The following is a 53,896-nucleotide window of genomic DNA, read 5'->3' as shown; positions in this document are numbered from 1 at the left end:
GCCTCAGGCGGTCACCTGTGCTTGCCGGAAGGCGCCTGCACTCCTGGGGCATTTCTACATTTCTGGAAAGAGTGGACAGAGCCACACCTTTAACCCCCTGTCCAGAGGGCCAGACTCAGGGTCATGTGACCCTCCAGGAACTTAGCAGAGACCAGATGGGGGCAAAGAGAGATGGAGAGCGGCTGTGGGAGCCCCTGTGTGCTCTCTGACTCAGTCTCCTGGTAAGAACTGGAGGATCTGGGAGAGGAATGTGAATTTTGTCCTTTGTTTGGAGGATCAAACCCATGGCCTTGAGCAGGCTAGCCAGCACTCTACCACTGAGCTCTGAAGAGGCCAGAGGTGTCAAGTCCCCTGGAGCCGAGTTACTGTGAGTGGCTGTGAGCCCCCTGATGGGGTGTTGAGGACCGAACCAGGGTCCTCTGGAAGAGCAACAAGTGCTTTTAATCACTGAGCCGTCTTTCCCGCCCTTGCCTAAGGCCTTATTAATGTCCCAGGAACTTAAAACCCAGATGGCTGCCCTGGGGCCACAAAACTTCCAAGGACCTCCCACCCTGTGTGCCTTAGAGACTCCAGCCTTCCCGGTTCTCCTTACTCTACAGCGGCTGTCTTCATCTTGTTCTGTTCCTCAAACATACCCATGCACCCACTGTGGGAGTTTGGAACTCTGCTCACTTCTCTTCCCCACATGTCTGCTGGTCCAGGATGCTCTGTGCTGAGAGGTGGATAATAGCTCACCGAGAGCAGCTTCTGCACACAAGGCTGGCTTTTCTCACACAGCTGTCTGGTTCAGGACCAGCTTCTCTGGGGTTTCCAGGGACTGCAGAGGCAGAAGTGGAACCGTGAAGGGACCGTCAATATTTATTTTTCTTTTCTGGAAAGCAATGTGAGCTCACCATTTCCGTCTGCCCTGGCTGGGTTTTACAGATATCTCCATGTTCAGAATGCTACAAATGTTAGGAAGAATAGCATTTGAGTATTTAGGCATCAAGAGTGCCTTAGATTATTGCTTGTCAGACTTGGAGGGTCCTTCTCTTGAAATCCAACTAAAGTAGTCTCCCTCAGATATTTTTAAATAATTAAAAAAAATATACTTATCACTTGGGAGGTGAAGGTATGAGGATTAAGGGTTGAAGGTTCAAGGTCCTCTTCAGATACATACTGAGTGTGAGGCTGGCCTGGGCTGTATGAGACCAGTTTCAATCCAAACAAGGGGGCCAGAGAGAGGGCTCAGTGGTCTGGCTGTTCTAGCAGAGGACCCAAGTTGTGGATCCTGGCACCACACGGAGGTTCACAACCTTCTGTAAGTCCAGTCCCAGGGACTCTGGTGCCCTCTTCTGGCCTCTTCAGGCACTGCACACATGGTGTTTCAGAGTTTCATAGGCTGTGAAGAGACACCATGACCATGACAACTCTTATAAAGGAAAACATTTTATTGGGCTGTCTTACAGTTTCAGAGATTTAGTCTGTGATCATCAGGGTGGGAAGCATGGCGGTGGGCAGGCAGACACAGTACTGGAGAGGTAGCTGTGAGTTCCACCTCTGGATCTGAGGGCAGCAGGAAGAGAGAACAGACAGGGCCTGGCTTGAGCGTCTGGAATCCCAAGCCCACACTCAGTGACACGCTTCCTCCAAGGAGGCCACGCCCACTCCAACGATTAGGAGGCCGCACCTCCTATTAGTGCCACTCCCTATGGACCTATGGGGGCCATTTTCATTCAAACCACAACACATGGGGGGCACATACATACAAGTTCAAAACCAAAGATCTCTTCCTCAGTACTTCCCATCATACTGCCTGCTGTTTCCTTCACAGAACTTCTCACTGCTGTTATTCATATTATTCATGTCTGTGACGTGAACCTGTGAGTTCCAGTGATGGCAGCGCGGCTGAGCCTGCTCAGCCCTCCATGGCCAGCCCCTCCACTGTGTCTGACACATGGTATTGTGTCAACACATTTTACAGATGGATAGATAGGCGGGCAGTTGGAAGACTGAGCTACAGGGTGAGTCTTAGTCTATACAGTGGCACAAACAGATGAATTCCAGGGTTAGGAGGAGGAGACAGGGCTCATGATTAGAATGGAGGTGCCTTTCTGGAGACATCTGCCCCTCTCCTGACCCTCAAGCAGCTAAGTCAAGGAGGTTGGGTCATAGACCTGCAATCCACGCACTCTGCTCCTATGATAAAACATTCTGACCAAAGGTGGCCTGGGGAGGAAAGAGGCTATCTGGCTCACATGTCCTAATCACAGTCTGTCGCCAAGGGCAGTCAGGGCAGGAACTCAAGGCACAGGCCGTGGAGGGACACTATTTGGCTGCTGCTCATGGCCTGCTCATCCTGTTTTCTTCTACAACCCAGGACCACCAGCCCAGGCATGGCACCACCCACTGTGAGCTGGATCCTCTCACACCCATCGTCAACCAAGAAAATGCATCTCGCCGGGCAGTGGTGGCGCACGCCTTTAATCCCAGCACTTGGGAGGCAGAGGCAGGCGGATCTCTGTGAGTTCGAGGCCAGCCTGGGCTACCAAGTGAGTTCCAGGAAAGGCGCAAAGCTACACAAGAGAAACCCTGTCTCAGAAAACCAAAAAAAAAAAAAAAAGAAAATGCATCTCAGCCTTGCCTATAGGCCATCTGATGGGGCATTTTCTCAGCTGAGGTCCTCTTCCCAGATGACTCTGGTGTCAAGCTGATGTAAAACTAGCCGGGATAAGGGGTCACTGTAAAGACCACCAGCATTTAGAGCAGGCTCTTGGAACGGGAGACACGAATCTTCTAGAGACTTGCCATGTTCATCTCCTCTGCTGTTTTACTTGTAGGCTTATACAGTTAGGAGCTTCTGGAATTGCTGTTCAGATGAGATCTGCTACCCAGGAACAAGGTGAGAGCTGATGAAGGGGCTCCAGGCACCCAGCTTTGTCACCTTGTGACCTAAAGAGACTCCTGTGCCAGGGGCCTCATCCCCTCAGATCAGCAGTAGCTCTCACTCAGACTTGCAGTAAGAATCAATTACTCGGGTTGATTTTCTCCTTCCTTTATTATTCATCTCTGATCATTCATTTACTGAGTACCAGGACTCATCATATATCTGTGATGCCAAGCCTTGGGTACGCCCTTCCCTCAAGGAACTCACAGCCTAAGTAAGTGATCTTGCTGCTTTCTCAGAGTGGAAGGAGGGCGGCCGTAGCTAGAAACCAGGGCACTGTCTTGATGCTCTGGTTTCTACTGCCCTCTTGTGGACATTGCTATGAAACCAGGAGAATTCCATTCTAGAACAAAGTCGGAGATCTAGCAGAGGAGGAACCAGGGCTATGAGTGGGAAATAAACACTCATTTTCATATTTCTTTCTTTCTAAAATCTTTTTTCGAGACAGGATTTCACTGTGTAGTCCTAGATGTCCTGGAACTCCCTATGTAGATCAGGCTGGCCTTGAACACAGCGATCTTCCTGCCTCTGCTTCCCGAGTGCTGGGATTAAAGGTGTATGCCATCATGCCCAGCTTCAGATTTTTTGTTTTTAAAAGAAATTATTTTATTTTTAGCCAGTGGTGGCAAATACCTTTAATCCCAGCACTCAGGAGGCAGAGGCAGGCAGATTTCTGTGAGTTCAAGATTCTATTTTTTGTGTCTGGTCTCCTGGAACCAGAGTTACAGATGGCTGTGAGCCATCATGTGGTTGCTGGGAACTGAACCCAGGTCCTCTGTGAGAGAAACAAGTGTTTTTAAATCCCCGAGTGATCTCTCCAGTTCCCCATTTTCAGATTTCTGAAGTAGAAAGTTTTTTGGGAAATAGCAGAAGCCAAGGCTTCCCTTGCTGGCAGTGTGGCCTCATTGAGGACCTGGATGATTCCTTTTCCTCCTCCTTGCCCTAAAAAAAAAAAGAAAGAAAAAGAAAAAAAGAAAAGAAAAGAAAGAAAAAGAAAAAAAAGATTCATTCTGATTTTATGTACATGAGTGTTTCGTATGTATGTGTGTATGTTCACCATGTGTGTGCCTGATACCTGCAGAGGCCAGAAGAGGGCATCGAATCTCCTAGAATTAGGAGTTACCGACAGTCATGAGCTGTCATGAGGGTACTGGGAATCGAATTTGGTTTCTCTGCAAGAGCAGCAGGTGCTTTTAACCAATGAGATCTCTCAATGCTTGCTTCTTAAATAAAGCTGAAGGGAGACCTTGCAGGGTTGATTTCCCCTTTCCTTTATTATTCAGCTCGGCTCATTCATTTACTGAGTACCAGGACTCATTATGTATTCACGATGCAAAGTCTTGGGTACATCCTCAAGGAACTTGCAGTCTAGTGAGTGAAGACAGATAAAGACAGTTTCAAAATAAAACACAACACTCACCGCGCACTCTTGACCTCGCATATTCAACAGTGTTTCACCCGATGTATCAGGAGAGGCTTTGGTGTCTACCGGTGTGTGCACTTCTCCTTCAGTTGGTGACTCTGAGCTAGTTAGGGTGAGAAGATGTCTTTCAGAGGAACTCCTCTCCTGTTTAAAGGTTCTGGAGTAGAGGCTGAGGTGTCCTTTTAGAACCTACCCCCAGTACCTGCCCAGATGCCAACTCCAAGTGCCACTGAATGATCCTGCCTGGGTCTTTTCCAGGACTGCCCAGAACCCACATGGGGACTCACAACCATCTGTAACTCCAGTTCCAGGGGAGCTGATGTCCTCTCCTGAACTAGGTAGGCATACATGTGGTACACAGACATGCATGAAGGCAAAACTCCCATAGACATAAAATAAACTCATCTTTAAAAAAAGAGAGCTGGGGGAACAGATTTAAAATGGGACTTTAAAAGCAGAATCACCTGTCACCACAGCCAGGATCCCATGGCAATGGGAAGCCGAACTGGTGAGTGTCAATGACCATTTTATTTTGACTGTTACAGCTTTCACTGTGCTGAGTGGGAATGGGTGCCTGGGAAAGGGGATGCTACTGGAGAGAAATAGACCAGGTCTGAGAAATGTATCAGGTTTCATAAAGGATGTGGCTGGAGGTAATCAATACACTGGAGAAAGACAATAAAAGCTAAGGGTGATTGATCACCAATTAAAAGCTAAGTGTCTGAAGTCCTCAAGTTATGAAGCCAAGTCTGCAAGACAGGACTCTGTGTGGAACCCTATCCCCAGCCTTACAAGGGCATGCAGATCTCTTGCATCTGTAGGGCACAAAACTCTGAGCATAAAGCCCAGGATTTGATGATGCTTTCCATCAAATTCTCTCTCATCTTTTGGGTCTGCAAAAGTGCCTACTTCTTGTAAATGGTACCACTGTTTCCTGGCAAGAAAGTTCTTTCTCCCTCCCCCCTTCTCCCCTTTTCTGTGTGGGTACATACACGTATGTGGATACATGTGCGCATGTGTGCATGTGTACACAGAGGTCAGAGAGTAACATCAGTTGTCTTCCGTAATTGCTTTTCCACCTCACATGCCTGACTTTGTTCCTGGGTGCTGGGCATCCAAACTGGTGCTGGGCATCAGGTCCTTGTACTGCCTTTACTCACTGTCTCTCCAACCCCTCACAGGCACCTTTAAAAATTTATTTCACCTCCACTGGTGACCTCCAAGCAATAATTAGGATTAAATCTCATCAAAACCCAGCTAACCACGTTGGGTGGTGATGTACCCTCAGCACTCAGGATGTGGAGTCAGCAGGGTCATCCTTGGCTACATAGTGAGCTGAAGGCTAGCATGGGGTGCAAGAGGCCTTGTCTCAAAGGCAAGCTCAGGGCCTGTGCAAAGGCCCAGTGGATAAAGGCACTGACTGATGAGTCGATCTTCTGAGTTGGATACCTGGGATCCACATGGACAGGACTGATCCCTCAAAGCTGTTCTTGACATTTGCAAATGTGGCACTTCGAATGCTCTCTCACACATAGAGAATAAATAAATAAATGTATAAAAAATTTAAAAACTGCCGAGTGGCCGTGGCACACACCTTTGATCTCAGCACTCAGGAGGCAGAGCCAGGCGCATCTCTGTGAGTTCCAGGCCAGCCTGGTCTACAGAGCAAGATCCAGGACAGGCACCAAAACTACACAGAGTAACCCTGCCTTGAAAAACCAAAATAAATAGATAGATAGATAAAATAAAAATAAAAACCAAACCCCAAATAAACAAAACCCAGCTATGAGTCCCCTAAGAGAAAAGAGGACCTGACCTGGCTGGGTATTGTGCCACATGCCTTTAATCCCAGCACTCAGGAGGCAGAGGAAGGCAGCTCTCTGAGTTTGAGACCAGCCTGGTCTACATAGTGGGTTCCAGAATAGCCAGGGCTTTTCAAAGAGACTTGGTCTGAGACAGAGAGAGAGAGAGAGAGAGAGAGAGAGAGAGAGAGAGAGAGAGAGAGAGAGAGAGAGAGAGAGAGAGAGAGAGAGAGAGAGAGAGAGAGAGAGAGGAGAAGGAAAGGGAAGGGAAGGAAAGGGAAGGGAAGGGAAGGGAAGGGAAGGGAAGGGAAGGGAAGGGAAGGGAAGGGAAGGGAAGGGAAGGGAAGGGAAGGGAAGGGAAGGGAAGGGAAGGGAAGGGAAGGGAAGGGAAGGGAAGGGAAGGGGAGTGGAGAGAGATTGATTGAACACCTCACTTTAGAGATACTAGAGAGCTTAGCCAGCATGTACCATGTACAGGCTGGGGATGGGAGAGGATATTTGGGTTGGGATGCTGAGGATACAGGATTGAGAAAAGCAGGGTTATAACATCTGGTAACTAGTGAGCCAGCAGCCTTCCTCTGTGGCTTCAGCTTGAGTTACTCCCTGGCATCCCTCAGTGATGGACCTTTACCTGGAACTGGGAGCCACATAAGTCATTTCCTCCCTACATTGTCTTTGGTCAGCAACAGAAAGCAACTAGACCAGCATGCCAGAGAGTATGTTGTGTGAAGTCAGAAGCATCAGCAAATGATTACGTTCCACTAGAGATCCCCAGAGACATCTTTTTCGTAAGATTTTATGTTTGTGTGCATTGGTGTTTTGCCCACACGTATGTCAGTGTGAAGGGGCCAGGTCCACTGGAGCTGGAGTTGCAGACAGTTGTGAGCCGCCCTGTGGGTGCTGGGGACTGAACCTGGGTCCTCTGGAAGAGCAGTCAGCGCTCTCGACTGCTAGCCACCTCTCCAGCCCCCGAAAGATATCTTTACTGGTGTGACAAATGTCTTTCCATTTAGGTTTTGAGACCTTTGACCTGCATTCTATAGTTTTCCTTTAGAAGTATGTGTGTGCACATGTGCGTGTGTGTGTGTGCATGTGTCTATGTGTCTTTTCCTCATTTCCTCTCCACCTTATTTTTAAGAATTTTTTAAAAATTTAATTATTTGCATTTTGTGCATTGGTGTTTTGCCTGCATCTCTGGCTGTGTGAAGGTGTCAGATCCCCTGGAACTGGAGTTACATAGAGTTGTGAGCTCCCATGTAGGTGCTGGGAATCGAACCCAGATCCTCTGGAAGAGCAGGCAGTGCTCTTAACCACTGAGCCATCTCTCCAGCCCCTTCCACCTTATTTTTTGATCAGGGTTTCTGACTGAATCTAGGGTTCACCATGTCAGCTAGACTGGCTGGCCAGCAATCCCTGGGAATCTACAGGTTTGTGTTTAGATAGTTTTCCCCTACAACCCAGAACCACCTGCCCAGAGAACGGTGCTGCCCATAGTGGGCTGGGCCCTTCTGCAGCCATTAACAATCAAGACATCCCCCACAGGCCAATCTGATCTAGACAGTACCTCAACTGAGACTCCCTTCTCAGATGACTCTAAACTGTATTAAATTGACGATTAAAGCTAACTAGTACATCTGCCCACATTTATTTACATTTACTTACCATTTTTTTAAAGTCAGGGTCTCTCTGTGTAGCCCTGGTTGTCCTGGAACTCACTTTGTAGACCAGGCTGGCCTCAAACTTAGAGATCTACCTGAGATCTGCCTGCCTTCTGAGTGCTGGGATCAAAGGTGTGCAACACCATGTCCAGTCCTGTTTTTCTTTTTCTTTTTTTGAGACAGGGTCTCAATATGTAGCCCAGGCTATCCTTAAACTTCCAACCCTCGTGCTCTAGTCTCCTGAGTGTTAGGCTTACAGGCGTCCCCCACAACTGGCCCACTTCTTGTGACCGCTTCCACACCTTTTCCACCATATACTGCCACAGAAACCCCATCGCTCCTATGTCGTGTAATGCGAGCCCTGGCTTTCCCCAAGCTTCCCAGAGCCTTCCTATAGAAAACAACACCAAGTGAGTGCTGTGGAATAATTGTTTTGTACACGGCGTGAATATATGTAGCCATGATTGGTTTAATAAACAAGCTGACTGGCCAATAGCCGAACAGAATAAAGTTAGGCGGGAAAGCCAAACTGAGAATGATGGGATGAGGAAGGGCAGAGTCAGGAGTCATCAGTTAGATGCAGAGGGAGCAGAAGATGAATGTGCCATACTAATAAAGGTACTGCTTTGTGGCAGAGGGTAAATAGGGAATATGGGTTAACTTAAAATTTAAGAGCTAGTAATAAGCCCGAGCTATTGGCCAATCATTTATAACTAATATAAGGCTCTGTGTGGTAATTTGGAAGCGGCTCCCAGGACGGGAAAACTCCACCTACAAGTGGGACCCTTGTCAGTGTATTAAGTCTTACATCACAGGAAGATGGCCCATATAGTGTACATTCAGTATATATGAACCTGTGTAAGCCTGACATAGTATAAGGAGGAGACACAGTAACTGGAGTGCTGAAGAGACTGATCTGTCAGGAGGTGGAGGCAGCACCAGGGTGCACCACAAACCACTTCACTTGTACAGATTCATTGTAGAGCTTGCTGCACGCAAATTCGATTTTTTTCTTTTATGGGAAATTTCTAGTGTTCCCCCCACTCCAAATGTGTGATCTACACTTGGATTTGTTGGTTTAGAAACTGCACATACAGGGGCCAGCTGTGTAGGAACTGGTTCCTGAAATTGGAGAGGCTGCAAAGTGCCACCACCTGCCACCTGCCAGCTGAGCCCCTGGGAAGACAGTGTATATATAATTCAGCGAGTCTGAAGGCTTGGGTTCAGGGGAGCTGATGGTGTAAGTCTCAATGCGACAGGAAGAAGGAGAAGCCTCAACTCAAGCATGTGGGAAAGAAACTGGAAAATGTTTCTCTTCCCGCCAGTTTTATTAGCTTCAGCTTTTCCACCAGTGGGGAGAAGGGGGAGTGGTTTACTTTGCTGGGTCTCTGCTCCTCTCACACTGGCATTTCGGGTTGCTTGTTTCTGCTTTAACTATGTATTATTTCACATGCTTAGAAATTCTGTGAAGAGATCACTTGAAAACATGCTTTTTTAAAAATTTTAACTTTTGGGCAATTTTATACATGGATACCACAAATTGTGATCTTTAACCCTGTCTCTTTCCCACTACTGTTGACCCCTTCTTTTTTCCAACGAATCATGTCTACTTTCATGTCTTTTTTAAAGAAAATGACCATGAAACTGTTTAAAAAAATATTTTATGTATATGACTATTTTGCTTACATGTATGTATGGGCACCATATGCATGCCTTGTGTGACCAGAGATAGAAGAAGGCATCAGCTCCCCTGGAACTTAGGCCTTATTCAGATCTTTATGGACAGTTGTGAGCTGCCATGTGGGTGCTGGGAACTGAACCTGGGTCCCCTGCAGGTTCAAGTATTCTAACCACTAAGCCATCTCTCCAGCCCCAGCTTTTAAAAAATGTTATTTTTACGCTTCTAGGTGTTTTGCTTGCATGTGTCTACTGTGTGTGTAGTGCCTGAAAAGCCAGAAAAGGGTGTCATTCCTGTGAAAGAGCAGTACTTTTAACTGTGAGCCATCTCTCTAGCCCCTCATGGCTTTGTTTTTTGTTTTTGAGATGGTCTAGCTGACCTGTAACTGGCTATGTAGATCAGGCTGGCCACAGACTCATAGGGAGATCCCCTGCATCTGCCTCTTGAGTGCTGAAGTTAAATGTGTGTGCCATCGTGTCCAGCTTGACTCTCTTTTTCTGTGTGTAGGTTTCATGCAGATAATAATAACTATTGCTATTCACAACAATGGCTATGTCATGTCCAGAATGTAGCGTTTCTAGCATTCCTCCCCCACCCCCAATCTTACAATCATTCTGTCCTATTCCTCGGTCTTCCCTAGTCTTAGAGGAGGTGACAGAAATACCCCATTCAGGGCTGAGCATTCAACAATCATTTCACACTTATGATTAAGCCCTTAAACTAAGGCTGCTCTCAGCTTTGGCCAAACTTTTTTATTGTGGGCAATGGTTAATACAGAGACTAGTAACTGAAAATAAGTGCTTTTTAAAAATGTGTATGGGAGCCGGGCTGTGGTGGCGCACGCCTTTAATCCCAGCATTCTGGAGGCAGAACCAGGTGTATCTCTGTGAGTTCGAGGTCAGCCTGGGCTACAGAGTGAGATCCAGGACAGACACCAAAACTACACAGAGAAACCCTGTCTCAAAAAAAACAAAACAAAACAAAACAAAACAAAAAAGAAAGAAAGAAAGAAACTTTGGGGCTGGAGAGATGGCTCAGTGGTTAGGAGCACTGGCTGCTCTTCTAGAGGACCAGGGTTCAATTCCCAGCACCCACATGGTAGTTCACAACTGTCTATAACTCCTGTTCCAGGGGATTCAACACTCTCACACAAACATACATGCAGGCAAAACACCAATGTACATAAAATACAAATAAATGATTTTAAAAAAAGTCTCCAGAGGTCCTCTTTTAAAAAAATCGTGTATGGGCCTGGTGGTACATGCCTTTAATCCCAGCTGGGGAGGCAGAGATAGGCAGATCTCTGTGGACGAATTTCTAAATTAATAAGAATTAAATAAAAAACATGGAGCCAAATATAGGGGTGAAAGCCTTAGAGAGATCAGGAAAATAGGGAAAGCCACCAGCAACCTTACCTCGCCAACTCTGCAGCTTCCAAATGCGAGTTACTTCCTGTCTACCCATGCACATATGCCTTGCTGTTCTGCCATCTGATTTGCTCTCTGTCCAGCTACATCACTTCCTCTTTCTACACAGCTCTGTCATTTCCTGTCTGTACAGACCTCCATGGTTAACTAGTTTTGGAATTTAAGGTGTGCCACCACACCTGTTTCCAGTGTGACCTTGAACACACAGAGATCCTGCCTGCCACATGATAGGATTAAAAGCATGTGCTAACATTGCATGACTTATTGTGTTGTGGCTGTTTTTTCCCTCTGATGTCCAGGCAAGCTTTATTTATTAAAGGCCAAATAAAATATTTCCACATTTCAGCACAAATATCAAAACAGATTTCTGTGAGTTCGAGGCCAGCCTGGTCTACAGAGTCAGTTCTAGGACAGCCAGGGCTACACCGAGAAACCCTGTCTCAAAAAACCAAACCAAACCAACAAACAAAAAACCAGAAAAAACAAAACAAAACAAAACCCCAAAAAGTGTATGGGGCTGAGCGGAGGTGGCACATGGCATTAATCTCAGCACGTGAGAGGCAGAGGCAGATGATCTCTATTCTTTAATGATCTCAGGCTTATCCTTGGTCTGGAAGTCAGATTTCTTTATGGAATGTCAGGAGCTGGTTAAGAAATTATACAGAAATTCTTTTTAAGCTTCTTTAATCCAGCTTTACTTTATCATATCATCCTTAGGCCTTATTCAGATCTTAGTGGAATCCATTACATCATTCACACAGAGATAGAGAAATTAATTAATCCCAGAAACGTCTGAGTTCCAGGTCAGCCAGGACTACACAGAAAAACCATCTCAGGAAAAAAAGTGTATGGGTGTTTTGCCTGCATGTATGCTTATGTACCATGGGAACTCCTGGTGGCAGCAGAGACCAGAAGGTGGCATAGGATTCCATGGAACTGCGGTTACAGATGGTTGTGAGCCACCGTGTGGGTGCTGGGAATTGAAGCCAGGTCCTCTGGAAGAGTGGCCAGTGCTCTTAACCTCTGAGCCATTTCTCCAGTCCTGATGATGGTTTTGTGTATGAGTCAGTGTGTGTGGGCATCTCCAAATAGCTCAAGCTGCCCTGGAGTAGCCCAGGATGGCCTTGGATTCATAATTCTCCTACTGCCTGTGTCTCTCAAAAGTGTAAGTCTACATTCCACCCTTCGACCTTTTAAAGTTGGGTTGTGTTCTTGCCAGAGCTGTTACAGTATTTGGATATTAACAATGTACCAAATGCACACTTGTCAGTTCTGGGCTAACATTTTCTTCTCTCTTTAAAGAGGTATTTTTTAAAAAAGATTTATTTATTATGTATACAGTGTTCTGTCTGCATGTATGCCTGCATGCTAGAAGAGGGCACCAGATCTCATTATGGATGGTTGTGAGCCACCATGTGGTTGCTGGGAATTGAACTCAGGACCTCTGGAAGAATAGCCAGTGCTCTTAACCTCTGAGCCATCTTTCCAGCCCTTAAGGAGGTATTTAACTGGATGTCAAACAATGGGAAATTTTTGTTCAGTGGTAGATCTTGCCACATTTTTTTTAAATGAGTTTAGATTTGATTTTTTGACACACTTCATATCAATTTGATGAAGATGCTTCCAAGCTTTGCCAGATGGGTTCAGAGTAACTCTTACTATCTATGAATGAGTCTTATTATTTTTATTTTATGTGCATTGCTGTTCTGCCTGCATGTGTATCTGTGTGAAGGGGTAGGAACTCCCAGAGTTGGAGTTAGACAGTGGTGAGCTGCCATGTGGGTGCTGGGAATTGACCCAGGTCCTCTGGAAGGGCAGCTAGTGCTCTTAACCACCGAGCCACCTCTCCAGACCCATGAATGAAAGATTTTTTTTTATTAATTTTATGTGTGTATGACACAAAGCATGGTTGTCCACTGAGAGAAGGTGGCATGGGATGTAACTCCCTGGAGGTGGAGTTATATGTGGTTGTAAGCTGCTTCACATGGGTGTGGGCAACTAAACTCAGGTCTCCAGAAGAGCATTGTATTAGTCAGGGTTCTCTAGAGGAACAGAACTGATAACAAGAATATATACATAAAGGGGATTTATTAGAGAGGCTTACAGGCTGTGGTCCAGCTAGTTCAACAAAGGCTGTCTCCTGGAATGCTGAGACTAAAGGTGTGCACTGCCATGCCCAGCCTAAGACACCAACTCTTGAATGACCTCAGGCTTATCCTTGGTCTGGAAGTCAAGTATCTTTATGGAATGTCAGGACTGGTTAAGAAATAATTCAGAAGTTCTTTCTCCTTTTAAGCTTCACTAATCCAGCTTCACTTTCTCTGTCAATCATCCTTAGGCCTTATTCAGATCTTAGTGGAATCCATTGCCTAAGTCACAAGGAGACAGAGAAAGTTCTAAGAGCAGACATAATTGGCTATAGTAGTGTAGTCTGCTCATGGCTACTGTAGGACACAGTGAACTGCTACACTTTCCTCCATGGCTCAAGACACCTTCCTTGGATATCCTGCTCACAGTCAATGGAAGTCCAGTTAAATAGCTCTTTATTTCTGCACGAGACACAGTCTGGATGAGAATACAGCGATTGTCAGAACAACGGCTTGGCCCTTCACTTGTTCCCATGCACTCTCCAATGGAAAGTCTAAGAAGACTGTTCCAGTTCACTGATAATCCGCTTATAAAATCTACCGCCGCAGAACGCTCTAATACAGCTGGTTGTGAGGACACTGTTTGACAAACACAGTGAGCCTTACACACATGTGCTATTTAGTCTGTTGAGCTCACATGTTCTCTACGGTTCATACTTGCTTCGAGTGCTGGCCCGCTTTATCCCAAGGCTCTTCTGACTGCTTTGTCTTGGAAGCAGAGGACATTCAGACTGCCTGGGAGCTGGTGGAGGCCGTGGTCTTGGCAGCTTGCTGGGCTAACCAGCGCTTGTATCTTTTGGTCTTGGGCTTCTGAAAGAGCACCACGGACATAGGAACCCTTACAGTGTCGAGTCCATTTACCTGAACACACATTAAAAACAGGAATAGCCAGAGATCAGTCAGGCAGAACCAACACCACCCAATCCAGCTTTTCATATTGAGTCTTCTCCCAATCAAAAGAAGAAAATCCCTGAAACACTCACAGTCACATCACACCAGTACTCGCCCCATCTCGTGATGGGGTCCTCAGGTAACTTCAGAGCATGTGGGGCAACCACAACACCAAGCTGAAAAATAGACCCAACAGCCAGATTAACCAGCGGTCCTCAAGCTTCCCAATGCTGTGACCCTTTAATACAGTCCCTCATGTTGTGGTGACCACCCACCATAAAATTATTTTTGTGGCTACTGTTACCACTGAGATAAACCCTTCAACTTCAGCCTCCACCTCATAAAGACAGCTCAGGTCTAGAATTTCCTATGCAGGAATGAATATATCTGGGGAACTGGTTCTGGCTGACCTCAGGGGAGGACACAGATGTCCACAGATGACAGCACAGAGACTCAGTCTTTCTCAGCAAAGCTGATAAGTTTACAAACAGAACAGGTCTTAAGACCAATACTACTTTATCCACAAAAGTAACAATTCTAAAATAAGTCACCTATCTTCAGGTTCTTCCTAGCTACAGATAAGATAAATGAAATTGCTTTTTCCTATTAGTCTTTACATCTGCAGCTACTTTAGGTCCTAGCTATATTCCTCCTTTCTCCCTGCAAACCCACCAAAAGTAACTGCCAACGCCAGCTGGGAAAACCATTTTATAGGAAAGGGTTCAATGCTGGGTCTCCTAGATAAGGGGAATGATAAGGGAATGCTGATGTTTGGGAACACTCACATTCTTGAAGAAGTGGCGGGCAACAATTTCAGGGTTTAGTTCCCACTTGACGTTGTTCTTCATCCCCACCTCTAGACGACAGCTTCTCAGAAACTTCACTGTCTAAAAGGAATTATAAATAAGGGCTGTGTCAACAGGAGCTGGAGTCACAGGGCCCGGGAGTTCAGGAAAAGGCAACAATTTCTGCCCTGAGCTAAGACAGGTGAAAACAAAACACTACTAGGAAGAATAGAACATTATTTTTTTTTTCAACTCTGATATGGAAAAAAGATATTTTCCAAGACTTCATAAGGAATTTCATCTATACCTTGCTGTTTCTGGGCAAAGAGAAATAGTCTGTATTAAACTCAGGATTAGGCTGGTAAAATGGCTCAGTAGGTAAAGGTGCCTGCTGCCAAGCATGATGACCTGAGTCTGACCCCAGGACCCACACAGAGGAAGGAGAGAACTGACTCATGCAAGCTGTCCCCTGGACTGCACACGTGCCCTGCCCCCCATATACATAACTATAGTAAACTGAGGGTCATCTATGAAGGTTCCTGGTATATCTCAGGATGAAGACACTTTTTTTTTTTTTTTTTTGGTTTTTCGAGACAGGGTTTCTCTGTAGCTTTAGAGCCTGTCCTGGAACTCACTCTGTAGACCAGGCTGGCCTCGAACTCACAGAGAGAGATCTGCCCGCCTCTGCCTCCCAAGTGCTAAGACTAAAGGCGTGCGCTACCACTGCCCGGCGAAGACACTTTCAGTAGCCTTTTAATCTGACATTTAAGGAATTTCAATTCTATTTACACTCCATCATTGGTTTTCCTGCTTATAAAATAAATTATAAATTACTTGAAGTTTCAAGCTATTTTTTACATCTTGTCCCAACCTTCCTTCCAACTGGATTATTTTCTAGTACTACACTATATAAACCTTTACTTTACATAGATCGCACTGTCTTCATTTTAAAATACGCCTTAGAGTTGTCGATAGATGTGTGCCTAACATACATGAGACCTGGGGTTGATCCCAGCATCTCTAACTGGCCTTTGTGGTATACATCTGTGTAGGCAGAGTTTATGTGTCCTGACAGTTGCTCCCAAATGACCACTCAGAAACTTATTAATTATAAATGCCCGGCCAATAGCTTAGGCTTGTCTCCAGCCAGTTCTTACAACTTTTTTTTTTTTTTTTTTTTTTTTTTTTTTACATTTCTATTAATCTATGTGCTGCCCTAAGGCCTGTTTACCTCATCTATGAACTTCCCATGTTGTTGCTTCTGTGTCTGGCTGGTCACCCCTCTGGCTACATACAGAATTCAAGGCCAGCTTGGGCTATATGGGACCCCCCACCCCAACAAACATACCTTAAAAATTCACTAATATGCTGGGCAGTGGTGGCGCACACCTTTAATCCCAGCACTCAGGAGGCAGAGCCAGGCAGATCTCTATGAGTTTGAGGCCAGCCTGGGCTACAGAGAGAGATCCAGGACAGTCACCAAAACTATACAGAGAAATCCTGTCTAGAAAACTTAAAAAAAAAAAAGAAAAGAAAATTCACTTATACTTCCTAATTTGTTCAAAATCTACTAATTTGAAAAGGCCTAATTTAATACTATATTTAAAAAAAAGCCCCCTCCCCCCAATAACTCCAAACCCACTAGGGTCCACGTAACTCCTGCTTTAATGCCTTTAGTTTACAGTTTACCTTCTCATGTGTCTACATTCTCTTCAACTTGTATGTAAATACTCCCAAAAGGCAGAGTCCTCATCTTACATTTTCCTACAGGTCCTGATTCCCAGACTGGGGAGTCCCTCAAAAGCTAGAGCACTTTTGGCAAAGAATCCCAGGCCAAGGATGTCTTCAAATGTTGTACTTCAAAATTTGTACTTCAAATGCAAGAAATTAACTAATTAAAAATTTGGCACATTTTTCTAAAGAAAGTAAAAATGTGTGCCTTAAATCCTAGGACTCAGGAGGTGGAGGCAGGCAGATCTGAGTTCAAGGACAGCCAGGGCCACACAGGGAAACCCAGCATTTCCAGAGGACTCCGTACCAGCTCCGGGGAGCACCAGCCACGACACTACTTGTCATCCTTGTGTGTAACAGTAAGCAGACCTGAAGGACATCAGGGAGACTCTCAGGAGGAGGTTGGCGACCTTCATAAGGGATCAGTAAAAACTTCCGACTCACCGCCTCTCCTGCCTTCGTCTGGATCTTCTCTAGTTTTCCTTGTTGTCTCAGCTAGAAAAGATAAAACTAAGTAGAAGAAAGGAGCCCACACTAGGCAGTAACAGTCCAACTATTCGGGGCTTCTGGGTTCTTGTTCTAGTTCCTACTTCATCTTCAAATTTAGTAACAAACGAAATTCCCAGCAGGAATCTTAAAAGTTTTATTCCTCCAAACCCTTTGAGCTCACCAATTTCTCCTCTTCAAACAGCTTCTTATTTTCAGGAGATGCATACACAGCCAGCCCCTGAGGAAGGAGTTTATTGCGACCCAGAGACTTTTTCACGGAGACCAGATCACCCCGGACTCCAATTTCTGCCAATGAGAACAGGAACAGATGAAAACTGTAGGAGTCCCTTCAGAAAAGATGATCATCCTGGGGTACAGTCCACTGGTAAAGGCCTTCCCTTGGCATACTTAGAACCTGGGGACCATCTCCAGCATCACCACCAAGGGGAAGGGGGGCATAAAAAAGAGACAGTCCTTATTTTCTCACAGTTTTTATTCTTCCTTAAAAAATAAAAGTCAATTTGTGGGGGTAGGTTATAAGGCTCAACCGTTAAAGTGCCTGCTGCACAGTTTGGATGTGGTCCATAACTCTAGCACCATGGGGAGGAAATGGGCAGATAGCTGGGGCTCGGCTCTACGCCCTGTATCAAGTGATAAGGTGGCCCTTTGACCTACACACCTACACACACACACACACACCATATATTTATTAGGAACTACACTTGTCACATGTCTAAAAACTGGTGTACACACACACACACACACCACATATTTATTAGGAACTACACTTGTCACATGTCTAAAAACTGGTGTAGACGGGGTTGTTCAATCAAAGGATTTCATTATGCGTGATGCAAACTGTTGGGTTTTCTCTTCACAGTCAACAGTACTGCACACACGTTTTAATTTTCCGTGCTGGAGGCCAGTATCTAAATCACACACAGTACTCGTCGTGACGACTTTTTTCATCAGAGCCACAAAGTAGTAAACACAAGGCAAACACATGGGGAGGGGCAGGAGGGCGTTAACGTCCTACAGCGGCAGCCCGGGGGGTCGGCATTCGGGGCCAGGTCTTACCGTCCACGGACTGCGTGAGGATGAGCTCCAGGAGGTCTTGGGGTCGGTGTTTCGTGTCCTCCACCAGCTTATACACGCGGTGCCGCCGGTGCAGGCGCGGCTTCCGGCCCTCTCCGGCGAGCGGCACCTTCCACCAGCGTTCCACGATGACCGTGCTCTGGCGGTCAGGGGGGCTGGGGTGAGCGCGTGTCCAGGACACCCGCCAGCCCGCCACCGTCCCCTGCACCCCAGGGAAAGCCCGCCACCCCACGGAGCGGCCCTCGCGGGGCTCAATCTGCCATGAACGGCCCTCCTGTCCGTCACGGTCCCGGACCCCGAGCCCCAGCCGGCCCTCACCCGGTAATGAGAGAGACTGAAGTCGCGCCCCGGGGGCCCCCCTTCAGTTCGCGCCCGCAGTAGCTCCCCGACGCCTCCTTGCCGCAGCCAAGCAGCGCCAGCCCCCAGCAGAGCCCTGCTTCGCGGAGCCACGGAGGCGGCCATGACCCCGGCGCGGAGAAACGGAGGAAGGCCCCGCGCAGGCGCAGCCAAGCCCTCTGGGCTGCCCGCGGCGCGCCTGACTGGCGCGGCTGCAGGCTCTGCTGAGACCCAGGGACCGGGAGTGGGACAGCGGCCGTCACCGCACCTTGCACTCCGGAGATAGGACAATGGGGAGACCTGCTATTTATTTTCGTCACCCCTCTCCACAGATAATTTAAGGAGCATTAAGCGGACTGACAACGGAAAAGATAATCTTTCCTTTAGCTTTACTTTTAAAAAGAGGCGGAGGGGGCGTGGTGGCTCATGCCTGTAATCTTCCAACAGGGCACGTTTCCAGGCTAACCTGATTTACACCAGAAGCTCTGGGCCAGCGAGATCAGTAATTAATAATAATAATAATAATAAAAGTGATAATAAAAATGATAATAAAAGTGGATTTAGTCCTAATTGCTGAGATAATTTCTAATTTTGACATTCTATAATTTCTGAACACTAAAAGAATATGGATGCCACTATCAATTTTCCTTTGAGTCTATCTAAAAGTAGTCAAAGGGTGGGATACTCTAAAAGCTCTGTTGACTCTCCATGATATTGTTACATTATAGTATTTAAGCTAATATTTAAAGAGTTGCAGGAGACATAAGCTATAGAGAAAAAAACCCTACTGTAAGAAACACACAGTTCCTTCTGTGGAGTCTTTGTACTGGATTATAAAAATGGGCTGAAAGAGTGTCTATAGAGAAGAGCGTTGAAAGATACACTATGCATCATTGCATGTGCTCTTAAGTAGACTGACCCCCTCCATATATCTCCTTGGTTTCCAGGGCAATAGTCTTTGTTAAACAGTCTTCTTTTCATCTTTTGTACCCTGCACTCAGTATATGGACTGTACTCTTCTTAGTATCCATTCTCTTGATGTTCTTGGTTAATCTTATGGCTGTTATTTATATGCCAGTGGTGTTTGAATTTCTATTCTAGACTTCCACACAAATTTCACATTGAAATACCCAACATCTTATTATTTTCTTATATGTCTAACAGACATTTTAAAGTTAACCAATTTATACTCCATTCTTCCCAAGCTGCCCTACCTGCAGGTTTTCCCATTTCAGTTGATAACTCCATTTTGTTGTTGGTTTTGTTTTTCTTCAGTTCTTGAACACTTTTTTTTTTTTTTTTTGGTTTTTCGAGACAGGGTTTCTCTGTGTGGCTTTGTGCCTTTCCTGGAACTCACTTGGTAGCCCAGGCTGGCCTCGAACTCACAGAGATCCGCCTGCCTCTGCCTCCCGAGTGCTGGGATTAAAGGCGTGCACCACCACCGCCCGGCTTGAACACTTTTTTTAAAAAAAGATTTATTTATTTATTATGTATACAGAAGAGGGTGCCAGATCTCATTACAAATGGTTGTGAGCCACCATGTGGTTGCTGGGAATTGAACTCAGGACCTCTGGAAGAGCAGTTGGTGCTCTTAACCTCTGAGCCATCTCTCCAGCCCTCTTGAACACATTTTTATTATTTTAAAACTTTTACACTTTTTATTTGAGGTGATATTTCTCCCTCCCTTTTCCTACCTCTGACCCCTCCCATGTATCTTTCCTTGCTCTAAGTCAAGGCTTCTTTCCCCTTATTTGTTAACTCTCTCTCTCTCTCTCTCTCTCTCTCTCTCTCTCTCTCTCTCTCTCTCTCAAAACAACATATATATATATATAATATTATATGTTGTTTTGTTTTTTGAGACCAGGTTTCTCCGTATAGTTTTGGTGCCTGTCCTGGAGCTCACTTGGTAGCCCAGGCTGGTCTGGAACTCACAAAGATCAGCCTGGCTCTGCCTCCTGAGTGCTGGGATTAAAGTCGTGCTCCATGGCCGCCCGACATGTGTTTATATTCTTAAGTATGTAAATACAACCTGCTCAGTCTGTATAATGTTACTTGTATATATATGTTTTCAGAGCTAACCATTTGGTACTGGATAACCACTTGATGCTCTTCCCTGGAGAAGACTTTCTCCTGCTCTCAGCATTCCTTGGTTGCCTGTAGTTGTCTAGAGTTGAGGCCTTGTGAGCTTCCCCTTTTCATTAGCATGTATATTAGTGTTCTCCTTGTTCAGGTCTTGTTTAGGCAGCCATGTTGGTGAGACTTCATGGATGTAGCTTTCCTAACATTTGTAGGAGACACTATCTCATAGAAAACTTCTTGTCCCTTTGCCTCTTACAATCTTCTTCTACAACAGTGGTTCTCAACTTTCCCAATGATGTGACCCTTTAATATAGTTCCTTATGTTGTGACCCCCCAACCATAAAATTATTTTGTTTCTACTGTAATTTTGCTACTGTTATGAATCATAATGTAAATATCTGGTATGCAGGATAACTGATATGTGACCCCTGTGAAAGGGTCATTTGACCCCCAAAGGAGTTGTGTTCCCCAACCCCAGGTTGAGAACTTCTGTTCTAAAACAATCCTTAAACTTTAGGTGAAGCTATGTTATAGATGTATCAGTTGGGACCACGCTCCACAACTCTGCATTTTGATGGTTGTGTGTTTTTTTTTGAATGATGTCCACCTGTTTGTTGCAAAGATGTTCCTTGATGAACACTAAGAACTACACTTATTTGTGGCTATAAGGATACAATACTTAGAGTGTAGTTAGAGACTATGCTGGTTTAGTCAAGTGGAGGATACAGGTTCTTCTCCAAGACTTCACTGGCCATGGGTAGGCTGGATTTTAGTACCAGGCATGATTTCCCTCTTGTTCAGAGTACAATTAGAGTTGTTGGTTACCACCAAGGTATGCATGACATGCTGGTCACTGTTATGGTTCGTAGGCATCATAGTAAGAATTATCAGTTGTTTCCCTCCTTTGGAAGCTTGCATGACACCTTCTGGTACCATTAAAGCTAGTTCTCAAGGAGGAGGCTTTCACTTCAGATCCACTTCTGGTCCTCTGAGTACTGAGAACATCCTTCTCTCTTTCTCTGTCTTTTTAGTCTCACAGGCCATCAGGAAACCCCATGTTTTCTACCTTTTATCTATTTCCAGAATCCAAGTATTTGCTACTGTTACTCAAAGAGCTTCCCTGGGAAAGGTGCTGGCACATATGCTGGCCTACTGCCTGAATGAGAGCTGGAGGAGAGGCTGTCTATGGCTAGAACTGTTCAAACAGTGCCTCACTGACATGTGGATTTGTTTCATTTCCTTTGTATTTTCTGCTCGTCTCTGCAGACAAGCACTTTATCTATGAAAAGCTAAAGGCAGATAGGAAGTTATGTTTTCAGTTACTGAGTCCCAGGAACAGCAGAACTATCTCTTCACACACACACCCCCCCCCCCCCCCCCCCGCCCCATGAGAGCAATTACCAAAGCTCCCTACTACCTTGGTCAGTTCCTGTAAGAATGCTGTACTCTGAAACCCAGAAAGAAATGAGATCAAAGAAAGGGTGAGAAGAAAAGGAAAGGAAAAGGCTTTAAAAGGAGGGAGGGAAAAAAGCAAAAGGAAAGAAGAAAGAAAAGGTTTTTAAATCTAAGTGTTAGAGCTGGAAAGACGACAGTTCAGTAGGTAAAGCGCTTGTTGTACAACCCTGATAACCTGGGAGAGTCCCACAACACACAAAGCCCCCCAAAGCCAGATGACTTGAGTTTGCTGAGTTTGTAATTCCAGCCTCAGAATTCCTATGGTGAGATGGGAGGTAGAGACAGAATTGACCAGAAGTTCAAGTTCATAGTGTAGCAGCAGAAATAACAAGAGAGATTCTATTTCAAAAACAAGGAGAAAGAACAGACTCCTGGAAAAGCTGTCCTTTGACTTCTACACACACACACAGGCATACAAATAATTTAAAACATTCCAAGTGGTGGGCCAGGTGTGGTGGTGCATGCCTTTAATTCCAGCATTCAGAAGACAGAGGCAGGAGGATCTCTGAGTCCCAGGACAGCCAGAGCTATATGGTGAGACCAAGTCTTTAAAAAAAAATTAAGTCCAAGTGGTAATAAATTTTGGGTTCACTCCAGGGAACAAAAGCAATATTGGAGTGAAGCAGGGAACTCTACCTCTTTGCATCTCTATTCTGCCTCAAAATCATACTGAATTTACTGGGTTAACTGTGAGTCTGTTTAAAGCCCTGCTAGGAAGGAACTGCCATACCCACTTCTTTCTCCTTTTTGCTGTCCTGGTGAAGCAGCTTCCAGAGGTCATTTAGCCACAGCTACCCCACCTATTCCTCCTCAGCCAGACAAGTGGCGTGGCTGAGGAGTGATGGCAGCTTTCTGACAGCTACCATGCACAGCCATAGGCATCAGAGTAGAGGGGACTGGAGAATGTTCAAGGGAATTTGCATCCATCAGACAGAAGAGGATTTATTCTCTTAGCTTCTGGTTGGGGTCACCAAGTATGTTATTAGGGGTTGCTCTAGAGCCCCAGTGTTTCCAGATTTGTGGCATTTTGTTCAAAGAATAAAAAAAAGCACACACAAAGAACAAAGTAGCATGAGATCTTATTCAGAGGCAAAGTAAAAGCACAAGTTAGATATGCTATAAGAAATTGGGGTCCTGAGCAAGCAGGCAGCTCAAGAGTGCCTGGCGACTGTTCAGGGCTTTCTTTTATGTTCAAGAGGAAGAGCAGTTGGTTATTAAGGGGAAAGGAACTTTTTGGTGTGTGTGTGTGTGTGTGTGTGTGTGTGTGTGTGTGTGTGTGTGTGTGTGTTTGTATCAGAGAGAGAGAGAGAGAGGGAGAGAGGAGAGAGGAGAGAGGAAGAGATGAAAAGGGAGGGGGAGAGTGGGAAGGAGAGAGAGGAGTGGAGGAAAGAGAAAGAGAGACAAAGTGGGGGGCTTGTTTGTGCACATATACCTGTGTGAAGAGGCCAAAGGACTTCAGCTGTCCTGCTTTGCTGTAGCCCCTTGAAACAGGGTGTTTCAGTGAACCTGGAACTAGGATGGCGGTTGGAAGCCCCGCTACCTTCCCATTTCCACTCCCAACAAACAGCACTGCAGTTACAGGCACGTGACCACCTTCAGCTTCTTACCTGGGTGTTGGGGATTCAAACTCAGGTCCTTATGCTTGTGCAGCAAGTGTTCTTACACACTGAGCCACCTCCCCAGCCTGAGGCTTTCTTGTTTTAATTGACAGGTAATGGTTATGTACTCTTTTGTTCATTGTGCATCTTCTTTTCCATGGGGTATCTAGTTTGAACCATATACATGAGCAATCATGCATAGGCATAAGATGGCAAATACCGTATTTTCTATAACAAGAGACACAGTTTTCATTCCTGCACGTGCACCCAACACCAGCCCAGGTTGGACTAGCCATTGACTCTGGTTTCAGGATATGCTTTTGACCACAAAAGAATTACTAAGGGTTGCTAGGGAGCTATTTGTTGGAGTTACTGCTTTGTTTGAAGAGGGGTGTGTGGATAGCTTGATGCAGATGGGGAGTCCCAGGTTGCTAAGTGCTTTGTTGGGAAAGATGTGTAGCTATCCACATGCTTGCCTGCCTCACCATTATCTCTAATGCCCCACTGTGGAAAATACATTATCTTTTTCTGTAGAAATACTGAACAAGAGATGTCTACTGCACAGTTTTACAGGATTTTCTTTCCTAAAGCCAGATGTGGTGGGCACATGCTTATAATCTCAGCACTTTGGAGGTAGAGGCAGGAGGATCAGAAGTTCAAAGTCATCTTCTCCTATGTAGTTAGCTCTAGACTATTCTGGGCTGCATAAGACCTTGTCTTAAAAAAGAATCTTTTTTTCATTTGAGACGTATAACCTAAATTAACCTTAACCTCAAATTCTTATCCTGCCCCAGCCTCCAAACTGCTGGGAGTACAGGTGTGTACCACTGGTAAGGATCATTTTTAAAGCATATCATATCTAGTCATTCTTTCATGCAAAACACTGCTCAGCCACTTCCCCTTTACTCTAAAGAAAAACTTCACAGAATGGCGTAGGTAGCCCTGTATCATGTGGTCCCATTAACTCTCATTCCCTGTAGCATATACTGCTCCATTCACCTATAATAGCTACCCTGCATTGAAAACAGCAGACATGCTTAGCTTCTGCATTGGCTGTTGCTTCTGAAAGGGATGATCCTTATCCCTAGACATTAGATTTCTTAAGTCTATTATTATTATTATTATTATTATTATTATTATTATTATTATTACTATTATTATTATTTTGAGGCAAGTTTTTTCCATGTAGCCCTGGCTGTCCTGAAATTTGCTTTGTAGACCAGGTTGGTTTGAACTCAAGAGATTCACCTGCCTCTGCCTCCCAAGTGCTGGGATTAAAGGCGTGTGCCATCACCACTGCCTAGCCTTTTTTTTTTTAAAGTTATTTTGTGTGTGTGTGTGTGTGTGTGTGTGTGTGTGTCTGTGTTATGTGTGTGTATATGCATGTTTTCATTTGTGGATGCCTGAGACGGCACATGTGGAGGTCAGTGGGAGTCTGTTCTCTTCTATCTTTGCATGGGTTTCAGGGATTGAACTCAGGCCATCAGACTTGGCAGTAAGTAGCACTACCAATGAGCCTTATAACATGCCTCTAGAAATATTTTACTTACTTAGGTACCAGGCTTTTTTTTTTTTTTTTTTTTTTTTAGACAAGGTTTCTCTGTAGCCCTGGCTGTCCTGGGACTCACTCTAAAGACCAGGCTGGCCTCGAACTCAGAGATCTGTCTGCCTCTGCCTCCTAAGGGCTGGCGTTAAAGATGTGCCCCATCATGCTTGACTGGTTAACAATCTTAACTCTATACATCTTTGATTGATCATCTTTTCAGTGAGGCTTACTTGAATCACCTGTGCTGAAACCCTGCTGCATATCCCATACTCCTAATAATTTTTTTTAATTTTGATATTGGGTCTCACAGGGTAGCTCTGGTTGGCCTGGAATTCCTTATATAGACCAGGCTGTCCTCAAACTCAAAAGATCTGCCTGCCTCTGCTTCCCAAGTACTGAGACTAAAGGTGTGTGCCACCACACGCAGCTTGGTCCTCTTTTAACCTGTTTCCCCGCATACCAGTTCTCTTCTGATATACTTATTTTCTGTATACTTATCTACTTTCTTCTCTCACTTTGAAAAGTTCCATAGAGCAAAGGTCTGTGGTTCACCATAGTGGTGCCTGGCTCGTAGTGGGCCTTCAATAAGTATCTGCAGTGATGGGTAATAAATTTGAAGAGGTCTCAAACTGTTGGTTCTAGAACCAAATTTTGTCCTTAATGTTAAATGTTATCACTGTTTTAACTGTGTTTCTATTTTTGTGATAAAACACCATGGCCTTAGGAAGAAAAGGGTTTATTTCACCTTACAACTTTTGGGTCCCACTTTGTCACCGAGGGAAGTCAGGGCAGGAACTGAAGAGAAGGTCGTGGAGGAATGCTGTCTACTGCTTTGCTCCTTGTGGCTTGCTCTGCCTTAGATTGCTTTCTTATAGCACCTAGGACTACCAGCTCAGGGCTCACTGCACATAGTGAGCTGAGACCTCCCACATCAACCATCAATTAAGAAAATGCCCCATGGGCTTGTCCACAGGAAACCTCAGTTGAGGTTACCTCTTCTCAAACAACTCTAGCTTGCATCCAGTTGACATAAAATTAACCAGCACAACCAGTTTGATAGAGCCTCTCCTTTCCATGTTCGTGTGCGCGCGCGCGTGTGTGTGTGTGTGTGTTTGTGTGTGTGTGTGTGTGTGTGTGTGTGTGTATGTGTGTGTGATTTATCATAGTTTTAGCTTCTGTTGAAAAATTGATATAGCACCACTGATTCTGTGTTCTGGCACAGCAACCTATTGCTAATTATGTTGGTGTGAGCTTTCTACATTTTAATATATCTACTCCATAGCTTCACTAATTCCCACTGGGTTTGTGGTGTGTGTGTGTGTGTGTGTGTGTGTGTGTGTGTGTGTGTGTGTGTGTGTAACAGGGTTTTGCTGTATAGCCCTGTCCAGCCAGAGCCTTGCCACATCAAACCAGGCTGGTTCTAGATGTTAAGCAATCCTCCATCCCTGCCTCTTGATTGCTGGGATTAAGGATATAGCCTTACAACTTCCTAGAGGTGTTTAATTTGGGATTACTAGACCCTGTAAAGACAACAGGGGGAGTTCTGTAGTTTGTAGTGCTTCTGTGCTATGGAGAGGGAAGAGAGTAAAAATAAAGAACTGCAAAACAGCTACTAATCAGGCCAAGTGCTGGGGCAGGGTCTTGGGAGCTTACTGTGGCGTCAGACACCAACTCTGTGGTTGCTGGATTTAGAAGTGTTCCAGAGGGAGGCCAGGGTGGTGGGTGTAAGGACTCAGGCAAGGCTGTTTGTCAACCAGGACGTAAGGTTTTTTTTTTTGTTGTTTGTTTGTTTTTTTTTTTGGTTTTGTTTTTTTCCTGAGACAGGGTTTCTCTGTGTAGCTTTGGTGCCTGTCCTGGATCTTGCTCTGTAGCCCAGGCTGGCCTCCAACTCACAGAGATCTGCCTGGTGTGCACCACCACCGCCCGGCCAGGGCATAAGTTTTAAAGCATTTGAAACTATCAATGGAATTGTAAAGTGTATACTAGTTAAACATGAGCCTTGGTTGATGGGACAGGAGGGGGTAAAACTGAAGTGACATAAGCATTGACCTCTTGTCTATGTCATAGTGCCTGCCAGGTCACAATGACAAGGTTGCCTGAAATTCTGCCCCTCATCCTCTGAAGCTCACTTTGCCGCAGGGAGGCACTGAACAGAGAAACTGCCTTGTAACAGGTCCCGCCCCTCTCTCTACTCCCTTTCTTATATCAAGAGGGGAAAAACACGGAACTACCTCTACCCCATCTGGTCACCATACGCCTATTACCTCTACTGTTACAAATACCGGATCACCCTCCGGGAGAAGATGCTGCCTTGTTGTTACAAAAGGTACTTGTTTTCATCTTTAGCTGTGGTTACATAAAATATAAGGAAAACAAAACAATTGGAAAGAATTTCCTAAGTGGCAGGGTAGAAGCCTGGCATGGATTTGTATAATTTTTCTATTTGTTTGGCCTGGAAAAATAGGCTAGTCCATAGGATACAGGAAACTGTTGAAGACTGGTCCTGTGTAGCTGAAGTCAGGAGGCTACCATCACAGTTGACACCCCATGCTCTGAGGTAACTAACGTGGGTCTCTCTTTCCCAAACAAGCATCACGTATAAAGAACAGGAGGACCTGACACTGCGGCCCCAACGCTGCTGCCTCCCGTGCTGCGTCCCGTGCTGCCTCCAGTGCTCCTGAGTCCCCAGGAGGCCTCCAGGTGGGCAGAAGCACTGAGCAGGAAAAAGACCACGGCCAGCTTAAAGAACTGTATTCAGTAAGTAGACTATGAGCTGGTGGTGGGACAAGACAGCTCTCTGATGGCTGTGATGACTTTGTCAAGGAGGGGAACATTGATAACCATAAAAACTAGAGGGAGGTAGAGCCCTGAGCTCATGTGTAAAATCTACTTGCTTTCTAGAAGGAATCTGGCCCAGAGATCTAAAGGCCATATAGCTGGTAGCAAACAGCAGGATGGGGAAGAAGTAGGAACAAAGGTATAGCAGACTGTAGTGGGACTTGGGGACACAAAGTAGTTTAGAGATGTGCCTGGAGGTAAAAGGCCTGTAATCCCAGTTTCTTCAAAGGGTTGCCTAGGATACAGAGTGACTACAAAGCTAGCCTCAGTAAGTAAGCAAGACCTTATTCCCCAGCCCCACAAAAAAAGTAAAAGTGGGGCTGGGGATATAGCATGAGCAAGATGACACCCTGAGCTTCCCAGCACTAGAAAGTAATCCTAGGTATGTGACATCAAGTAGAACTCAGTATCGGATAGCTAGTCCTAGGACTAAGGAATAGTCTCATCTTTTAAGATTCTGACTTTTCCCAGCTTCCCTCATCTGCCTCTCCTTGGTTCTACGAGAGCATCCCAATTCGCCCTAGATGTGATTTGAAGACTTCAATGAGCATAGATTATTATTATTATTATTTATTAATTAATTAATTTTTTTTTTTTTGGTTTTTCGAGACAGGGTTTCTCTGTGTAGCTTTGCGCCTTTCCTGGAACTCACTTGGTAGCCCAGGCTGGCCTCGAACTCACGGAGATCCGCCTGGCTCTGCCTCCCGAGTGCTGGGATTAAGAGCATAGATTATTACTTCAATTGTATTTTCCAGGCTGGGAACCTGACAGTGCTATCAACTGACCCCCTGCTTCACCAAGATCCAGTTCAGTTAGACTTCCACTTCCGTCTCAGCCCCCATTCCTCTGCTCACTGGCACGGCCTTCTGTGTGACCACCGACTCTTCCTGGATATCCCACATCAGACCTTGGATGAAGGCAACCGAGAAAGGTGAGGAGCTGGATGGGTGTAGGAAGAGATGGGGTGTGTTCCACTGTTGATCATGTCACAGTGACTGAGGAGCTGGACCAGACACAGCACACTAGCAGCATACAGATAAGATCCTGGGGTTCAGAGAACACTTTTAGTTAAGGGACATTTCCTGGACTCAGACTCAGGAACACTAAAGTGAGGAACCAAATAGTTGAATACTTTGTTGCTCAGCAGTCCTTTCCTCCATGACCCTTTCTGTGACACACACTTCACTTAGGTGGAATCCTTGGCTTCAGAGAAAAGCCACCCAAACTCCTTTAGAACTTTCCATTTTCCGGTTTCGGTAGGTCGAGAGCAAACACTCATCAGTATTTCTCCTGCTCTGACCGTCTAGATTCCAAGTTAACTGAGTATTAACGTTCTCTCTGGCCTCTAGTTTGACAGCAACACTGGAGTACATGGAAGAGAATACCAATGTGGACTCTGTGTTTGTGAACTTCCAAAAAGACCGGAAGGACAGAGGTGAGCTTGGGCTCTTAGGACTTTGGATAAGTCCCTCCTCCCTGGCATTTCAGCAGCCCCTGTCCCCACTTCTATTGCAAAGGAAATTAAGGCACACAGCATTCTGTCTGGTCCATGACAAGTGGACTAACAAGGAGCCCCTGCAGGCGGTGTCAGGCACAAGGCTGGGAGCACTGGAGAGATTACACGGAATCCACTTAAGGAAGGCGGTGGACTGACAAAGGGTGTCAAGCAAATGTATCAAGCCTGCACAGCAGGAATGGACATGTATAAAAAGCCAGGAGGACAGGAACATATTTAACCAGATGCAATATGTTATTGCTCATCTTTCAGAGAGTTTATACTTTGTCAGATATAAGACAAGATGAACTGGGCATGATGGTACAAGCCTGTGATTCTAGCATTTGGAAACCTAGGACAGGAGAATTCTGCACTCAGGGTCAGATTAGTTACATTGTGAGATCTCAAAACAAAATCAAAGCCGAAAAAACCAGATGCTGGTCAATTGCCAGCAATAGTAGATACTATTTTAGAGCTTAAAATGGCATCATTGCAATAAGCACTTGAATAATCACATTTAAAATTTGTGAAGAAGGTTCTCATTCTCATTTTACAACCGAGTAAACTGGAGATCTGAAAGGTTAACTCAAATGGTAAAGTGAATACTAAAGGCAGGGTAGGCCTGTGTCTCTATCACTCCAAAGCACACCCTAAGCCTGCACTATACTGCTTTCCAGAGTCACTCCCTGAAGAAAACAAATCTATGAGGAGTTACATGGGCTGGGCTTCAGTGGATGTTCTAATAATTTGTTCTGTTCCTCTACAGGTGCCCTGCTGCGAGCTTTTAGCTACATGGGCTTTGAGGTGGTCAGACCAGATCATCCTGCTCTCCCTCCCTGGGACAATGTCATCTTCATGGTGTATCCCCTTGAAAGGGACCTTGGCCAGCCTGGCCAGTGAGCCTCCCTGAACATGCTTGTTCCATCTCTGTGAGGGGCCAGAAACCTCAACACACGGGACTCTGGGGCCCAGGATGTGACTTAAGACACTTCCATCCTAGGAAATAAAGATAGTGCAATCAAAGTGTTCACTATTTCTTGAGGGGAGGGAATGTTGGAATGGAATATGAACCTGATAAAGACAAATTCACTGAAGGACATGACTGAAAAGATCAGAGTGACCCGAGTCAGACATGGGAGGGCTCCTTTGCCTTCTCCTAATCCCTAAACCATTTTTCCATTCCCATTTACTGAGCACCAGGACAGATCAATGATCAGTCAACTAGAAAGTTCAGGAGGACTAAGCCTTGCTAAGATGCATTTATATATTTCAATTCTAACTAGAAATGAGTACCAATTCCTTCTCTTTCGATGTGGAGAAAACCAGAGAAAGCATATACATCCTAAGGGATAGTGTTACAGCAGATAACAGAAGAGAGCATTCCAGACAGCAAGGACTGGAGTGTACTAGAAAAATGGTAATGGGTACATTAAAGGAATAGGGATTTTTTTTTTTGAGACAGGGTCTCATGTAGCCAGGCTGGCCTCAAACATACTATATAGTAGAGAGGGGCTTCACACTGATCTTGCCACTTCTACCTCCCAAGTGCTGAGAAGAGGTGTGTGCCATAATTGGGTTTAATTTTTCTTTTATTTTTAGATTTATGTGTATGAATGTTTTGTGTGTGTGTGTGTGTGTGTGTGTGTGTGTGTGTGTGTGTGTGTACGTACATATATATGTACACTATGTGCACGCCTGGTGCCCCTAGAGGTTAGATTACTAGATCCCTTGGGATTGGACTTACAAGATGGTTGTGAGCCACCATGTGGATGCTGGCAGCTGGACCTGGGTTTTCTGTGAGATCAGCCAGTGTTAACCTCTGAGCATCTCTCCAGCCCCACACAATTGGTTTTAATGAGCTTTTATATCATGAACTGCAGGTTCTATGACCTCCATCCCTGAGGGAAAGAATACTGAGAAACTAGGACTGAATGGCTCCAGAGCCTGTTGTATAGTAACTCCAATGCCAGACAGCACACGTCAGTGATTCACCACAGCTGGAACCTAAAACATTAACAGCCTGTCTAGGTTCCTCCAAGACTCTAAGATATGCTCAAACTGTTCTTTCCTTGATGTCTTTCTGCTAATTGGGTCCAAGAATTTGAACTCAGGACATGGCAAATGACAAAGAAGTGCTATACCATTGAGCTACAACCCTGCCTCCTCTCACTTTTTGAGACAGCATCTTACTAAGTTGCTTAGGCAATGCCTTTAACTTTACTTTCCTGCCTTGGTCTCCAAGTAGCTGGGTTTATAGGCCTGGGCTACCAGGCATGGCTACTAACCCTAGAGTTTAAAAAGACCCATGTGTTCATTTTAGGTTTTCCAGTTTACCTCACCTTGTTATATCACTGTGCATTCATATTTAATTTTAAGTACTGTCACAATTCTCAGTGGAGTCTTACAATATCAGCAATGAAGAGATGCTAGAAGGAAACAGGGCACCTAAAGTCTTTCAGTAAGTTTACAGTGAAGACCTCCTCCTAGAACCCAGGTTTCTAGACTCCCAGTCCAGGCCTTCTCTTACAGTGTAGGTAGGTTTTGTGTGCACAGCTGAAACTGGTTATGGTGCTGAGGGATTGGCTGACTTCTGAAGTGACCGAGGGAAGACTATGAATGTTTGCGTGGGAAGGACACATCTTTCAAGACAGGCCTCTGTGTGTGAGACAGCTGGCAAGTACCACCAAGATCTACTCAGAAGAGGCTTTACCCACAGACCTACTTCCAAGTTGTGACAGTATATGGTTTTAGATAATTTTCTAGAGAACTTTATTCAGCAAACAATCCCCCAAATTATTTAAGCAAAACTACACATTCTTTTTCTCTCCCTAGGTGTGTGCATACATAGACACATGCTAGAAATTTACAACATTTCCTAAGTTGCCTCCCATTTCTTCTACTTGTATTTTAAGTAAACTTTATAAAGAAATAGCTTGAAGGACTGTTTGAAAAAAAAACTATCTTCAAAAACCTCAACAATTGAGGGTGAGAGGTAGTACTCTCCTCCCCATATATTTATGCCAATTTTTCCCTTTGTCTCCTGACAACTGCAGTCTTCTGAGTCCACCAAATACTTCCTATAACTACAGTCACCTGATAAGGTGAGTCAGAAATCTGCAGAATCATCACTTCCAATGCCCAAACCCTGGCTGTTCCCCAGCCACAAAAAGAATGCAGTCCAGCAGTAATGCAATTACTGGCAGAGGAGACTGAACCTGGTGTGAAGAGGCTGGGAAGTACACAGCAGCATTCAAACATGGAAAGATGGGGGAGGAACCAGAAGAGGGCAGTGGAGAAATCTATTTGTCTTCATTAGTCACCTTCTGGTATGTTCAATGGAACAGAAAATGGATTTGATCCACAGCAAGCCACACCATGTGAAATAAATGACTTCATAGATCTCTCATCACAGACTCCTCTCTTCTGGCACCAAATCCTGCCAAAGACATAGAGATAAAAAGCTTAAATGGGCTCTCAGAGCAAGTTAAGCGGCACCAAAGATGCTGTAGAGAAATACACAAAGGTAAGAGAGTAGGGAAGAGGGAATAAAGGCCCTTGTCAGACTCCTTACTTTCCTGTTGCTACAGATAGATGACAGCACCACTCACAGCAAAGCAGATGGCTGGTCCAGCAGCTGCAGCTCAGACTTCAGAATAAGTCGTCTTCAAGGTTATCATCACCAGACATAGAGGCAGCTTCTAGTGAGCAGAAACAAGAACATGCGATTGCTTTATTCCAGCAGGTGTTGCCAGTGAAGCTCAGTAGAAAAACGGGCAGTTGGTGTCCTAAGAGCCAAGTGGTTTTTGTTTTTAGACAGGGTTGTATGCAGTGTAGGCTAGACTCAAACTCTCTATTGACCCCGACCTTGTGATGCTCCTTTTCCACTTACCAATGCTGGAATTGTAGGCACATGTGTCTCCACACAGTTTTATCAAGCCCGCGGGATCTAATCCAGGGCTTTGTGCATGTTAAGTACTCTACCAACCAAGTCACATTCCCCAGTCCTAGAACCAAGCTTTAACTAACCTCCCTAATCTGGACAGACTAAGAAAAGGTAACTTTCACAGATGCTGTATGAAAGTATTGCTGTTTGTACCTGATAAACTGAGGCAGGACAGGGTATGTGGTATCTCTTCAGGGCTTTTTTTGGTCTCAGTGAGTATGCTGGCAAGAGAAGCATCTGTTTCTGTGTCCTTAGGCATGGAAGAGAAAAGGAAAGTATCTTGACTGGTGCAAAGGGAGAAGCCTGTCATTTTGATCACAGGTTTGGTTAAGGCAGTTGCTCAATTTGACTACTGAGAAAGATACAATGTCTTTGATCACATTTTTAATCAGTCTGGAAAATGAAGTAATCTAAAGGTTCTCATGATGGCCTAAGGTTTATTTCATTAAAGTTGGTGAAATGGGGCTAGAGATGACTCAGTGGTTAGAGCACACATTAATTTTCTGGAGGACCCAAGTGGGATTCCCAGCACCCATATTACATGACTCACAACCTCTTGTTACTTCATCTTCAGGAGACCCAATGCCTTTTTTCTTCTTGGGCACTCACACATCTGGCATACACTAGATACACACACATACATATGATTAAAAAAATAACTTAGGGGTTATAGAGATGGCACAGAGGTTAAGACCACTGGCTGCTCTTCCCACATGGCAGTTCACAATTGTCTTTAATTCCAGTTCCAGGGGCACCAACACCCTCTCCTGGCTTCCTCAGGCACAATATTCATGTGGTATAAAGATATACATGTAGTTAAAACACACATACATATGAAAAAAAACATTAAAATCTTAAAAAATAAAATTGATAGAAGTGTTATGACTAGACATTTGATTGTGCCTGCAGGCACTCGATCTTCCTGGAAATGACTAGTGACTCACCATGTCCTTCAACATATCTGGGACAGTTCTGTTTTCTTCCATGTCTTCAGGAAGTTGGACTGCATATCCTTTACGAACTAATTCTAACCCAATATCAAGTTTCTGAAAAGGAATAATGAGAAAGCAATGATGTTCTGTTGTAAGGGAGAGCAAATTTGCAACCAAACTTAGGTGAGATGGTCGGCAGATCTTTCAGAGTAGAAATGATATCAGATAAAAGTTTCTGGGGCCAGGTGGTGGTGCACGCCTTTAATCCCAGCACTGGGGAGGCAGAGCCAGGTGGATCTCTGTGAGTTGGAGACAGAGAGAGATCCAGGACAAGCACCAAAGCTACATAGAGAAACCCTGTCTCGGAAAAAAAAAAAAAAAAAACAAACCCAAAAGTTTCTGGGAAAGAAAATATAGATGATGCAGCAAGCAATGTATGAACTTCACCCTTACCTTCCCATTGCTGGTATCATATAAATAGATTTTTGGCCAAGTTGAGATTCCAGTCTGGACATAGCTAGAGATCTTGGCCACCAGGGGCTTCCAGTCAGCACAGTGAGTGAGTCTATCAAACTCATCTAGAGCTTCCTCTTCCCACTGTTCACCTGGAAGAAGATCATAAGGGGAAAGAAGGGGCTGAGCCTCAGAGCTGATAAGAGTAGGTCAGTGCTGGTAAGAGTTGGGATGCATCCTGTCCAGGATGGATTCCAGGAATGTACTTATATTCTGACCTGGTGGGTTTGGATCTGACTGCCAAGTAAGTTTCTGTCTTGCTTTCTAGTGCTGATAAGGAAAATGCACCTGAGTCTCCAGAACTAAAAAGCTTGGGAATGTGAGAATTCTTCTTACAGGCTGTATGAAAGTTACTCTGTTTGGAGGTAAAGTCAATAGGTGGCATGACTAGGTTACCTGAGGGGGCAATCCGTGCTAGACTGCATTCTATTGCTTGAAATGGAAGGCTTAGGAAGTCACTCCTAAAATTAAAGAAGTCGAAATTAGAATGCCAGGTATATACGTTCCCTTCTAAATCTCCTTGATGATATATGCCAATAGCTCACCACTTTTTCAGCAGAAGTGAGCCAACAGTTGGGATTCTAGCAGACTCCACACTGGCTTCTACACTTACCTGAGAGCCCTGAGATCCTTCAGTGGGCAATCTCCATTATCTCCAAAGTCAACAAAGTAGAGGTCCAAGTTCCCATTTTCCAAGGTACCGAGAATCCGGGCTCGATACCAGGAACCATTTGTAGATAAAGGTGCTGCTACAATGTCTCCTACATGTACAGCCAAGTCTTCAGGCTATATGTAGAGATGGGAAGTCATGAGGGGGTTATTATGAAGTGGTAGCTAATAGAGAATAACAGAAAGAAAGGAACATTTTCAGTGAAAAAGATAAGCCCCAGCCCAGTCTTCTCCATATAACAACTCACCAGACTATTCTCATAGTGCTGGGTCATCTCACTGACAAGTTTATCCAATTGGAGGCTGCGGGAGCCAATGATTTGGATCCAGAAATGGTTAGGGTGTTCAGAAGCAGAAACGTAGACTTCTAGGTACTCATCAGCATGGAAACTGAAGTCAGGACTGGGAACTGAACACAGGGTAAGGATGGTGACCATATCAGTACCATCTTTGGTAGGAATGGGGAGACTGCATCAGGGAGATGAAAGATATAAATACCCTGTGACTGTTTACCATTTTAGAAATGGTTAGAGGGACAATTTGGTGACTCATACAAAAATGCCCCGAAGAAAGGTACTAAGTTATCTTCTATACCTTTTTATGTAACCAAGTCTATTTACACTGTCATTCTCCATGGACTCAAAGGAGGCAGCAATTATAGTGAAGGTTAAACCTTCATCTGTTAGGCCTGGCAGGATCAATAAGAAAGGACAAAGACAGCAATTCTGCTTATTATAGATTCTCTTCTACCAGGGATTTATTATATGAACCTAGGCAAGCTTCTTTTAGGGGCTCTGCTCTTTCTTGTTCAAACTAGCACCTCTGTGTAGAAGAGGAAGCCCATGGCCATTTCATTCTTCTTCAATGACATTTAGAAACAGTAATGAGACAGGCAAAACCAGGTTGAGAATTTCTTATGCAAAAAAGTATGCCTAGATATGAGTGTACTTAGCAATAGACAAGATCTATAGCAACCCACACCCCCACTTCCCACCTAGGCTCAGGGAACACCATGGAGGAGGGGACAGAAAGAATCTAAGTGCCAGAGGATGAGGAGTGTGGTAAAATGTGGTCTTTTGGACATTACATGGTATTTGGATACACGAACTCACAGAAGCTGTGGTCACCTACAAAAGATCAAGCCAGTTAAAATTCCAGCATGGATGGGGGAGGGGACCCTGAGGTCCTCTGCCTAGCTAAGGAACTACTGGCATTGTGGATGGTGTGTGTGTGGGGTCACTTTTCTTTGGAAATGTAGGTTACCCAGGCCCAAGTGGATGGCCCCACACCCATGCAAATATGGGTAGCACTAATTGGACTCAATGGGTTATAAAAAAATGAAGTTGGGAGGAAGATGTTTTGGGGGAGCACAGGGAAACTTTAGATATCAAGATACATTGTATATACACATAAAATTTCTCAAGACAAAATAAAAATATGATTTAAACTAAGTGTGTATGAAAAAAAGTCTGTCTGGGGCTGGGGGTGACAGTTCAGCTGGTAAAGCACTTTCCATGCGAGCATGAGGATCGTCCCCAGCTCCCACATAAACGTCAAGGTATAATGGCAAACGCTTGTAATCCCAACCTCCATGTCAGGGAGGCAGAGATGGGGGATCCCTGGGGCTCATTGGCCAGTCAGCCTAGTTTAATCAGCAAGTCCTAGGTCCCAGTAAAGAGGCTTCATCTGAAAAAATAAGGTGAATGGTTCCTGGGGAGCAACACACAAAGCTGACCTCTGGCCTCCATGTACATGTACATATGCACTCATGTGCATACCCCCCACCGCATCCCTGCACGGACACACATACATACAAGTGCACACACACACAAAATATGTGTAAGAGACTATAATAAAAATTTAATTATTTGATCATTAATCTGTTTCCTTTGTCAACATATTTCTATCTTATTTTCCTTCATTAGCTGTACTCAGAAAATTATTATTAGTGTTTGATATTACTCTAAGTAAAATATTAGCCAAAAGGCATTATCTATGATGACAGAGATGGGTATCACAAAAACAGAATTTTTAATTGTTTCCTATTTAAGGTAGTTAATCCAGTATTCCTGTCTTTCATATGGTTAATAGGCTCCTCTTCATTACATACTTTCAAACATGGATGTCTCTGGACTGCTCTGGGCACCAGAATTCTGAAAGCTGTCATCATTAGGTTTCTCCCAGGAACCTTCTTTTGGTCCCGCAACAACCATGTCACCACCTCCTTTGCGGAGAGGAACCTCCAGGGGTGCAGCTGGCCCCATGCTAGAACTGGCATTCTTCCATAAAGCTGCTTCACCAGCCCCACCGGGCTCCGCCACTTCCTCTCTTCTCACACTGATTGGTTGCTTTCGTGGGACCCTGGTTTCTGCAGAATGGGCAATTCTTTTCCGAAGTTCTTCATCTTCTGAGACTTTCTCCAGTATCAGATGCTGTGGGAACAAGAGGGGTGTTACTTCTGTGTAGCCAGACCCTGACGGAGGGGCAGAAGGGCCACGCTCATCCTCGGGTATACTTGCCTTAGCTGCTGCCACTTCCTTCTGTGTTCCTGAGATTTTGATAAGTCTTGACAGTAGTAACGTTCCTTCTGACTCTTTGTCACAAGTGATTTTGGCTCCAGAAGCCTTACAGATAGAACGAATCGTCTCGCCACCTCTCCCTATATTAATACAGAAAAACCCGTCCTTTCCTCCAGACCAACATTCACTACAAGAGGAACCACTGTTTTGTACAAGTTACAAAAAGAAGTCAGTTCTCATAATCAATTTGAATAGAATGTAAGATAGTAAGTAGGAATAAGGAGCTACTGAAGTAATTACTGGAGAAGAGAGAATATAGGACTCTGATTTAACCATTTTATTTAAACTTATGCTTTGGCCAGATTAACGTCAAGACATTCCCACTTTTTGGCTGCACAGCAGCTATACTTTGTATTTTCATCTGTAAGACACATGGTACAGATATCAGCACTAAAGAATGGTCCAGGGGGAAGTATAACAGGGACTCTCGGGGTCACTGTCTTCAAAGGTCTAGGATGCTATGGGCATCTCTAGCATCCCTGTAAAAGCTTATTTTTAACAAAGTAAATATTCACTTATCTTGTATATACATGTGTGGTTTGTGTGGACAGGGTGTACCACAGCACCTATGTGGAGGTCAGAGGGCAACTTGGTTCTTTCTTTCCACTATGTGGGGCTTGGGATGGACTAAGTTGTCAGGCTTAGCAGCAGTTTATCCACTGAGCCATCTTGCTGGCCAATAAAAACCTATTTGAAAGACTCTCATTTTTAAAACACCAGTTCTGAAAGAAAGTAAAGTTCTGAACTAAGTGTGTCTTTTTCCCCTAACAAAGTGAAGGGGAAGCCAGGAAAACCCTTGGAAATGGGCGAAAGACAGGTAAAGATAAAGAATAAAGAAGAGGAAGCTGTCCGGTGGTACCTATGATTCTGCCCACAGATCTCTGGGGGACTGAGAGTTGCTCAAACACTGGGGTGTTTTCTGTCAGGATCTGATGGATTGCTGCTTTGGCCTTGCACACCTGAACAGGAAAACCACTGATAAGCAGTACTCGCTCATCGCCTACATCCTCCGTGTCCACATCAATCCGAGCGCCTGTCTGTTTCCGCAACTGCAGAGAGAAGGAGGCACACACTTTAAAGAACTTCAATTTGGGCCTAGCTAAGGACATTCTATCAAACCCTGGAGGCAGGTGGAGCTGGCCACAGGCCTCAGTTAAATCAAGAGACTGTTATTTATATATGAAAATTAGTGATGAAGGTAATCCAAATAGTAGTTAACTTAAAATCATTTCTCAGCCGGGCAGTGGTGGCACACGCCTTTAATCCCAGCACTCGGGAGGCAGAGGCAGGCGGATCTCTGTGAGTTCGAGGCCAGCCTGGGCTACCAAGTGAGTTCCAGGAAAGGCGCAAAGCTACACAGAGAAACCCTGTCTTGAAAAACCAAAAAAAGAAAAAAAAAATCATTTCTCTCTGTGTTTATAACCCGTTTGCTCACTGATTTTGTTTGGATTAGCAACTAAAGATTTTCTTTCTCTTTTTCTGCTAGGGAGCAAACCCAGGTCCTAGTAGTACTAATAAGTACTTTACCAATATCCATATCCCCAGCAAAAAGATTTTGCTTTCTTGACATTTCAGTTAAACAATGGAAAATGGAAGAATAGTTAGGTAGCAATTCTTTATTGTCATTTAATGGGCACTCACTAACTACCTAATAAAAATATTCATGCTATATCAAACTGAGAATCATCCAATCAAATACTGTTTCAAGCTTAGTCACCTACCATATGAGGAGAAGTGTTCATTTTCAGAAGGAAACCAGTACAGTTAGCTTAATAATAAGTTCCTGTATTTTCTCTTTTAAAAATATGTGCAGCATGGGTGTTCAGAGGAAGGAAACAAGGAGTCAACACAGAATCCATGCCCGAGAAAGCCATCTGTCTGCTCACACTTACCTGTTTAATATTGGCGCCTTGTCGACCAATGATGAGCTTCACAGCCTCCTGGGGAACTCGCATCTCTATCTCAATGTCATCTTCTCCAACAAATGTCAATCGTTCTTCTGTGTAGACCATGACAGACCAGACTTAAATACACTAAATACTACTGTCTCTCCCCTGAGTCAGGCTGTCAGAGACACTAATCCAAGAGACAAACTATGGATCTCAACCACAATTCAAGACATTGAATCTGAGTGGGAATGAGAAGATCCCCAAAGACCAGAGCTGGAGCTGGGTGTATAGCTCAGAGGTAAGGGTGCAGTGTATACACAAGGGCAAGTTCAATTCTCCAGCACTCTACCTGACCTCCTCCAAAGACCATTTGGCATTTTCTTTGGGATACTATTTCAGATATAAAATGGGAAAGGATGATTCTGGAGAAGAAAAGTTATGAGTTTTTAGGATGCTACTCTAAGACATGACTCTTATAAAACAATAAAGGCTATAAGCCGTCTGAGGCATTCATTGGCCTGAAAACTTATTTTTATATTAGTCATTTCTTTGGGACCTGTTCTCTAGGTCCAGCTGTGGCCTACCTCCTGACAGCTGGAGAGAAGCAGCAGAATGAGTGAGTATATACATTTAAAAGTCACATAGTTGGTTTTGCTGAAGGGAAGAGTCAATGACATCATGAGTTCCCTTCATAAACTAGCTTTCCAGTAACAAAGGAAGAAATGACATTTTCAAACCTTTCTCACAGAAAATGAATTATATTTTAACAAAAAGTACTGGTATGGCAAGGGCAGCTTTCATTTCAACTTAACAAAACAGGGAGATGGAATATTATTGCAGGCACTGCATGGGTTCACATACCTCTGCTTTCCCTATATCGCCGATATAGGATGTAGGCAACTGTTGCACTTGCTGGGATTCCAAGACCCAGGGCTATTTTTTGAATAGTGGACAGGTTTGTCCATGAAGTTCGTTCAGTGGACATTTTCTGTTGTACTGACTTAACATCCTGGAACAAACAAATCAAGAAGTAGTTTTCTGCTACCACTTGTCTGGTTGGCAGAGAGGCATGAGAACACACTGTATTAAAAACAAACAGCCCCCCTCCCCCACTACTATGCTGGACAGTAGTGGTGCACGCCTTTAATCCCAGCATTCAGAAGGCAGAGGCAGGAGGATTTCTGAGTTTGAAGCCAGTCTGGCCTTCAGAGCGAGTTCCAGGACAGCCAGGGGTACACAGAGAAACCTGTCTTAAAAAACAAAACAATAACAAGTAAGATAAAATAACCAAAACCAACAACAACAAAATCTCACCTGTCTATTTTTCCCATTTCAAAAGCTCCAGTAAAAAAGAAAAAAGAAAAAAAAATCAAATCTATCTCATGGAAAAAGTCTCGGGATATTTAAAAACAAAACAAAACAAAAAAACAAAAAAAACATGTTAGCTAAGGTACATGAAACTATATACTCATTTCATTTTTTTAAAGAACTATATATTAATTTTTAAAGAAAAAAGGAATGAAAAATTAAAAAAAACCATACATATAGTAAAGAGCAGGGCATCTATCTTCAGGTCGAAGCATTTGTGGTGTTGAGCAGAAAGGAGTGAATTAAAAATGGATGATGTTGAGAAAGGTAAGAAGTTTTTTTGTTCAGAAGTGTGCCCAGTGCCATACTGTGGAAAAGGGAGGCAAGCATAAGACTGGACCAAATCTCCATGGTCTGTTTGGGCAGAGGCCAGGTCAGGCCACTGGATTCTCTTACATAGATGCCAACAAGAGCAAAGGCATCACCTGGGGAGAGGATATACTGGAGGAGTATTTGGAGAATCCCAAAAAGTACATCCTTGAAACAAAAATTATCTTCACTGGGATTAATAAGGGAGAAAGGGCAGACCTAATAGCTTATCTTAAAAAGGCTACTAGTGAGTTAATACCAATGTCTTTACTACAACTGTTTCATGGCTTTTAATGTGTATCATAATTTATTCATATACCAGAATACAGATCATGAATGGCTAACAATGCTTTTGTTGGACAGTCCTGATTTAAGCAAAATTGACTTGTAGTAAAGTGGATATGATCTTTTTTAAAGTAACAATTCCAGTTGCATAAATACTATCACTGCCCTCCTTTTATCAAGATAGAATTGGACTTAATTAGTAATGTTAAACTTTCCACAAAGATGGGGGTGTCATCTCAAAACATACTAAATGGTTTTACACTTAATTTATATAACTGGGCATATAAATATGTTTAAACACTGGGGAAATTCACTATCTCAGAAACAAGCTGAAGACACCTGTGTTTTAATTGTGTTCACTGGCTTGTTACAGGTAGTAGTTGAACATCAGGAAGCAATTGTTTATTTTTTATTTTTTTAAGGACACAGCAATGTTCTTTTTTTAAAGATTTATTTATTATGTATACAGTGTTCTGCCTGCATGTATGCCTGCATGCCAGAAGAGGGCACCAGATCTCATTATAGATGGTTGTGAGCTACCCTGTGGTTGCTGGGAATTGAACTCAGGACCTCTAGAAGAGCAGCCAGTGCTCTTAACCTCTGAGCCATCTCTCCAGCCCAGCAACTGTTTATTCTTGATGATGCCAATTTAATTAGAATTCTCTGTTAAAGGATGCTGCCTTCTAGTATTGAAAGGCTTTAGTGTGGTTTATGTACAGTATCAAATAGAGCATTTGACACTTTAGGAAAAAAAAACAAAATCATAGTTAGGTTTCATATCTAACTACTTAAAATTCCTTTATACTTTTGGGCCTTTCTAGAAGTTGGGGTCTGCAAAGGGTGCCATTTTAGGTCTAGTAAAGGTCTTGGCACTTATTTTTTTTTTCTGGAGGCATAGTCTTTATTTAGCCTCTATATCTGGTTTCTTCCTTTTTTTTATTATTTATTTATTTTTAAAAGATTTTTAGTTTTATTTTGTGTTCATGTGAGAGCCTCCATGTTTGTGCACCATGTGAATTCAGGTGCCTGTGGCGGCAAAAAGAGGGTGTTAGATCTCTTAGAACTGGCCTTAGAGGTGCTTGTGAGCCACCATGTGGGTGCTGGGAACTGAACCCTGGTTCTCTGCAAGAGCAACAAGTGCTCTTAACCACTGAGTCATTTCTCCAGCCACCATCTGGCTTCTTTTTACTCCTCAACCAAGAGTGAAATGAAGTTCTGCTCTGCTCCTTCAACAGCACTTCCCAGATCAGCCCAGGTGACATGTCTGAAGCCTTACCTTACCACCTGCAACAGCAAGGCAGCTACTCTCCATGAAAATCCCTCCTTCATTTCTGTGCCTTTTCCCTGAGGTTCTCATCTTGTTTGCCTGGCAGGGTCTTTCTGAGTGTGGGGCTTGTCATCCAGTGCCTTCTATACATTGCTAATGTTACTGCTCTCTTTAGGCAACTTCACTGAAACCTGTAGCTTCAATTGTACCTATAGCCTAATAATGCCTACAGTGCCCCATTTGAGAAGCGTATCAAATCTTATCTAGAACATGGAACAGCCTTCTTACTAGCTTTGCTATGAATCTCTGATACTGTACCTTCACTTTGCTGTCAAGCAAATACCAACATCTCTCTCACTGTAATTCTTATTCCACGTGTCTAAACTCACAATTGCTTCAGAGCGTCTCAAGTTTCTAATGCTTCCTTCTCCAGTCTCCCTTTCTTTTTAGATAGGGTTTCATGTATTCCAAGGTGTCCTTTAACTCTTCTTCACATATTTTGATTATATGTGTGTATGTCTGTGTATGGGTATAGGTGCCTTAGGGGGTCAATGGATTTTCTGTAGGAGGAGTTTCAGGCAGTTGTGAAGTGTCTGATGTGGGTGTTTAGACCCAAACTTGGGTCTTCTCAAAGTATCGCCAGTGATCTTAACCGCCGAGCCATTTCTTTAGCACAACACTCTTTCTTCAAGAAACTCTATGTCGAATCTACTTCTTTTCCCCAACTGCTTTCCACTTCCCCCTTCTTTTTGCATAGGGCACAGGGGTAGTAACATATCTGTCCTCATTTTCTCTTCTTGAATACTCTACCATTATTCATCAAGGTTACTAGCAACTACGCTGCTAAATCTAAAGATCCATTTCAGTTCCCTGCCTAATCTTGTCACAGTATCTAACATAGTTTGTGATATCCTCTTTTCTTTGTCCTTTTGTTCATTTTGACAAGGGTCCTTTGTATAGCCTTGGCTGTCCTGGAACTAGCTCTGTAGACCAGGCTGGCCCTACTTCTGCCTCCTGAGTGCTGGGATTAAAGGCATGAGCCACCACCACCAGGCTTTTCTTTTCTAGGAACTTGTAGATAGTAAGCAGTGGTCCTTACAAGCTATCCCTTTCTTTTCTTTCCCCCCCTCCTTACTTCCCTCCTTCCCTCCCCCCCATATTTTAGGCCAATGTTCGATTACTGAGCTATATCCCCAGTGTCACTTGCTTTGACTCTGGTCTTTCTGTAGCCCAGCCTGGTCCCGAGCTTGAGGCACTTCCTGCCACAGTCTCTCAAATGCTGGGATTATAGGTGAGACCATGCCTCTCAATCTTTAAAAATTTTTCGACAGAGTCTCACTAAGTTACTCAGATTGGCCTTACTCACACTTACTCTATGGGCCAGTGAAGGCTTGAATCTACCCTCCTCCTACTTCAGCCTCCGAAACAGCTGGAATTATGGGCTTATACCACCAGGCCTGCAATGTCCTCTTTTCTAAACACTTTCTTCATTTGGCTTTCCCAGCACAGACTTCCAGCTTTTCATCTCCATTTCTAGTTGATATATCAGTCTTGTTTAGCAGTTCCTTCTCTGTCTTCAAACCTCCAAACAGTGGAGTGTCCCAGGGATCCATATCCCCCCCCCCCGTGCCCCGCCCGCCGCCCCCCCCTCCCCCGTGTTCTACCTCATTTCCTGGGTGATCTTATTTTCATTAATGGCTTTGACTTCAAATCCCATCTATGGGATATAACTCCCCAGTTTGTGGATTTACCTAGGAATTTCCTCCTAAACTATGTGTTTGTATCCAACCACTTTTTTTTTTTTTTTTTTTTAAAGACAGGGTCTTGCTAGGTAGTTGGCATAGAACTAAGGAGCTCAGGATGGGCTTGTGATCCTCCTATTCCAGCCTCAGTGCTAGATTATAGATATGTGCCACCACACTCAGCTACCAGTAACATTTATTCCCTCTACTCCCCCTCTACTCCAACCCCTTTTTATTCTTCCCTTGCTATAACTCTGCTTTACAACATTGTATCAGGCTAGGGATGGAGCTCACTGGGATGGTACTTCCGAGCACATACAGGGCCTCCAGTTCAATCCCCAGCATCATGGTCTGTGTGGGATTTATATTTAGATTACTACAATTGCTTAATTATATCTTTGTATTTGCCATCATCCTTTTAGCTTATTCTCAAAAACTGGAAAACTTCAAGTAATGCTTGCAATGTTTCCCCTCAAAATATTCCAGTGATTTTCCATATTACTATGATTACTAAAAACCAATTTATTTGATAACTTGCAAGGCTATTTCTCATCTCTACATAAGAATGTAAATTCCTCAAGAATACAGATTATTTTTTTCCTTCTTTAGTGCTTAGCATACAATAACTACTTAATATTTGGTCAATGATACTTTGTTGAATGAATACAATTTCTCTTATTTTCTTTAATGTGGCTCTCAGCTGCCTAAATGTCAATTCCTTAATGGGATGAAAGATATTTTGTCTGATTTTTGCCTGCCATCTTCATATCCTCAAATTTTTATTCTATATTTGTTAGGGGAATAGGATCTATTTACATATCTTCCTCTGACACATGTCACCTGTGTCTTCTCAGTCTTGCCAATGTCCTCATTAAGTTCTATTCTTTCAAGTTTCATCTTTAATAGCATCTCTTCCAAAGCCTCAGGGATTCCTAGTGCTGACGGATATAGGCCACACTATTCCACCACAGTGCTTATCTATTATCCTGCTTCCTCTAGAACTACCGGCTTTACTAGTGCAGTTAAAGCACATCAATCGCTTCCATGTGCTAGATGCTACCGTGGCAGTAGGAACACAGATAAAAAATAAATGTGCTGAGTAGCTATTGTCCTAGTCACTTTATATGCATTAATTATTCAATATTCATATAACCTTGTCAAGTAGGAAATAATAGCCTCATTTTTATAGAGGTACACATATACCTGAAAAGTTTGTTTAACCTATCACCCAGAATTTGAGTTATTATTTGCTTATGAAAAGTCTTGTCAGGTGATTTCAGAAGTTTCTTCTTCTTCCTTTTTTTTTTTTTCTTTTTCTTTTTTGAGACAGAGTTTCTCTGTGTAGTTTTGGTGCCTGTCCTGGAACTCACTCTGTAGACCAGGCTGGCCTCGAACTCACAGAGATCCGCCTGGCTTTGCCTCCGAGTAAAAGTTTCTTCTTAACTTTCATTTTACTTAAACTTTCAGGGTAACAATATATGTCATAATTCTTTATTTTGATCAACTTCAATTCAAAAGTAAATAAACACCGGTAGAAAACATTATAGATGATAAAAAAATTACACAATGCCATTACATATTATGATAACCCAAACATAATGTGTGGTTTCTTTTTTTTAAATGCTTTTTCTTGAGACAGGATCTCACTATGTAGCCTTAGCTAGTCTGGAACTCACTATGTAAACCAAGCTGCCTTATAACTCAAGAGATCCATCTGCCTCTGCCTCCGGAGTGCTGGGATTAAAGGCATGTGCCACTATACTGGGCCATAATGTAGTTTTCAATAAGAACTACTTAAACATGAGTAAATATAATTTGCCTCCAGGTACAAAATTCAACCCGGATAATAATAAAAATGCTGGGTCGGGGCAATGCTACATGCTTGCTGTATAAGTCCAAGGACCAGAGTTTGGATCCCAGAACCCATGTGAACTCAGGTACTGTGGCTATCTTTAATCCTAGCATCTGAGAAGCAGAGACTGGATCCCTGTGGTTAACTGGCTAGCTAGACTAGCCAGAACTGGGGAGCTCTGGGTTAGTGAGGTACCCTGTCTCAGTAAATAAAATAGAAAGCAATTGAGGATGACACTTGGTGTCAACTTTATGCTTCCACCTGTACAAGTATCTACATATACACACGAGCCCATGAACATATAAACATGCATACAGGAATACATACATATAAAGTTAAAATATCTTCATCTTAAAAAAATTAGCTTTATTCTAGTAAGGCTAAAAACATATTCATCAATACAGAACCGACTTTGGAGTAAAACTGGTTATAAGAGTGCTTTCCTTGGAAGCCTAGAAGGAAAACTGAAGAGACTAGTGTGGAAACCTCACTCCCAGGAGCAGACAGACTGGTAAGGAGATTAGAACGGGATTTGTTTTCCTACAAAGCATCACAATTTGTATCTAGCATATTCCAGGTGTAGCTTAATGGTAGAGTTCCTGTGTCTCAGGGTCCCAAGCTCTAGAACTACCACAAATAACCACAGATGCTTGCTGAATGAACACTTGCATGTAGCCTTGGAGAGCTTTACTGACCAGATGGAATACAATTCTTCAGAGAATCTACCAGAGGTTTACTAAATCTTTTTTCCCCCTAGTTAGTTTTTTTGAATTCTTCGTAGATCAGGCTGGCCCTGAACTCACAGAGATCCGCCTGCCTCTGCCTGGGATTAAAGGCGTATGCCACCACCACTCAGACCTAGTCAGTAGTTTTAAATAAATTTAATCTATCCTCTTGGGCTGGAGAGATGGCTCAGCCATTAAAGGCTAGGCTCACAACCAAAAATATAATCTATCCTCTTGACCAGACTTATGGCCTGAGGAAAAACAGAACCTTTTATTACCTTGGGCATTCAGGAGTCTTGTCAATTTGGGATAGTTATTTGGTAGATTTAGTACACCACTTCAGAGACTAAGCATTAACGCTGAGGGAAAACTGGCTTTCTCTAACCACCCACCCACACTCACATTTTTCGAGGGAAGAATGGATGATACTATGGAAGCATTCTACTACTGACCTATATTTCCCTTCTTTCGGAGCCCCTTTTTTGAAACAGGACCTAAATTGCCGAGGCTGGTCTGATCTCTGGACCCTCTTGCCTTAGCCTCCAGGTAGTTGGATTAGAAGCATGTATTACTACCCTGACTTTCTCCACCACCCCATTCTATCTATATTTAGGGGAAAGGTTGAATTTAATGTGGCCTGAGGTTCTTCTGTTATTTCTGTAGAGTACATTCCCCTAAATCACTGGATAAACATCAGTTTTTCCATTAGCCAGTAAATAAAACTTTTCACAAGAATTTGTGTAGTATTATACAAACACCTTTATATGTACTCAAGGAAAAGAAACATGTTTGGCTTCATAAAGGAGGTTTACACTGATATACTTTTCAAAATATTAACTTATGAATTGCTACTTTCCTACATCAAGAAATAATTTACTTTGGATGTCGAGAAAAGATTTTAGTTCTTTTAGTTCCTGGTTCAGTTAAAAAATTCCAGTTGAGCTACACATGCTGAGGGCAGAAGAAGAATTAGAATTTCTGCTCTGGGGGTGGAGAGACGGCTCAGTGTTCAAGAGTATTTGCTGCTCTTGCAGAAGACGCAGGTTTGGTTCCCAGTATTGACATGGCAGCTCACTAAAGTTTGTAATTTCAGCTCTAGAGGATCCAACACCCCCTCATGGCTTTTGTGGGTATTGCACGCACATGGTGCACTAGCATACACACGGGCAAACACTAGTACACAGAAAGTACAAATAAATCTTTAAAAAAAAATTCCTGCTCTAGCAGAGTGTGGTGGCATATGTCCCCAGTACTCAGGAGGCCGAGGCAGGTGGCTCTCGGTGAGTTTGAGGCCAGCCTGGTCTACAAAGCAAGTTCCAGAACAGCCAGGGCTACATAGAGAAACTCTGTCTTGAAAAACCACCACAACAAAAAAATTCCCACTCTGATACACTCCATCTAGTAGGAGAAACAACTAATTACATGATAGTACAAAAACAAAACAAAACAAACAAACAAACAAAAAAAACCCAATATTGTTTCAAGGAGATGGTGGCACACACCTTTAATCCCAGCACTGGGGAGGTTGAGGCATGTAGAGAGAGTTACAGGATAGTCATGGCTACACAGAGAAATTGTCTCAAAAACAAACAAACAAAAAACAAAACAAAATACTGTCGATGCAACAGTAAAGAGAAGTTAGAACTTTATAGGTTTATTTCCTACATAGGGCAGAACTGAAAATCATCTCAAGAAATGGCAAGCCGGGCGGTGGTGGCGCACGCCTTTAATCCCAGCACTCGGGAGGCAGAGCCAGGCGGATCTTTGTGAGTTCGAGGCCAGCCTGGGCTACCAAGTGAGTTCCAGGAAAGGCGCAAAGCTACACAGAGAAACCCTGTCTCGAAAAACCAAAAAAAAAAAAAAAAAAAAAAAAAAAAAAAAAAAAATAGAAATGGCTCATGGTGCTGGAGACAGTTCAGTGGTTAAGTATGTTTTCTGGTCTTACAGAGGACCTGAACTTGGTCCCCAGCACTGATCAGGTAATTCCCAACTCCAGGAAATCTGACACCCTTTTCTGACTTCCACAGTCAGCCACACATATACATAAATAAAAGTAAAATAAATCTCAGGAAAAGATATAACACATCTATCTCCTGACAATTTATTCAAACTAATAAATACTGATATACAATATGAACTTGGTTCTGAGGACATAGCAGTCAAGACAGACTTAGCTGCCTTCAAGAAGCTTTTCGGATGTCAGGGGCAGTGTGAATACCCTAGGGAAATCAAAGTAAATCTAGCCCTATGTGTTTTCATGTCTCCTTTTATGCTATTTTTGGTCTCATAATTCATGTTATATGGCATAGAAATCAAAGAATTTTAGAACTGGGATGGATTATAAACATTGTTTTTTTCATTCATGTTACAATTGGGGAAACCTGAAGCTTAGAAATATAAAAGGAATTTCCCAAGATCATATAGCCGGTCCATCATTTCTAGAATATGCAAGGGGGATAAATGTTTTGAAGGCCAGTCATGATTGCATCTCTTTGTTGAGGCCCACAGCACTAGTTTTTTAGTTCTGAAACTATCAGAATCATAGCCAAGAATATCTGATATTTTCCTGGATCTGCATCCAAATTTCCTAAATCCTGACCAGTCCATAAGGATTTTCACAGTATCCCAGACACATTTTCATAGCACACACCAGGCTTCTACTTATTTTTAAACTGCATGTTTATACCTGTGCAAGCATGTGTACTGGCATGCATATGGCATTGGAGGACAACATGAGGAATCAGCTCTCCGTTTGTCAGGACAGAGATGTGGAGGTCAGAGGACAGCTTTGTGAGTTGCTTCTCTCCTAGCTTTACACTGTTTTTGAAGACTGAATGCATCAGGCTTCCCTTTTCTGGATTAGCCATTTTACTGCCCCCGTAATTCTTAATTAACGGCTCTGTTATTAGAAGAATGAACTGTAAGCAGTAACAGTGGGTACAAAGACCAATAGATGACTACAGCAGATATCCGTAACACAAAAATAAGAGTATGAATTGGTAGTATGACTATAGAAGACCTAGGGATTGGTTTATGGGAAGGTAGGAAGCAAAGTCAAGAAGAGAGTTACAAGGTTTCAGAAAACACTTTTTGTGGAGGGAGTGTGTCACAGGGTGAATTCCGGTGACAAAGACAGGTTTGCTGGCTGATATGCATTTGAACCAACAGGCAAATTTAACTTTAGATATCACAAATACGTTTGTGCTCTGCGTTACCAATTCATATGTTAAGGAATGGATGAATGAACTCCAACCAGGCAAACCAACCAGGACTGATGAGGACTGAGCCTGGGGTGGTAGGTAGCACATGCTTATAATCCCAGCAACCGAGGAGGTGGAGGCAGAAGGATCTGAGGCTCAGATTCATCCATAGCAAGTTCAAGGCCACCCTAGTGACATGAAATCCTGTCTGGGGAGAGGTGGTGGTGAGGAGGCCAGGTGTCCAATGCTCAGACTACTAGTACCTGAAAGGCGAAGGCAGAAGGCTCAGCAGTTTAAGGTTGGCTACAGGGCAAGTTCTTGGCCAGTCTGGGTAGACTACAAGAGACTGTGTCTCACAAACAAACAAACAAACAAACAAAACAAAGGAAGACTACCGGAAAAACAACCATTCCAAAGCAGAGTGTTGTGGCGCTTGCCTGTACTTCCATCTCTCCAGAGGCAAAGACTGGAGGATCTCGAGTTCAAAGCCAGCTTGACCCAGACCCCGCCACTAAATAAATAACTAAACACCCTGCAGCTGCAAAGAGCCACCGGACCAGGATGGGGCAGGGAGGAGGCAAATTAACAAAAGGAGGCTCCTCGTTTCCAAAGGAGCCACCGGTCTAGGGGTGCAAACGGAGTTGTGGCGAGGGCCCCACCGGTTCTGGGGGCCTCGCTCTTGTGCTGGGTCCAGTTACCAGCTCCCGGCACAGCTGCCCTAGACGGTGACCCCCCCGACAGCCACCCCCCCCCACGACACCCTCACCCCACCCGCCCCGACCCTTCTGCCTCCCAGGTGCCAGGCTGCCCACCGCCCAGCCTCTCCCACGCCCCCAAATTCCTCTCTCTCTAGAGCCCCGCCTTTACCGCTGCTCCAGAGTCGCGCGCTCCACGCCTGGCCTCGCACCTCGCCCGCACCGCCGCCGCCCCTCCGCTCCCTCAGCGTAGCCGCCTAGCGGGACGGCTCTTTCCCCAGCCTCTTTCCCCGCCCCCGCGGCGCCCCCGCACCAATCAGCGCTCGCCCCGAAGCCTGACCAATCACGCTCCCCCGCCGCAGCCAATCCTTCCGCGGGCTGCCGTGAGCGACGTGCGCGGCTGTGGGCTGAAGTCCAATTACCCGGATGGAAAGCCCGAGCCGGCCCATGTCACTAGCCAGTGGGAGCGGCGGGCGGCAGGTGCTGCTGGTAATGGAGCTTGCACCTGCTGAGAAGGAGGTGGTCCGGCCAGGTCCTTCTCTAAGCCGAGGAGGTTGAATGGCCGCGACCCGCGTGGGACTTCGGCGCTCCGAGGCTCCGGGGGCTTGGCTCGCCCGTGGGTGTCCTCGGCCCTGCTTGGGCGGCCTCGGGGGAAGCCGCCTCGTGATGGGCGCCGCGGCGCCGCTTCTCCGTTAAGAATGCCTGCCTGGATCGGTCCCCACCCCCGGCTTGGCCAGGGGACCGGGAAGGAACTGTGTGAATGGAGTGAAACGGGGGCGGGTGCTGCACGGCCCCGCGGCCGAGCCCGGGACACCCCACGTGGACAAAGTCACTCCGGCCACCACCCGGGTAAGGCGGCTGCGGGTGGAGCGCGCCCACGGCCCGCCTGCCCTGGCTCCGGCCCTGCCGGCCGGGGAGGCTTTGGCAGGCAGCGGTTTGCTTGAAAAACTGAATTCCAGCCGCCGCCTGGGTCGTTCCCGGACCGTTAGGAACGGTTGGCCTGGCGGCGAGGGCACAGTCGCTCCGAGTCACTGGGAGATGTTTTGCATTATCATCTGTTATGCCTGGAGGGTGATGAACACTCCATAAACACTTGTTGAGTGAACACAACATTCTGTCTGGTCATTCAGATGTCTTTGGGTTAGTTTTCCATTGTTATTATTATTATTATTATTACTACTATTACTGTTATTTTAGAGACAGACACTTGGTATGTTGCCCAGGCTGTCCTCCGTTTGCTCAGGTTCTTGAGTAGCTGGTGCTTAGACACGCTCGACTTCTAGTCATTCAATAAATATATATATAGTTAGATAAATAATACATGCACCTTCTAGGAGATTCACAAGTAACAAAAGTTATTATTGCAGAAAATGTCTCTTCAGAGGCAACCAGTACAACCAGTTTCTGGGAAAAATTTCACAAGCCATTCCATAGTTAAAACACATGTAAATGTATTTTTACACAGTTGAAAGCATGCTATACATATAATTTAGTAACTTTTTATATAATCTAGAAAGCTTTCCATAACAACATACCTCTCTGCCTCATAGTTAAATCTCAAGATATGACATGGATGTAGAAGATGTATTTAACCAGAGCTTTAACATGTTCATTTTCAAGCATACTTTATTTTGCACTTAATTTTTTTTTTTTAATTTTTTAAGACAAGGTATCACTATGTAGCCCTTGCTGGTGTGGAACTCCCTGTGTAGACCAATTTTGATTGTTTTGTTTTGAGACCGGGTCTCTCTCTGTAGATCAGCCTGGCAGATCTCAAACTCACCGAGATCCACCTGGGCATGTATCACCATGCTCAGCTTCATTTTGCTCTTATATGACTGTATCTCCATGGTAAACACTTCAGAATGAAAACACTAGCTCAGAGACGTGTGCCTTGTTATTTCATTTTGGATGTACACAGCATTTCCACCACCACCCCAAGACAGGGTTTCTCTGTGTAGTTTTGGTGCCTGTCCTGGATCTCACTTTTGATTTTTTGATTTAGTATTGCCAGACTGCCTTCCACAGAAGTTTAAAGTTTTTGCACCTACCATGCACTCATGAAAAGGATCTATTTGACAGCATACTTGTACCATATGTTGTCACACATCTTAACTTTTCTTGACAATCTGATATTGGAAATTATCATTTCATTGCAATTTTATTTTTCATTTCCTTTATTGTAAGCAGAGTTGCATATAATATGTTTAAGTGCATTGTATTTTTTTTGTAAATTGTTTACATTCTTTTTTAATATTTTGCTGGTTATTGAATCTTAGTATTTGTTCACTGTACATTAAGTTAGAAATCCTTCCCCTTTTTCCAGTTTATTCCATCTTTCATTTTTATTTATTTAAATAATTTTTTATTTTTATGATTATGAGTGTTTTGCCCGCATGCGTGTCTGTGCACCATGTCTGTGGGTGGTGCCCACGGAGGCCAGAAGAGGGCTTTGGATTCCCCAGAACTGGTGTGATAGGTGGTTTCGGGCTGCCATGTGGGTGCTGGGAATTGAACCAGGGGCCTCTG

General features: G+C 44.2%; 3 protein-coding genes across 4 annotated transcripts; 1 reads left to right on the top strand and 2 right to left on the bottom strand.

Moving 5' to 3' along the window:
• Positions 1 to 12,985: 12,985 nt before the first annotated feature.
• Mrpl9 (mitochondrial ribosomal protein L9) lies at positions 12,986 to 18,551 on the bottom strand. Its single transcript, XM_006994815.4, has 7 exons — positions 18,371 to 18,551; positions 18,035 to 18,191; positions 17,139 to 17,263; positions 16,913 to 16,963; positions 14,738 to 14,839; positions 14,045 to 14,128; positions 12,986 to 13,922 (listed from the first exon to the last, which is right to left on the bottom strand). The coding sequence occupies exons 1-7, from the start codon at positions 18,512 to 18,514 to the stop codon at positions 13,788 to 13,790; spliced, it is 798 nt and encodes a 265-aa protein (XP_006994877.1). The 5' UTR covers positions 18,515 to 18,551; the 3' UTR covers positions 12,986 to 13,787.
• An 8,606-nt stretch (positions 18,552 to 27,157) lies between these two features.
• On the top strand, positions 27,158 to 30,422 carry Oaz3 (ornithine decarboxylase antizyme 3). Its single transcript, NM_001290668.1, is given in 5 exon segments — positions 27,158 to 27,392; positions 27,657 to 27,823; positions 28,660 to 28,835; positions 29,254 to 29,339; positions 30,166 to 30,422. Coding segments are annotated over 5 exon segments (729 nt in total). The 5' UTR covers positions 27,158 to 27,225; the 3' UTR covers positions 30,300 to 30,422.
• A 1,719-nt stretch (positions 30,423 to 32,141) lies between these two features.
• On the bottom strand, positions 32,142 to 51,704 carry Tdrkh (tudor and KH domain containing). 2 transcript variants are annotated; one of them, XR_013052206.1, is made up of 14 exons: positions 51,540 to 51,672; positions 40,786 to 40,933; positions 39,928 to 40,034; positions 38,895 to 39,084; positions 37,976 to 38,115; positions 37,567 to 37,888; positions 35,705 to 35,865; positions 35,401 to 35,573; positions 35,184 to 35,248; positions 34,728 to 34,879; positions 34,287 to 34,388; positions 33,496 to 33,592; positions 32,971 to 33,097; positions 32,142 to 32,835 (listed from the first exon to the last, which is right to left on the bottom strand). XR_013052206.1 is itself a non-coding variant. In XM_015988316.3 (14 exons), the coding sequence occupies exons 2-13, from the start codon at positions 40,907 to 40,909 to the stop codon at positions 33,048 to 33,050; spliced, it is 1,683 nt and encodes a 560-aa protein (XP_015843802.1). In that variant the 5' UTR covers positions 40,910 to 40,933; positions 51,540 to 51,704; the 3' UTR covers positions 32,142 to 32,835; positions 33,008 to 33,047. The 2 variants fall into 2 exon arrangements, 1 of the variants encoding a protein (XP_015843802.1); XM_015988316.3 differs by having other exon boundaries at positions 33,008 to 33,097; positions 51,540 to 51,704.
• Between the last annotated feature and the right edge of the window lie 2,192 nt (positions 51,705 to 53,896).

Source organism: Peromyscus maniculatus, chromosome 6 (genome assembly GCF_049852395.1).
Source record: "Peromyscus maniculatus bairdii isolate BWxNUB_F1_BW_parent chromosome 6, HU_Pman_BW_mat_3.1, whole genome shotgun sequence".
NCBI lineage: Eukaryota > Metazoa > Chordata > Mammalia > Rodentia > Cricetidae > Peromyscus > Peromyscus maniculatus.
The sequence above is the reverse complement of the archived record's forward strand: the minus strand, read 5'-3'. Positions and strand labels throughout refer to the sequence as shown.

What these genes read in the sequence shown, in the direction of transcription:
- Mrpl9 (XM_006994815.4), bottom strand. Translation starts at nt 18,514, where the DNA reads ATGGCCGCCTCCGTGGCTCCGCGAAGCAGGGCTCTGCTGGGGGCTGGC. An exon ending in TGTTTGAAGAGGAGAAATTG is followed by an intron (nt 16,964 to 17,138) that starts GTGAGCTCAAAG and finishes TATCTTTTCTAG; the next exon opens with CTGAGACAACAAGGAAAACT. An exon ending in AGACGAAGGCAGGAGAGGCG is followed by an intron (nt 14,840 to 16,912) that starts GTGAGTCGGAAG and finishes AATTCCTTTTAG; the next exon opens with ACAGTGAAGTTTCTGAGAAG.
- Tdrkh (XM_015988316.3), bottom strand. Translation starts at nt 40,909, where the DNA reads ATGTCCACTGAACGAACTTCATGGACAAACCTGTCCACTATTCAAAAA. An exon ending in AGGAAGTGGCAGCAGCTAAG is followed by an intron (nt 37,889 to 37,975) that starts GCAAGTATACCC and finishes TTGTTCCCACAG; the next exon opens with CATCTGATACTGGAGAAAGT. An exon ending in AAGGATCTCAGGGCTCTCAG is followed by an intron (nt 35,249 to 35,400) that starts GTAAGTGTAGAA and finishes CTTTAATTTTAG; the next exon opens with GAGTGACTTCCTAAGCCTTC.